Consider the following 70,725-nt stretch of genomic DNA (forward strand, 5'->3'; position numbering starts at 1 on the left):
CTGCTTGGGAAAGGAATCGATTCAGTGCGGCTAGACATCCGGTTAGCCTTTGCACGTCATGTATGGACTTCGGCATTGCCATGTTCTGAACGACTTGAACTTTTGAGGGGTTTGCCTTGAGTCCGTCCTTTGAAACCCAACAACCCAGAAACTTTCCCGAATCTACCAAAAAGGTACACTTTTGGGGATTAAGTTTGAGGTTGGCTTTCTTGAGCACGTTGAGAGTGGACTTAAGGTTGTGCTCGTACTCCGAAGTGCTTTTGCTTTTGACGACTATATCGTCAACATACACTTCGACCTCCTTTCCAATCAGGTGCCGAAAAAGCTTGTCTACCATCCTTTGATAAGTGGCTCCGGCATTCTTTAAACCGAATGGCATCTTTTTATAAGCGAAAATGCCGAAATCGGTAATGAAAGCTGTTTTCGGAGCGTCACTCTCATCCATCAACACTTGGTGATATCCTTTGTATAAATCAAGAAAACAGAAAATTTCGAAGCCGATCAAAGCTTCTACTTTTTTATCTATATTCGGAAGGGGATAGCAATCTTTGGGACAATGCTTATTTAGATCGGTGAAATCTATGCACATCCGCCATCCTCCTTCCTTTTTCTTGATCATGACAGGATTGGCCACCCACGAAGGATACTTCACTTCGAATAACACATCCGCCTTCAATAATTGACGGACTTCGTCATGGATGACTTGACTTCGTTCTGCCGCAAAGAGTCTTTGCTTCTGTTTTATCGGCCGGACCGAAGGATCAATATTTAACCGATGAGTGATTACCTCGGGGGGCACTCCGGTCATGTCCAACGGAGACCATGCAAAGACGTCTTTATACTCCTTGAGGAGCTGGATGGTTTTTTCCCGAAGTAGAGGCGTTCCCGCGAAGCCGATCTTAACCGTTCTGGATGGATCGTCTTCGTACAGCTGAACTGTCATCGAGTTCGGCTCCGGTATGACTTCGGTCATCGCCTCTGACTCCGGCTGCTGTGATTGCTATGCTTGATGGTGCCGATCTGACTGCTCGGCACTTCTAAGCGCAATTTGTAGACATTCCTTTGCTCTCTTTTGGTCACCTCGGATGACCGCTATCCCTCCTTTAGTAGGGATCTTGATGGTGAGGTGATAAGTAGAGCAAACGGCCCGAACTGTGTTGAGCCAGTCTCTCCCCAGGATGATGTTGTACGGGGACCGAGCTTTCACCACAAAGAACTCGATCATCGTATTGGAGCTTGTAGGCGCTTTTCCCACCGTGATCGGAAGGCTGATAATGCCTTCAGGGCGGGTGTCCTCCTGGGCGAAACTTTTCAGAGGAAGTGGAGCCGGACTAAGCCGAGCTGGATCCACTTCCATTTTATCGAAACATTCTTTAAAAAGAATGCTGACTGATGCTCCTGTATCCACAAATACTCTGTGGATCAGTTTGTTTGCCACTCCGGCTTGAATGACAATAGCGTCTTGGTGAGGAGAGATGGCTGGGACGGGATCGGCATCTGAAAATGTAATCACTTCGTCTTTCTTCAGCCTTTTATGTGTTGGCTCCTCTTGATTAGAACCTCTGCGTTCTGCTTTTAGGGACGACTTAGTCTTCCCGGCAGGGAGAGCATCAATAGTCTGGATTACTCCATCATATTGCGGCTCGTCGTCGTCTTCGGGATCCTCATGCCTTTTCGGATCCTGAGGATTGCAGTTCGCACCTCTCTGCCTTTTGTTCTTTTTCGGCTGCTTGCTTTGGTATTTTTTTAACGTTCCTGTTTTCACAAGAACATCAATACCTGCAGCCAAATCTCGGCACTCCTCGGTATTGTGTCCGTGGGCTTGATGGAAGGAGCAATATTGATCCTGAGGTCGCCGCACGGCTGATTTCGTCATCCGCTTTGGTCTTTCGAACATATCGGAATGTAGTTCGAAAATTTCCGCTCTTGACTTGTTCAGCGGTACGAACTGAGCAGGCGGCTTCTCGGGGTTGAGACGGGGTCCCAATCTGTCTCGCACCGGAGCCCTTTGAATTCTTTCAAATGGAGTCCGGCGAGGATGCCCCTGATCGCTATGATCGGGCTTCCTTCTGTCTCCTCGGGACGATGAGCTGTCTAACGACCGTTTGCGACGGTCTGCCTCATCGGCCCGGGAGTACTGGTCCACAATGTCCCACATTTCCTGAGCTGTCTGCGGACCGCACTCAACGAGCTTCCTGTAGAGAGCTCCAGGCAGGATTCCATTTTGGAATGCCGAGATGACAAGCAGATCGTTGAGATCGTCTACTTGCAGGCATTCCTTGTGGAATCTTGTCATAAAGTCGCTGATTTTTTCGTCGCGACCTTGACGAATAGAAAGCAGCTGAGCCGAAGTGATCCGGGCTTCCGCTTTCTGAAAGAACCTCCTGTGGAAAGCATCCATTAGATCTCGGTAGGATCTAATGCTGCCTTGAGGAAGGCTGTCGAACCACCTTCTGGCGTTCCCGATGAGCAGCTCGGGGAACAGCTTGCACATGTGGACCTCGTTGAGACCCTGGTTCGCCATGTTATATTGATAGCGTCCCAAGAAATCATGAGGATCCACGAGTCCGTCATAGGTTATCGACGGAGTTCGGTAGTTCCGCGGCAAAGGAGTTCGGGTGATATCGTCCGAGAACGGAGTCTTTAATGCTCCGTACATGGCGAACCCGACATCTCTTCGGTACGGAGGAGATGGAGTTCTCCTGTGGTTCCGGTACCGAGGAGGAACAGGAACATGTCGGGGTTGAGGATTCTTTCTCCTGGAAGACACGTCACTACTGCGGTAGTGACTTTCATGCCTAGATGAGGAGGGAGAATCCGTCGTTGTCTTCTCCGGCTGTTGGCTCTTCTGCAGGAAGGTTAAGAACTCCTCCTGCTTCTCGGCCAAGAACAGCTTGACAGCTTCATTTAAATCGGGCTGCTGGGAAGACTCGGTGCGATGACTCCTGGAGTGGCTTGTTCCTTCTTCGTGAGAACCGGAGGTAGATGTCTCCCGAGGCCGTTTTTCAGACCTGCGAGCTGGACTAGCTTCCTCACGGTTATCACGAACGGTATTATGGGTGTTATGTGATCTGGTATGCATTTTTTTGGGGTGGAAAAAGGGTCAAAAATTCGCTTTATCACAAATTTGGTTCTCTGTTTCCCACAGACGGCGCCAGTGATGATTCCGCGAAAATTTGATGTTAGTGAATACAGGAAAATACAGATCACGACACAGAGAATTTACGTGGTTCGATTTACTGAGGTAAATCTACATCCACGGGAAGAAAAGAAGGCAGAGTTGTATTGCTTGATCTGTTTTCTACAGCTTACAATACAGACTTGCTATTTTGTATTTTATCTCTAGAGATCGAGAGAATGTAACCCTATCTATCAGATCTAGGTTCTATTTATACAAAGGACCAAGATCGTGGCATGCAGCTATTTACTAGGTAGTGGATGTCGTGGAGATCGTGGCGATCTTGCATGGGTCCACTATCCTGCATGAGCTAATGACTGCTTGACACCACTAAATAGATCGTGGGTGTAGTGGAGGTGGAAATCCTGCATGAGTCCACTATCTCCTAGTTCGGTCAAATACTGAGACCGAACTGCTGAATTATGGCCGAGCAGCTTTTGCCGATCTGAGAGTAGAGCTTGATGCCGACCTGAGAGCAGAGTTTGATTGGTTGGCTTTTACCGAGCTGTAGGCTGGGGCCGAACTCTTTGGTTGTGCCGAACTGAACTCTGATACTCTTTAGTCATGCCGAACTGATACTCTTTCTTGGGCTTTAGGCTGATGGGCTTTACTGCTGTTGGGCTTGTTTAGTACCTTGTTTAGTACGTACTCCATCAATTGTGTGTATATGCTGTTTCAGAAATAGAAAGAGAAGAGGCTAAATATATGTATCTATATATTGAGAGAGAGAGATGATGAAGAGAGGGAATGATGGGGAGAAAATTATGGGGCCTATGTTTCCTAGGCTTCATGTAAATGATACTGAGAAGGGAGGGCCAAAAGCACCACCGAGGAATAAGATGGCCTTGTGATGCGAAGCTTATTTCCTATTCTTTACCCCGGATTTCATGTTAATTATAACTCACCAAGTCGTGCTTTGAGTGTAGTTTCGGGTGTTAGAAGCTGGAAGTTCGTCGGAAATGCATAGCTGAGATTCCAGAGAGTTCGCCCGGTCGGGCGTTTTGATGTTGCTAAACGCCCGATCGGGCGTTTCCATTTTGTGCATGCGGAGTCCAGAAAGTTCGCCCGGTCGGGCGTTCTGATTTCAACTAAACGCCCGGTCGGGCGTCTCCCGCGAAGCCATGCAGAAGCATATCGCCCGGTCGGGCGATTGGTCTTTCTAAGTTCGCCCGGTCGGGCGTTACGCATGAGGATTCCAGAAAGTTCGCCCGGTCGGGCGATTATTGACGACACAAAATGCCCGGTCGGGCGTTTCCCCACGATACCTCCAGAAGCCTTTCGCCCGGTCGGGCGATTATCCCTTCTAATTTCGCCCGGTCGGGCGTTTGGTGGTTCAACTGCATTTCAGCAGTTTTCTCGGCAGTTTTGCTGGGGGAAATAAAAATAGAAAGGAATTTACAGAGAAGGAGGGACAGAACGGAGAAGAAGGAAGAAGAGAAGAGAAGGAGGAAAATCTACCCGACACTCCGACGATCCGACTCCGCCATCCAATTCTACTCCGAAAGAGCATGCCTTCTACGGTTTTAATCATTGAATTTATCATGTATCAAGGCTAGGCTCATTTGTTGCTCCAAGTTGTGAATTAGACTCGTTAGAATGCTTCTACACTTTTGAACTCATGTTTGATATCATTGATTGTGTTTAATGCGTAATTCTATTACTTTAGAGGCATCTTTTGTGATAGATATCTAATCCTTGTTTATTGTCTCTTTAACATAGACATGGATGGATTAATCAATTGTTTGCTATCAAATTAGAACTGTTCAGGGGATAAATTGATAGTGGATTAGGTAAGTGATTATAGTAGACGACGTTCGTTCCCGCGCATCTGCAGGAATTAAATGTCGTTGAAAGTTGGTTCATGGAACAAGTGTTCAGCTGACTGTGAACTATACGTCGTAGACATGTTCAGTGCACGCGATTAGGTTGATAAGTTAATCCCAAATTTGTGTGTGATAAATGTGTAGAATGATTCGAGTCTAAGGAGCAACTTGGAGTGACCTGTTTTTCTCGTGTTTAAAATCCTTGCGTAGTTAGTTTGTTAACTTAGTGTCATTAATCATCAAAACCAAAAATCGAACCTTTTTATGCTTTGTTTAGCGTTGAGTTTTAATAATCATTCCCTTCCCTGTGGATCGACACCTAAAATACTACACACGAAGCTGTATTCTTGCAGTTAGTGATAATATTTGGGTAATTAAATTGAACTTGCGTGCGAAATTGATTTGTTTTACAAACCAGTATTATCCACATCAAGTTTTGGCGCCGTTGCCGGGGAAGGCAATCGATTATTTAGCTTATAGTTTTTGTTTGTTTTTATTTTGTTTGATTTTACTTTTTGAGTTTTATAGGTACATTGTTCGTGTTCTACGGTGTGATAGCCATCTACCACGTCCGGACTTGAAGACGAAGGAGTGTATTATTTTAGGTAATATTTAGCTAACTCTTAGTTTAGTTTTAGGTAGTTTTGTTCGCACTCTAGCACACACTTTTTATAGTACTTACCCCGAAGTTGTCGAGAGGTCTCGCTTTCGGTAATAGGAATTATATTGTGCTTGTGCTTGGTGTATTTTCTGTTGTGTAGGTAAAAATAAAAAAAATAAAAATAAAAAAAGTGAATGCACACGCGATCACAGGGTACACCACCGTTTGGGTTGCTCTGTTATCAAAGAAGAAGAGTTAGAGGATCGCCTACTGAAATCTTCCCGGACTATCCGAGTCCAATCAGAGGCAACTTGTTCAGCGAGCCGAGTACAGAAAGAGATTCAGAATCAGAAAGTGAGATGGCAGATAACAATGAGATACCACCACCTGTTGTGAGGTTTGGCGATACACTGAGATCGGGAATTGAGTACCCCGGAGAGTTTGCTTATGCGAACAACAACATCAACATTCCACCTCACTATATTAGTTTGGTGAATGGGGGGAATCTTTTCCATGGACGGGATGATGAGGACCCGGTGAGCCACCTCAATGCCTTCTACGAGTTGACGAACTCTCACAGACCCCCGAATGTGGAACACAATCTAATCAAGAGGGTCTTATTCCCATTCTCTCTGAGGGAGAAAGCAAGAGCTTGGTATGACTCTATCCCGGGCTACAACATAGCAACGTTCCAAGAGTTGAAGACGTTGTTCCTCTTGGAATACAATTCTCCTATGAAGATTGAGAAGTTGAGAGAGGAGATCACCTCTTTCCGACAAAAGTATGACGAGTCCTTCGCGGAAGCATGGAAGAGATTCACGGAATTGATAAGGAAATGCCCAAGTCACGGACTAGCTCCGGGGCATGACCTTTTGAAATTCTACAAGGGACTCAACAGTGAAGGCACGGGATTGGTGACTGCAGGTTCGAATGGGAACCTAGATGATCTAACTCACGATGAGGTGAGGGCTTTGTTTCAAAGGCTGGCCAACAATCAACGGAATTGGCACAATCCAAGGCGAGGGGCTGATAGAGCGGGAGATACATTTGGTGCTACCAAGGATGCGGAAAGAGTGACCGCAATTGAGGCTCAACTGGCGGACATTAGCACTCAAATGTCGTCGATGACAAAGGCAGTTAAATCTCTTCAACTGACTCCTCAACCCCAAGCTGTGACGGTGATGAGATGTGGGTTGTGCCAAGGCGGGCATCATACTGATCAGTGCCCAAGTCTTCAAGGACCACCTGTGGAAGATGTGAACTATATTGGCAACAATCGCCAAGGGTTCAATCAAGGCAACCAATTCAACAATCAGCAAAATTGGAGACCTCAACAAACGGGATGGAATCAGGCTGGTCCTAGCAACAACTCGGGAAATCAATGGAGGAACAACACTCAACCGCCGGGTTATGAGAAGAAGCCAACCGTCGAGGATCAGTTGGGGCAGATTCTCTCTTTCATGACTAAGAGTCAAAAGGAGAACGAAATTTTCAAGGAAAGGACGGTGGAAAAGTTTGGGCAGATGGATGCGACAATGAGGAATCTTGAGACGCAGATAGGGCAGCTTGCCACGGCATCACACACGAGGATTCCTAACACCATCCCGAGCAATACCGTACCTAATCCGAGAGGCAATGAACAGTGTAAGGCAGTGGTCTTGAGAAGTGGTCGTGAGTTGGATTCGACACCATCAATGGACGGCCAAGGTACTTCCGGCATCTCACACGCAGGGGCGGATGAGATGTTAGGCTTGCATTCCTCGCACGCAGGGGCGGACGAGGCATGTAAGGGAAGTCCCGCGTTGGTGCAGGGTGCCCAACATGGTCAAGAACAGGCTGCATCCGGCAGCAAGGAAAATGGTGTAGAAGCCGAGTTAAGTGAGAAGTTTTTGGCAGAAAAGAAGGGAAAGCAGAAAGTAGAGATGGGATCAAATGGACAGCTGATGACAAGTCCGGCATTAGACCCGAAAAGCAAGTTCAACTTCCCTGATCACATTCCTCCTCCACCATATCCACCGAAGAGGAAGAAGAGAGCTCCAAAGGAGAAAAGCTTCGAGTGGATGATGAACGTGATTCGAAAAGTGAATGTGGATGTATCGTTGGTGGACCTCTTCACTAATTTCCCCAAGTTCTCCAAGTTCTTTAAGGACATGATGGCAAACAAGGAGAAACTTCAAGACGAGGGAATAGTGGCATTGAGCATGAATTGCTCACAATTGATTTCGGGAATGATGCCCATGAAGAAGAGGGATCCGGGAAGTTGTGTGATTCCTTGTGAGATAGGCAACACAATTTTCACCAAATGTCTATTGGATCAAGGATCGGGGATCTCACTGATGGCATTGAAAACAGCACGTGCCATTGGACTGGAGAACAGAATGGAGCCCATCGACATTGCCCTACAACTGGCTGATCATTCCATTGTGAAGCCCACTGGAATAGTAGAGGATGTCTTGGTCAAGGTAGACAAGTTCGTCATCCCCGTTGATTTCATAGTATTGGATATGCCCGAGGACAAAGAGGTGCCAATTCTGTTTGGCAGACCGTTTCTTGCCACAGGGGACGTGTTGCTAGGAGCAAAGGACAACTCGGTCACGTTTAGAATTAATGGTGAGCAAGTGACCATTAATGTGGAGAAAGCGATGAAGCATCCTAGTGATGCAAAAGCGTGCTTTAGAGTTGATGTCCTCGACAAGTGTATCTTTGACAAGATGCGTTGCTCGGCAAGTATAGAAGGAAGCGTTTATGATAAGGGGAGCTTGGAAAGAGACTTTGGTTCGATAATTAAAGTTGATTTTGATTTTGATGAAAGTGAGGATGCTCAAATTGATCAACCAAGTCTAGAGAATGAATGTGTGGTGGATACTTTCGTGGCGGATGTGCAGCCCTCAATTGAAGTACCACCAAAGCTAGAATTGAAGCCACTCCCGACAAATCTGAAATACGCATTCCTTGGTGAGGATGAATCTTTACCGGTTGTGATATCGGCGATGTTGAATGATGAAGAGGAGTTGAAGTTGATAGAGCTACTGAAGTCACACAAGAAAGCTCTAGGTTGGTCCATTGCCGACATCAAAGGAATTAGCCCCGCAATATGCATGCATAAAATCTTGATGGAAGATGGAGCTAAGCCGGTAAGAGAGAGACAAAGGAGGTTGAACCCACTTATGCAGGAAGTGGTTGAAAAAGAAGTGAAGAAATTGCTGAAATATGGGATGATCTATCCCATTTCCGATAGTGAGTGGGTTAGCCCGGTACAATGTGTACCAAAGAAAGGGGGAATAACCGTGACCGTCAATGAGAAGAATGAGGTTTTGGCAACTCGATTGGTGAACTCATGGAGAGTTTGCATGGATTATAGAAAGTTGAATACGGCGACGAGAAAAGATCACTTCCCGTTGCCATTTCTGGATCAGTTGCTCGATAGGATTGCGGGTTATTCCCATTATTGCTTTCTAGATGGATATTCGGGGTACAATCAGATTGCAATTGCCCCGGAAGATCAAGAAAAGACGACATTCACATGTCCTATTGGAACTTATGCCTTCCGTCGGATGCCTTTTGGTTTGTGTAATGCACCGGCTACATTCCAACGTTGCATGATGGCAATTTTTTCTGATATGAATGAAGACATCATGGAGATCTTCATGGATGATTTCTCCGTCTTTGGATCCTCATTTGACTTTTGCTTAGAAAACTTGAGACGGGTCCTACAAAGATGTGAAGAATCAAATCTCGTGCTCAATTGGGAAAAGTGTCAGTTCATGGTCAAGGAAGGCATAGTGTTGGGACACAAGGTGTCAGAGTTGGGGTTGGAGATGGATAAGGCGAAGATTGATGTGATCTCAAAGTTACCTCCCCCAACGAATGTGAAGGGCATCCGTAGTTTCCTTGGACATGCGGGATTCTACCGACGTTTTATAAAGGATTTTTCAAAGATTGCAAAGCCACTTTGCAACTTGCTTGAAAAGGATGCCAAGTTCGTCTTTGATGGGAAATGCCTTGAGGCATTTGAATTGCTGAAGAAAAAGCTAGTCGAAGCTCCTATTATTATCACACCCGACTGGTCAAAGCCGTTTGAGCTGATGTGTGATGCTTCGGACTATGCTGTGGGGGCCGTTCTAGGCCAAAGGAGAGACAAGGTTCTACACGCTGTCTACTATGCTAGCAAAGTACTCAACGAAGCTCAACTGAATTACACCACGACAGAGAAGGAAATGCTAGCAGTAGTGTATGCTTTTGAGAAGTTTCGTGCTTACTTACTTGGCACGAAGGTGGTAGTGTTTACGGATCATTCGGCTATCAAGTACTTGATGAACAAGAAAGATGCAAAGCCTCGGTTGGTGAGGTGGATCCTTTTACTACAAGAGTTTGATGTGGAAATCAAAGACAAAAAGGGGACCGAGAATTTGGTAGCCGATCATCTGTCTAGATTAGAGGGATTGGAAGAGACGGAAGATGAAAGAAAGAAAAGGATAAATGAGAAATTTCCCGACGAGCAAGTGTTGCAAGTGGAGGCTCGGGAAACATATGTGCCGTGGTTTGCCAATTTGGCAAACTACCTTGTCACGGGCATTATACCAGAAGGGTTGTCATCTAACCAAAAGAAGAAGTTTTTGAGTGACACTCGCACATATGTTTGGGAAGATCCGTTTCTCTTCCGGATTTGTAGTGATGGAGTGATTCGAAGGTGCGTTGGAGAGCATGAGCACCTTCAGATTTTGTCTGCATGCCATGATTCGTTGTATGGCGGCCACTTTGGAGCACGACGAACTGCTTTTAAAGTGCTTCAGTCCGGATTCTTTTGGCCATCGATCTTCAAGGATGCAAAAGCCTATGTAGAACGATGTGACAGTTGCCAAAGAGCCGGCAATATCTCGTGGAGAAATGAAATGCCGATGAATAATATTCACGAGGTAGAACTTTTCGATGTTTGGGGAATAGACTTCATGGGACCGTTTCCCAAGTCTAATGGGCAGCAATACATTCTCGTTGCTGTCGACTACGTATCTAAGTGGGTAGAGGCAGTGGCCTCGGCAACCAATGATGCCAAAGTGGTGTTGAAATTTATCAAGAATCACATCTTTAACCGCTTTGGGACACCACGAGCCATTATCAGTGATGGAGGAACTCATTTTTGCAACAAATTGTTTGAAAACCTCCTAGGAAAGTATGGTGTCCAACACAAGGTTGCTACCCCTTATCATCCCCAAACAAGTGGTCAAGTTGAAGTCTCCAATCGTGAGATAAAGCGGGTGCTTGAGAAAGTTGTAAGGCCGTCTCGGAAGGATTGGGCTCAAAAGCTAGATGATGCTCTGTGGGCCTATCGAACGGCGTATAAGACCCCGATTGGAACTTCACCATACAAATTGGTATTTGGGAAGGCTTGCCATTTGCCGGTAGAGCTTGAGCATAAAGCTTTTTGGGCTTTGCAAAAGCTTAATTTGGATTATGATGCTGCAGCCGAGAAGAGGATGTGCGATATGAATGAGATGGATGAGTTTAGGCTTCATGCATATGAGAGCGTTGATCTCTACAAAGAGCGTGCTAAGAGGGTACATGATGCAGCCATTAAGCCTCGTCAATTCCATGAGGGACAACTGGTCCTTTTGTACAACTCTCGGCTTAGACTGTTTCCGGGCAAGCTCAAGTCAAGATGGTGGGGTCCCTATGTGGTGCACAAGGTATACCCCTATGGTGCTGTGGATGTTCGGGATCAGAAGAATGGTAGCATTTGGAAGGTGAATGGCCAACGCTTGAAGGCCTATGTTGGAGTTGAAAGTGGCACGGAGACAGAAGAGGTGGTCACACTAGAGAATCCGAAAGTGTAGACCAAAGATGAAGAAGGTCGAGCCAACGACTATAAACAAAGGCGCTGATTGGGAGGCAACCCAAGTTTTTATCTTTCTTTTATCTTTTGGTTTCATATGTTGGAGGTTTTGTTTGCTCAATTCTTTCCTCCAACATTTATTTTGAATTGAGTGTTCTTTTTGTAGTTTTTGTTTTTTTTGTAGGAGCAATTGGGAGTTAGGATTGGAGCTTAGGAGGAAGCACACCTGCAAAGGATTTTTACACCCACCCTCCCACCCGAATGCACTATGGACGTCATGCCAAGTTTGGGGGAGTTTCCTTTCCCTTTACTTTATTTGTCTTCTTTGCATGCATTGAGGACAATGATGCATTCAAGTTTGGGGGGGTTATGATTGATTTGTGATGTATGTTTTTTGGGTGTTTTGCGTGATAAAGATGTTTTGAATCTATGTAGTTGACGGGTGCATGCTTTATCTTCGGCTTTCTGGTTAGGAAATCTTACTTGATTTTACTTCATCTTTGAAGCTTAGGATGAATGGAATGGGTGCATGAATCTATTTGAAAAAGCATGTTGTGATTACATCCGATTTCTTAAGTTGAGGAGAGTATGAAAATCGCATGACTTGTGGAAATTATTTTGGATTGATTTGTTTTATCGAGTGAAGTGCTTGCGTTCGTTTGTGTTAACGATATGGGAGGACAAGGCACTAGGATGAACTCCATGGCCAAATGATCACATGCCTAGTCCTACACATGATCCCCTAGAAGCCACTTTGAGCTTAATTTCCTATTATTTGTGTAAACACTTAGCCAAACACTTAGCCACTGAAATAAGCCTAATTTTAGCCTCATCGAAAGACCTTGCTACTGTTTGGGTGCTAAATACTAGTTTGAGCTTGGTGGTTGAATGTTGAGTGTTGGGTGGTGTATTGCAAAAGTGTAGACATTTCTAGACTTGATAGAAGGTGAAAAGAATGAAGTTCTAAGAGAAAAAAAAAAAAAACAAGAAAAAGAAAAAGACGACCTCCAAATTCACAAAAGTCGAGGTCTTTACAAAAAAAAAAAAAAAAAAAAAAAAAAAAAAAAATAAGTTGATGAAATAAAGATAGAGCTTCTATGTTTGTTTGTGTAATCTCGTCTGGAATAGATCTCAAGTTTGGGGGAGTGTGGGTTTGGTTGTAATTTTGTGTTGTTCGATCTTTGGAAGGATGTTGTAGGAGGGAAGATTTTGGCACTCAAATGTGTAGCCTTTGAGCTCACTATCCATACTTATCCTACCTCGTCCCTAGCCCCATTACAACCTTGAAATAAGACCTTGGACCTTATCGTTGATGCTTGTGGATGTTGTGTAAAGAACTTGGTAGAGTTAAAGAGGTTCGATTTGAAATCTGTGAGTCTATGTGGTTAGTATTGCTTAATGAGTCAATGATGATGGTTTGAGTTGTTTGATCGCATGCTTGGACTTATTTTGAAGTGCACCTTAACTTGACGTTCTAGGGGGATGAGTGATTGTTCTTGAGAGTGGGAAATCTCGATTGGAAATGTTGGGGGTTTAGATTTTGTCACTCACGTCCCTACATGATTCTTTGTGATGAAAATTTCTCTGCGGGGTAGACTTGCGTTGAGTTTTTGTGCTAAAAAATGTACCTTGCTCGGGGCGAGCAAGAGCTTAAGTTTGGGGGTATTTGATGCGAAGCTTATTTCCTATTCTTTACCCCGGATTTCATGTTAATTATAACTCACCAAGTCGTGCTTTGAGTGTAGTTTCGGGTGTTAGAAGCTGGAAGTTCGTCGGAAATGCATAGCTGAGATTCCAGAGAGTTCGCCCGGTCGGGCGTTTTGATGTTGCTAAACGCCCGATCGGGCGTTTCCATTTTGTGCATGCGGAGTCCAGAAAGTTCGCCCGGTCGGGCGTTCTGATTTCAACTAAACGCCCGGTCGGGCGTCTCCCGCGAAGCCATGCAGAAGCATATCGCCCGGTCGGGCGATTGGTCTTTCTAAGTTCGCCCGGTCGGGCGTTACGCATGAGGATTCCAGAAAGTTCGCCCGGTCGGGCGATTATTGACGACACAAAATGCCCGGTCGGGCGTTTCCCCACGATACCTCCAGAAGCCTTTCGCCCGGTCGGGCGATTATCCCTTCTAATTTCGCCCGGTCGGGCGTTTGGTGGTTCAACTGCATTTCAGCAGTTTTCTCGGCAGTTTTGCTGGGGGAAATAAAAATAGAAAGGAATTTACAGAGAAGGAGGGACAGAACGGAGAAGAAGGAAGAAGAGAAGAGAAGGAGGAAAATCTACCCGACACTCCGACGATCCGACTCCGCCATCCAATTCTACTCCGAAAGAGCATGCCTTCTACGGTTTTAATCATTGAATTTATCATGTATCAAGGCTAGGCTCATTTGTTGCTCCAAGTTGTGAATTAGACTCGTTAGAATGCTTCTACACTTTTGAACTCATGTTTGATATCATTGATTGTGTTTAATGCGTAATTCTATTACTTTAGAGGCATCTTTTGTGATAGATATCTAATCCTTGTTTATTGTCTCTTTAACATAGACATGGATGGATTAATCAATTGTTTGCTATCAAATTAGAACTGTTCAGGGGATAAATTGATAGTGGATTAGGTAAGTGATTATAGTAGACGACGTTCGTTCCCGCGCATCTGCAGGAATTAAATGTCGTTGAAAGTTGGTTCATGGAACAAGTGTTCAGCTGACTGTGAACTATACGTCGTAGACATGTTCAGTGCACGCGATTAGGTTGATAAGTTAATCCCAAATTTGTGTGTGATAAATGTGTAGAATGATTCGAGTCTAAGGAGCAACTTGGAGTGACCTGTTTTTCTCGTGTTTAAAATCCTTGCGTAGTTAGTTTGTTAACTTAGTGTCATTAATCATCAAAACCAAAAATCGAACCTTTTTATGCTTTGTTTAGCGTTGAGTTTTAATAATCATTCCCTTCCCTGTGGATCGACACCTAAAATACTACACACGAAGCTGTATTCTTGCAGTTAGTGATAATATTTGGGTAATTAAATTGAACTTGCGTGCGAAATTGATTTGTTTTACAAACCAGTATTATCCACATCACCTTGTATGAGCAGCTTAGCATCCCTTCACAGAGGTTCAGCCATTCCATGCTGTCGCATAATCCGAGTAATAACGCTGCCGGTTTGGTATCTCCATCGAGCCAGGTAATCTTTGAGAACCTTATGTTTTTGGTAACAAGCTCCATTTTTTGAATTCGTTTCACCTGATAAGATCTATTATCAAGAGATGTTGTACTTCAGTAACAAGTCCTTCAAGTTCAGGTTATGGTTAAAAGTTTGTGAATGTTGATGTTAGTTGATCCATCTTAGATCTATATATTGTTAACCACTGTGGTTTAAATGTGTGCTAGTTCATTAGCGTAGTCTATTCTGCTTAAACGGGTAGGGGCGAGGGTAAGCTGTATGAAGCACACACCCGTGTGCTGGTAACTTTGGAAAAGGTATATGTAGCTATTGAAGGGTTTTCAGATGTAATCGGACCAACTATTGATGTTTGTCCCCTTGGAGGGTGTCTATGATTTGCTAGTTTCGTTGTTGATAGTTTTTACTCTGATTGCTTCGATCACTTTTACAAGCAGGGTGATGGGAACGACAGGGGTATGTTTTTTGCTCGTCAACTACATCCTATGCACCCATCTGACATGCAATACAGCCAGTATTCCGAATTAAGCACTCCACTGGCACAAGTTGAGCAACGAAAGAAAGTGGATGAAGATGACTATATGGTTCCTGTTTTCATCCAGCCTGTACCTGCAAAAATCGATAGATATAGCAACCGAATACGCCAGCAGAAGTTTTCACCCTCCGATCCTCCTCATCCTTCGTCGAAGTTCCAAAATGCCAAAGGAACAGGCATGTTTGAGCACAGTGGAAGCAAGAAGGGAGAAAATTCAAATGAGTCTATGGCTTGCCAGAAGCAAACCGTTTTGTCTGTTAGTCATGATCCAGAAACTAGATTAAGGACTGATGATAGTGGACAGCAAGAGCTCTTTGCTGATTCACGACTTTACAGTGATGGTCAGAATAGTGCTGCTATGGGGGATAACATGGCAGCTGCAGCGAAAATAAATTCATCTGATTCAGAGGAAGCTTCACTATTGGGAGAGGAGAATATCATCCATGATCTTAGTGATGACATGGGATTTCATGGAGATGAGTCTAGTAGGCCTCCGCAAAAAGGGGGCTTGGAGAGGGGCGACAGTGTTTCTGAATCATCCATTTTGAATACTGAATCTGCGCTGGATATAACACCAGACGATATTGTAGGTATATTAGGCCAGAAACATTTCTGGAAAGCAAGAAGAGCTATCATGAAGTAAGTTACCGTGCTCTATGCTGTATATGCAATGTTTAAGAGATATTCCATAATTTTGTCATGATGATATGTTGGTGTCCAGTGCATGCTAGATATTTGGAGCACTGTCTAGTTATGAAGTTTCTGGTATATCTGGTCATTTTATTTCATTTCTGCTTCAACTAATGGCTTCAGAGAAGAATGGTAAGTACTAAAATGTTGGATATTTTAAGAGCATTCTTTTAGATTTGCTGCATCAATATACAAATTCTGAAAGGTTACTTAACGTCAATGGAGAATTTTACAACGTGGGACCCCCTCTTGGTCAAAAGTTTCCTGATTTTATTAATGTTGCTTTACGTTTTATTAATAGTTAGAGTCATGTGTAGCATCGAGGATTTTTTTCCTTCAATTTTAGTAGTTTCGCATGGTTAAACGGTGGGTGGCTTTGGTGCAGAATATTAATACCTCATAATGAGGAAAGTTAATTCTTCAGCCACCTTTGATGTATTCAGAGAGCGCATGACATTTTTTATAGCATGGTGAGTTCATATGAGATTATATCATTTGGTTTGAGTGAGTCCATCAGCCATGGTCCATTCCTTCTTGTCGGTTCTGGTTCGCTTTTTTGTCTTTTGGGATATTTTTGTCATTATAATATTGCTGGAGGAGCTTAGATGACTAACTGCAGATGCATTGCTGGTTTTGACATCAAGACGGAAACACGCTGTATTAATCTTGGCCTATCATCAGAAGAACAAGTGTTCGAAATTTTTTCTATTAAACGAGTAACTTGAAAAATTGATAGTCTTCTTCTCTCAGTTCCTTCGAGAAATTCTGGGCCATGGCTTTATGACATTCACTTACTGAATATTAGAGTATCTCATGCATATGATAGTAGCTATACACATAAGGTATGATCATGTCATTATCACCATGTATAGTTTTCGCATCTCAATTGGCTCTATATTTATTTTCATTGGAAATCATCACCCTCCCAAATCATCCTGGTGCTACTTTGTTGTTTTTTGTCGTGCCTGTTCGATTTTCACAATTTTAAGAGGTGAGCCATGCTGGGACTTGAATGATCTTAGTGTTAAGCAATGTGATAATGACTGCTACTTTCGCTAAGCTGCGTTACTTCATTATCTTTTCGCTGCATTTTTCTGACTAATCTCTATCCTGTTTTCAGTCAGCAAAGAGTTTTTGCAGTTCAATTATTTGAGTTGCATAGATTGATAAAGGTAAAGACCATCTCTTTGTTTGGTCAAGTGGTTTGTGATGAATGTTATCTCATTCTACGAATGCTTGTTTGTTTAAAAATGTCTAAATCAGGTTCAGAAAATGATTGCTTCATGGCCAAATCTTTTGGTCGAGGACTCGGGGTTTGTCAACAAGCCTACAACACCAATACTCGGGAAGAAACAGCCTCTGGATTGGAATGAAAAAGGCAACTCAGATAATCCACGTCACAAGAAAGAACGCTCTGCTGAAAACAGTCTTGAGAAAGTGCCCTTTTCTGCAGCTCAAAACGAGGTTACACCTTCAAGCTTCAGGCCGTCTGCAGACAGTGCTCGATCACCGCCTGCCATCACAAGGAACGACCCTAACAATGCCCGAACCACTCTTGTCAATCATGCAGAAGGGCACCAGTGGTTGATTCCTGTGATGTCTCCTTCAGAAGCACTGGTGTACAAGCCGTATCCAGCACCCGGATTTCCTGGCCAAGGTTGTGCCTCGGGGCCAAATCCAGTGCCAGGTGGCTTCCTGCCTCCGGCATTTGGACTCCCTACTGCAATGCCCCAATATCCTTTTCCTTCGTTGCATCCGTACTTCCCTTATGGCAAGCCGATGATGAGTCCCCACTCCGTCGCTGCCATGCCTACTGAGAATAACGGGAATGGGCTGGACCGGCATCCATCTGAGGAGATCGAAGAAGTGCAATGGAGCAGTTCTAGCAGCCCAAGTGAGAGACAGCCTAGTAGCAGTGTGGAGGGAGCAAACATTCTCCCAGTCCCCCCTACGCAGTCTTGTCCTTGGGTTCGCACCCCTCGGGTGATCAAGGTTGTGCCGCGCAATGGTGTATCGGCGTCTGAATCTGCTGCAAGAATTTTCCGGTCCATTCAAGAAGAAAGAATGCAGCATGATTCAGCGCAACTCTTTTTCCTTTAATAAGATCAAACTTATTCTTTACTAATAATATTTTTATTACTTTTTCTTTCTATCTTTTTTGTAATTATTAAAATTTATATCCACCTAAGACCGTATACTCTTAATGGGGACAGAGGGATTACTTTACAAATTTTGCAGCACTAAAACTTTATCGTCGACAAAATTAGTTTTGTAAAAGCATGTACTAGTAAATACTAGTACTCGCTCCGTCTCTAAAAAAAATAGAAAAAATAGTAGCATAGTGGAAGTAGTTGAGCGCCCTTCATTTTGGATAAGATTTGAATACGTGGAATAAAATTAGACGTTAAGCATAATTCGAACCCAAAATAGGGTGGGGGAGAGAGAGAGGATAGTCAAATTCACGAGCAAAGACAAACTCAATCCATATCCCAAAACAAACTCCACGTATTCACTCTTTGCTTTCAACGGCCAACCCACCAACCGACACGTGCTCCTCACGCAGTGGCGGTGATACGCCTCACGTGACTCGCATGTGCCCTTTATTCCTACCCTACAGATTTTCTCTCCGATTCGGGGACATGATTATCATTTGGATAAACCCAGATATTTTGCCTGCTGGAGATTGCGCCCACATGCGTAGTCCACATTTACTTGCCACGTCGGATGCTTCCGTGTCAACCTTCATTTTATGTAGTTTACTAATAATACTTGAAAATAATCTTGACATAATTCCGAAAATGATCAAATTCGTGCCACAAAATATAGTTTTAGTCTTATTTAAACAAACTAAGACAATTATTATTATTATTATTATTATTATTATTATTATTATTATTATTATTATTATTATTATTATTATTATTATTATTACTACATTTGAGTGCAATATACCGTCGGAAGTAGGAATGGGGAGGTATAATTTTGTACACATAACTGCACTAGAAATCAATAAATAAGTAGGGTATGGATCATTAAATTTTATTGTGCTTGGTAGTTGGGGTGACAAAAGCCTCTATTTAAAGCATCAATTAATCACCCTTTATTGCATTTTCAATTGCCTTTGGATGTTTGTAGATGAAAATGTCCTTGTAATACCTAACGTGACGGTGCCGCTGATGTGCAGTAAAACTATAATTGATATGTAGATATACTCGTAAATATTAACTGAATTAAATCGAATCTCTATAGTCTACAAATTTAATACTTTATCGATTTAAAGCCTCGATTTTTTAAATCCTACTATTTTAAAATATTATTGAACTTTTACGAAATGAGACTTGGCTTGTTTGATTAATCTCCAAAATAAGCTTTATTGATATCCGTAGGATTGAGCTTGAAGTAGTTGCAATTCGGAAGTCGCAACAAAATTAATTCCACGTGGCAGCGCAAGGTGACACCTGCGTGTGATGAGATTCCCCAATTTTCCTCTAAAGCACACCATCCAGAATGCCGCCCAGCCGACCGCTCAGCCGAGCACCGGCGCTGGGCGGTCTATTGCAGTCGCCCAGGGGGCGAATGGAGAGAGAAACCAGGCAGCGCTGGGCGGTCGCGTGGCGCTGGTCGGTGCGCTGGGCGGTCCGCTCGGCGCTATTGCAGCGCCCGGATCGCCCAGCGCACCGCCTAGCGCGAAATTTAAATATTTTTTCACGAAACACTATATATACGCGCTTTGCTCGTCATTTTGATTCGCACCACTTGTTTTAACGAGTACTCTCTATATCTTATTATTGTATTTTTTATTATTGTATTTTTTTAAAATTAATGTATTTTTTTAAATTATTGTACTTTTTCAAATTTTAATAGTATTATTAAATTTTTCCCGTATATGTCTGGTAAATTAAATTTCGTATATTGTGTGATTGTTAATTATTTCATTTTGTATATATTTGTTAATAGTGATGTGGATATTATGTGGCTAGGCTATGGTTGGGCTATTGCTGGGCTATTTGCTTGTTTTGATGATGTGGCAGGAGGATTTTTAGTGCTGATGATGTGGCAGTGGCTAGGCTATGGCTGGGCTATTGCTGGGCTATTCCTATTGTGGATGGCCTAAGAAAACGCAATATAAGGCCATCCACAATAGGAATAGCCCAGCAATAGCTCAGCCATAGCCTAGCCACTGCCACATCATCAGCACTAAAAATCCTCCTGCCACATCATCAAAACAAGCAAATAGCCCAGCAATAGCCCAGCCACATAATATCCACATCACTATTAACAAATATATACAAAATGAAATAATTAACAATCACACAATATACGAAATTTAATTTACGAGACATATACGGGAAACATTAATAATACTATTAAAATTTTAAAAAGTACAATAATTAAAAAAAATTACAATAATTTTTAAAAAAGTACAATAATTCACTCCTCGTCGCCGTCGTCGTCTCCTCCGTCGCTGTCGCCACCATCGCCTCCGCTTCCGTTGCCGCCGCCTCTACTCCCGGCGGCTTCCCTCCGTGCCGCCTCCAAATCCTCCTGCATGCTCAGGAGCAATGTTTGAAGCAAACTCTTCTCCATGGGGTCCACCGCCGCCCGCCATTCGGCCATCGTCTTGACCATCTGAGCGCGCGTTTGTTGACGCGCGAAGAATTTGAGATCCGCTGTGGATTGGCCAAGGGGGGATGCCGACTGGACCTCCTGTGAACCCCCGGAGACCCCCCTCGCCTCCCGTTGAGCCCGCCTGTGCCCAACCGAGCGAGTACGGTGAGCAAACGAACGAGGGGTTGGGACCTCCTGGGCCGTCTCAGAGTGGTCGTGGAACCACCGCTACTGCCGCTGAAATCACCGGAATAGTTCAACCGTTGCTTCTTCGGCCAGCCAGAGTCGACACCTACTCGGAACTTTTCGGAGTCGTTCAGCACAAGATAACAGTTCCAGTAGGTGAATTCTTTGTACACCCTCTTCAGGGGGAAGGCTTTCTCCGCTATCCTCCTGCAGTCGTCCTCCGTTTGCCCACTGCTCATCATGCGGAGGGCGTTGGTGTACAAGCCCGAAAATCGGGAGACCGCAACCCTGATTCGGTCCCACCCCTTCCGGAAATCCTCCCCATTGCGTGGCCTCCCCTCCGGGCAAAACCTCTGGTAGGCTGCTGCTATCTAGCCCCACAAGTTGACGATCCTCTGGTTGTTCGAAACCTCTGACTCCATCCACCTCCCACGGGGATCGGGGGAGTTTGAGATCCGCTACTCCCTGAAGTAGGCTCGTTGTTGAGATCCATTTACCGTTATTGATCTTGTACAAAAATTTAGATATAGAGAGTACTCGTTAATACAAGTGGTGCAAATGAAAATGACAGGCAAGTCGCGTATATATAGTGTTTCGGAAAAAAAAATAAAAATTCGCGCTAGGCGGTGCGCTAGGCGATGCGGACGCTGCAATAGCGCCTAGCGGATCACCTAGAGAACCGCCTAGCGCCGCGGAACCGCCGAGCGCTAGGCGGTTTTTTTCGCGAAATCCGCTAGGCGGCTTCAATAGATCGCCTAGCGCACCACCGCCTAGAGCCGGCGCTCGGCTAGGCGGTGCGCTAGGCGCTATTGTGGATGCTCTAAGAGCATCCACAATGGGACGGATATTTCGGTAGACATCCCTACGGACTTCCTAAAAACATCTTCTGTCATGTTATAAGGACATCCCACTACACAATGGCGGACATCCCCAAGGACATCCACAAAAAATAATAAAAAATCGGGACGTCCGTTGTGTCAATGCAATGACGGACGTCCCGGAAAGCCTCGGAACTCCGGTGTCCGTAGCGGACGTCCGTATCCATATGCATGCTGGCTGATAGCGAACGTCTGGCACGCCGATCCGACCGCCGGGACATCTGCCATTGTGGATGCTAAGGGCATCCACTACGCGGCGCGCCACCGTCCCGCGTTCCGTCGCGGAGGGACGGAACGCTCGCGCGACACGTTGCATCCCGTGCCAGTCCCGATCCCGTCCCGCGACCCGTGCTGCGAGACACGGGACGGGCTGTCACGCCACGCGCCGTGGCGACGTGGCGCGCCCCTGCACTATGCGTGACGCCCACTCGCGGGCCGGTGAGTGGGCGTCGTCACGCTTAACCAATAAATTAATTTTTTTTATAAATCGAATTTAAAAAAATACTTTTTATTTATAAAAATTATTTTTATATTTAAAAACAATTTTTACAAATAAATAAATACAAGAAATTCGTAATAGCCCACATATATTTGATGTGCTTGTGAATTTTTGAAACTCATTCTTGGTTGCTTCTCTTTTGTAGAGACAACCTTGAATGTTTTATGTTCCACTTTCAATGTGGGACAAAGTCATTCATGGTTGCTTCTCTTTTATAGAGACAACCTTGAATGTTTTATGTTCCACTTTCGATGTGGGACAATGTCATTCTTGGTTGCTTCTCTTTTATAGAGACAACCTTGAATGTTTTATTTTCCACTTTCGATGTGGGACAATGTCATTCTTGGTTGCTTCTCTTTTATATAGGCAACCTTGAATGTTTTATGTTTCACTTTCGATGTGGGACAAAATCATTTTTGGTTGTTTCTCTTTTATAGAGACATCCAAGAATGATTTTGTCCCACATCGAAAGTGAAATATAAAATATTCAAGGATGTCCATATTAAATTGTATTTTAAATTATGTCATTTTTATTTTTTAAGATTTTAATTATTTTTTTTTTAATTTTAAGTTGTATTTTTATTTTATGCTGTAATGTTATTTTAATTTTAATGAAGTGTGTTTGTTTTAATTGAATTGTGTTGGAAAAAAAATAAAACATAAAATTGAATGAATAGTAATTTAAGGGACGGAATAAGAGACGGTTAAAGGATGAAGCATCGCAGGTTCCGTTCCTTAGTTAAGGGATGGAGGAATAAAGTACAGTGGGGCCCTCAAATAGTAGTTTAAGGGACGGTGGGGGGACAGCGTAGTGGATGCTCTAAGTCTTCCGCGATAAAAATGCTAATGTCACGGACCGTGAGGACTATACAAGTCAAAGTTCAATCTCATTGGTCTCCATTCAACTAACGAGCTTCCAGTGGGTCCCTTCGGTAACTTGTGGAAAAACGTTGAAGGGTAGATTCGTGATTTCACCTGTAAAATATTTTGTTTTGTTTTATTTAATTTTATATGATATCGTTATTTTTATGAAATACCAACACAGCCAATTGTTTTTAATTGCACTACCTCTTAATTTTCTTCGATAAACTCATTAAAATATAACTTTACTAAGGCCATCTGCAATGGGGCGGACAATGGCACGCCCGATGGCGCGTATCGTCCGCGCCCGCCATCATCCACCCCATTGCGGGTGCGTGACATAGGCCGCGGACGATCGTCGCGCCCTATACTAAGGGCGCGGAGTATAGCGCGGACGTGCACATCGTCCGCCCCATTGTGGCCTACGCGGACGATGGCCGCGGACGATAGGCCATCGTCCGCGCCATAGTCCGGTCCAATGTGGGCTACGCGGACGATCGACGCGGACGATGGTACGCGGTTTCGTTTTTTTATAAATAGAGTTCATTTGTAATTTCATTTCACGATTTCACTTTCGAAACTTATTACATTTACATAATTACTACGAAATTGATTCAAATCCCAATAGTCCTATGTTTAGCGGAGAGGCGCGTTGGCCGGGTACAGAACCCGGCGAATATCGTTCGTTCGACGCCGACACCCAGTACGATCCCGATTTCAGTACGGAATCGTACGGGTTGTCTGACATGGAGCCGTCTCCAAACCGACCAAGCGCTCCCTCCCGCCGTGACGCCGCAGCGGCCGATCCCGAACTCGCCGCGACCGCTTCCGCCCCAGCCAAAAAGAAGTGGAACCGGCAGCGGGCGCAGAAGTTGCTGCCGCCTCCCGGAAATTGCGATGAGTACGCCCCCGGCCGTACGAACTACACCGACGACGAAACCCTTATTTTGGCCCGGTGTTGGGTAGATATATCGGAAGACCCAATTTTCTCGAACAACCAGAGGCAGGGCGCGTACTGGGAGCGCATCGCTGGCCTCTACAATGAGGCCAAGTCGCCGACCGCGTACAAGCGCAAACGTGAGCAACTCCGCAAGCACTGGGATCAAGTGAAGAAGCAAGTGAAATTGTACGCGGCGGAGTTCGAGAAGTTCACGCGGGCACAAGTGAGCAAACTTTTTTTTATTAATGCGTCGCCATTTATTATTTAGACGTTTTTATTTACTCGTTACTTGTTATTTGAAAACATTTAAATTAATTAAACAAAACAATAAAATGATGATGTGACGCGCAATAAGGCGCGCCTTAGGGCGCCCCACTACAAGAGGGGAGATAGGAGGATAAAACTGATGACGTGGCGCGCCTTAGGGCGCCCCACTGCTGATGCCCTAAGTTACTTTCGTGTTGTAATATAGGCAAAATTAAGTCCTAGTACACTGATTATAATACAAAGTTCATCTCAATAATATTTTAGTTGAGTCTTTTTGAAATGAACTAAAACAATATAAAAATAAATTCCATACAAAATTAAGATTTGCTTGATTTATTTTATCCACTAGATCTTAAAAATAAATGACTGAAATTTGATCCCTAATTCAGTTCTAAAAATTTGTTCAATATTGATCACAACCCATTTACCTACTCTTATTCATAATATTGTATTTCATAAAACTCCTATTAATTTCAGTAAAATAAGTTTATTCGCATTCTCTTATTTTATTCTACTTTACTCTCTATATTTTATACATTATTTTTTCTCTTATTTTGATACTACAATTTAAACTAATACACACCATTATCTATATTTACGTGTTTGAATAGAAATATCTCACTTAGGCTAGTACATAGAGAGTATAAATAAATGAAATTTCAAAAATAGTGAAATTTAAGCCTATTTTAATATATTATTTTTATAATTAAATATAAATAAAGATAGTTGGTTAAATACTAATACATCTTATTATAATTAAAAATATAATAAAAATAAAACAAGACATATAATGACAAAAAAAAAAGAATGATAAATGCCAATGCCATATGAACCAACATTCATCTATTAAATCAACTTAAATGAAATCTAGGATTCTAGGTTACTCTAGTCTAGTCCAGCCCGACTTATGCAATTAGGTAAAGATTGACATTAACAATGATATAGAAGCAAAAATAAAATAAAATAAAATCATAGGAGAACAGATTCTCAAATATAAAAAGATAGCAAAGACATTTTTTGTATTCATATGTATTAAGATGAACAATCAATGTCATAGTATGAAAACTAATAGGAGTAATTAAATTATTAATAGCGGTATTAAGGATTAAGCCGGTCCTACTAGCTAGTACACATAAACGGACCCATAGATATCCAAAACCCCCAGTAAAAAACAAGCATCCGATATTCTTCGGATTTGAAGTAATTTACAAGCTTACGTTATTTCCCATTTTATTTTTCCTCCTTTTCCTCTCAAAAAAAGAGATCCACTTGGTTGTCTATTGTGGAACAGACCGCCACCAAACTAGTCAAATTTACAAAAATATCCCAACCTCAACCGCAGTTAACCCTAACTTAACCACGGTTCACATGCAGTATATAATAGACCTTGGCATGCATTTCCATGGCGATCATGACAGCGCCACTTCACAGACTGAGCTACACTATTCCTCAAAACTCAGCGAAATGATGATGATGATGATTCCGCGCTCAAATCCGACCGTTCAGATCCCTAGCTGGGATCCCTATCTCGACGATCCCAATCCGACGCCTCACATTCACTCTCCACCCATCCACGGCGATGTTACTCAATACGACGTCGCCCTAGCTGCGCTGCAGCGCTACCTCCCTTCGAATAAGGAGGATCGCTCCGCCGCGGCGGACGACGACGAGGATTTCGATTTTCCGGTGGACGCCTACTCGTGCGACGAGTTCCGGATGTTCGATTTCAAGGTGAAGCGGTGCGCGCGCGCGCGGTCGCACGACTGGACGGAGTGCCCGTTCGCTCACCCCGGGGAGAAGGCGCGGCGCCGGGATCCGCGGCGGCACCACTACTCCGGCACCGCGTGCCCTGACTTCCGCAGGGGCGCGTGCCGGAAGGGGGACGCGTGCGAGCACGCGCACGGCGTGTTCGAGTGCTGGCTCCACCCCGCGCGCTACCGGACGCAGCCGTGCAAGGACGGCACGCACTGCCGCCGCCGCGTCTGCTTCTTCGCCCACACGCCTGAGCAGCTGCGGATCCTTCCGTACAACACCGCCTCCGGCGACGAATCGGCGGCGAACGGAGTCTCTCCTAGGTCGCCGTCGCAGTACTCACCGCCGTCGTCTCCTATAGCTGCATCGCCGCCGGCGTCTCCGTTGAGCCAACTCGCGGAATCGATGCGAGGTATGCAGATAAATAAGATGAAATTAGGGCCTGGAATGGGAATGGGGGTGAATTTGGGGATGGGATTGAGCATGAGCCCGCCGTCTTGGGGGGGCGGGTACGGGTCGCCGTGCAGCCCGGTGAAGATCCGACACGGATTCAGGAGTCTTCCCGCGACTCCGGCACGGGCCGTAGCCCGCTCCGGGGTCAACGCGTTTGATCTGTGGGAGAGTTTGTGTGAGGAGGAGCCGGCGATGGAGCGGGTCGAGTCGGGTCAGGCGCTCCGTGAGAGGATCTATTCGAAGCTCGGGAAAGAGAACTCGTTGGATCGGGTCGGGCAGGGCGAGTCCACGGGTTCTGTGCCAGATCTCGGTTGGGTTTCGGAGCTTGTTAAGTGAATATCTTCGGGTCGGGTCGGGTCGGGTCGGGTCGGGTCGGGTGGGGTGATGATGGATAGGGCAGCCTGTGCGTTTGCTTCAGTTTTCTGATTGTAAATATTCTTTTTCATTTTCTGACTCATTGAATATGCTCCGCTTTGTAGATATGGGTTTTAGGCCGGGTCGGGTAATTAGGTTACGGGTTGATTATGATATGTTTATTTTGTGGTTAATTTGGATTGATTTGGGTTTTTATGGGGCCGAAAAGATATTATATGGGAAAATGCATTTGCAGATTTTGTAATTCTGTGTGTTCAAATTTGAGGCTAAATCTTCTTTTAACTTGTTTATTTAGTTTTATCTTTTTATTCTTGTTATTAGTTATTCTCCAATCATATCTCATTAGTCATTACAGACTTTAAATTTTCTTAGTTAAATATGTATGGGATTGATGTTTTAGATTGCTTCTTAATACTAGTATGTCAACTTGATTTAATTTGTTGCTTAAATAATTCCGAAGTCTTAGATAAAATATCGTTTACCTTATTATTGTAGATAAATGAGGCTACGTTTTAGAGAATATAGAACTAGAAAAAAGTGAACCGCAAAATGACAAAAGTGTTCTCTTAAATTATTAATCATTAAAAAGAATGATTATACAATCAAATAATGTTAAACAACTTTTTACATTGTTGCAACTTGCAATGCAAATCTAAGATAAATATATTAATTATCTAAGTTGTGCTTTTAGCAATGGCGTGAAATTTCCGACGAAATTCTCAAAAACACCTCCTGCCACGTCATACGGACTTCCCACTGCATTGTCATGTCATACAGATTTCCCACTGCATAGTGGCGGAATTCTCACATTAAAAAATATTCACAAATTCACATATTAAACAATTTCCGAAATTAAACAATTTAAGGAAATAAAATTTCGACACAAATAGGGAAAAAATTCCATTAAAAAAAGAAAAGTACATTTCACCAAATTAAAAAAAATACATTCAACGACGACCCATCCGCTGCCATACTTCTTCAATAATATCGTTCTAGAGTCGAACATGTGCTTGTTTTTGGCGCATGTCGGCAAATGAACGGACTCGATCGACTTCGTCATGGGGTATCCCCATGCGTACATTGCTGGTGGCCACGCTGTGGCTTGGACCTGCAGCATCAGCATCATCATTGGCCCAATCAGTCAGTGTTGTACCTTCATCTTCGATAATCATGTTGTGCATGATAATACATCCGCACGTGATGTCGGCGATGTTGTCAACGTACTACAGCCGTGTAGGACCCTTCACTGCCGCCCATCGAGCCTCGAGCACACCAAATGCCCGCTCCACATCCTTGCGCGCTGCCTCCTGACGTTGCGCAAAGTATATCTTCTTTTCATCTGCTGGGCACCTAATCGTCTTCACAAAGACGGGCCACATCGGGTATATCCCATCCGCCAAATAATAGTCCATGTTGTGCTGGTTGCCGTTGCCGACGAAGTTGACGGCCGGACCGACGCCCATGCACTGGTCGTTGAAAAGGGGCGACGACTGGAGGACGTTGATGTCGTTGTTCGACCCGTCTACTCCAAAATATGCATGCCAAATCCACAAACGGTAGTCAGCTACCGCCTCAAGGATCATCGTGGGATTCTTGGCCTTGAAACCAGTAGTGTACATCCCTTTCCAGGCAGTGGGGCAGTTCTTCCACTCCAGTGCATACAATTTATGCTACCTAACATCCCCAGGAACCCGTGCATATTCAATAGAGCCTGACAATCTTCGGGGGTAGGCTTCCGAAGATACCTATCCCCGAATATCTCCCTAACGCCCTGACAAAAATACTTCAGGCACTCTCAGGCAGTCGTCTCACCGATGTAGAGGTACTCGTCGAACATGTCGGTCGCGCCTCCGTATGCCAGCTGCCTGATTGCGGCAGTGCACTTCTGAATCGGCGTGTGGCCGGGTTTACTAGCCGCATCCTCCCGCACCCTGAAATACTCGTATCGATGCTCCAAAGCTCCCACGATACGCAGAAAGAGCGGACGATGCTTCCTAAACCGTCGCCGGAATAGGTTCACCCCAAACCGTGGCTCCGACGCAAAGTAATCCGCGTACAACCTACGGTGGGCAGCGAGGTGGTCTCGGGATACTATAGTGCGGCGGTGGATGGATCGAGGCACCGCTGGCGCCGAGGCCGCTTGTTCCTCCCTCTCCGCGGCATCCCGCACACGTGCGTGAATCAGCCGCATCATGTGTTCATAATGCCCATCACCACCACTACCACTACCACTACCACTACCGGCCATTACGGATATATAAAAGAAATTTAGAGAGAGAAAAACTTGTTAATACAAGTGGTGCAAATGAAGTGAAGTTCAACGGGATGTATTTATAGGAACCGAAAAAAACATTTAATGCAATAAACCGGAATTCCGCGCGGACGTCCGTGGGAGTCAACGCAATGGTGGACGTCCGCACGGAATTCTCTGCGGAATTCCGCGGAAAGCCGCGGAATTCCGCGGAGACCTCGCGGGAATTCCGTATCCGTGCATGATACGCACAATGACGGACGTCCGCCACAGAATTCCCGTATGCCGGTGGGAATTCCGCAGTGACGTTCGCCACTGCTGATGCTCTAAGTAAGATACTTTATTTAATCTTATTATTATACTACGAAAAACTTATCTAAGTTGGACTTAGTGGAGTAAGATACTTTATTTAGTCTTATAGAAGAACTTATCGACGGTTAAACAACGACGTGGACTTGAACCAATAAATACTTTGGAAACGTGAATCTTGATCGTTGGAAACTCTTGCCAACGAGCACGGTTGTGGGTCCGGCCCCACTTTTTCTGCCTCCTCTTAGGCAAGAGCACAACACCCAAAGCCGTGCTCTTTCGCAAGGACGAGCACATGGGTCCCACCATTCCATTATTCAATTTAAATAAAAATATTTCCACAAAATTAAAATACATTACACATACCCGGAATAATATTACAAAATACATTAAAAATTAAAAATTACATAATTAAAATCCTAAAAAATAAAAATTACATAATTAAAATCCTAAAAATTAAAATTTTCATAATTAAACTCCTAAAAATTAAAAATTACATAATTAAATTCATAAAATTAAAAAACCCACTACTCGTGGCCGAATTTTGCCCACATGTGTTTGATTAGGTCTTCTTGTAGCTCAACGTGAGTTCGGGTATCGCGCATTATGTGCCTTGTTTCGATCCTCTCACCCATCGTCGTATGCACACCTCGGCGTGGGGGAGACCTTGCGCTTGAGCTTCCGGCTTCATTATCGTCGTAGAAGCTAGCCGTCCTCGGTCCTTCGTCGGCTATAATCATGTTGTGTAAGATAATATACGTGTACATGATGTCGGCGATATTTTTCACGTACCACAGCCGAGCGGTGCCTTCACAATGTTGAATCGGGCTTGAAGGACCCCAAATGCTCTTTCGACGTCTTTCCGCGCGGACTCTTGACGCTGCGCGAAAAGAACTCGTCTCGGGTCTTGCGGGTTGCTGAGCGTCTTCACGAAAGTCGACCACCTTGGGTAGATACCATCGGCGAGATAGTAACTCGTGTGGTATACATTTCCATTGATGGTGAAGCCGATCTCCGGTGCTACACCATTCAACACATCATTGAAGAGGGGTGAAGAATAGAGCACGTTCAAGTCGTTGTTGGATCCGGCAACACCGAAATATGCATGTCAAATCCATAGGCGGTAGTCGGCGACCGCTTCAAGGATAAGTGTTGGGCCGCCGCCTTTGTGGTCGCTTAAGTGTTGCCCCCTCCAAGCTTTCGGGCAATTTTTTCACCTCCAACGCATGCAGTCAATGCTGCCAAGCATTCCGGGAAAGCCATGGACTGATTCGTGAAGATGAAGCAACCGTTGGCAATCATCGGTGGTGGGTGCCTGAAGGAATTCATCACCGAAAGTTGTACGAACGCCCTCGCAAAAATTTTTAAGACAAAGGATTCCAGTGGACTCACCGACATGCAAATACTCGTCGAAGAGGTCGGCCGTTTTCCCAGTAGCGAGTTGTCGGATGGCACACGTACACTTATGCAACGCCGAGAGACTTTGCAGACCGGCTGCATCTGGACCTGTTTGGAAGAATTCAACACGGGCGGACAATGTGCTGACAATACGCATAAACAAGCACTTTGACATGCGAAAACGACGCCTAAAGTAATCTTCCAGAAACCGCGGCGGGTCGGCAAAATAGTCGGCAACGAGCCTTTCGTGGGCTCCCTCCCGGTCACGATGGATGTAGCGGCGAGTTGATCTAGTTGGTTGAGGAGGAGGGGCGGGGGTATTCACTGCGACATATGCTTCATAAGCGGTACGATGTTGTTCGTAGTATTCTTGTTCTTCGCGCTTCGCTTCCGCAATGAGATGGGTGAAATCCATTTGAGATTTTGAGTGAGAGATGAATGTGTAGATAAGTTGTATGAAAAATATGAATGAGAGATGATTTGATGTGAAAGATGGATGATAAATGTGTGTATTTATAGATGATTTTGGGGGAAAAAATAAAAAATAAATCAAAAAAAATACAGAAAAACGGGCAAAAAAGGGCCATTTTTTTTGGATTGGGATTTTTTTTGGTATAATTTTTTATTTTTTAAAAAAATTAAAAAAATGATTTACCAACGGATATGTCGTTGGCCAATCACACGCTGTCACGTCGCTTGCTCGCTGGCACGGACGTGCTCGATGCATCGAGCAGCTCCGTGCCAGCGGCAAGAGCGCAGCGGCGGACAGCGGTGCCGCGCCGCCGGCACGGACGGACGAACGAGCGCCTGCTCTCCGTTATGCATGCTCTTACTAGTAATTAAGTATGTCACATTTTCACACCTAGCATGAGTTTATGGGAGTATAACGGATTCACTTATATAAATGACATTTCCACGTCTAGCATATACTCTCTCTTCCTCTCCTTCTGTCCTACAATAAGAGTCATGTTTTAACATTTCAGTCCATTCTAAAATAAGAGTTCTATTTCACTTAGGCTCACATTCCACCAACTTATTTCACTCACATTTTATTATAAAACTAATATATATATATATATATATATATATATATATATATATATATATATATATATATATAGGGTAGTGATCAAGATATAACTATTTTTAAGGGTATAACTAGAGAACAAATCTCAGCCACACATCTTAATGGAACAAATATTATTAATTTTAATAAAATAAAATATGCTGAGGGTATTTTTGGAAATTACTTTCTGAATTAAAACATGCGATCAAATTACGCGAAATCTTCCAAATCTGCGATCCTTTCTTCTTCCAAATCGTAATTCTGAGCTGGGGGTGGCGCCGGAGAGGATACTGGCGGCGGTGGGGGAGCTGGCAAAGGCGATCGGGGCGGAGGGGCTGTTGGCGGATTCAATCGTCGCGCCAATGCTGAAAAAACCCCAAATCAAAACCTACCTCTACGTCGGACTCACCGGAATCAGCGTCGGAGGGTAAGGAGACGCAACGATGAGCTGCCGTAGAAGAGAAGCGGAGTTTCGGAACAAGAGCGGGGCGCGGTGGCTGTAGGCTCTAAGATTCGTCTTCGATATAGTTAGTTTCCGTCTACGTTTAATGTTACTGATGTATCTTGTGATTTTACTTCACTCTTGTTTACAAAACATCACTCTTGTTCTGATTTTACTTCACTCTTGTTCACAAAACACATCACTCTTGTTCTGATTTCACTTCACTCTTGTTCACAAAACACATCACTCTTGTTCTGATTTCACTTCACTCTTGTTCTGATTTTACTTCACTCTTGTTCACAAAACACATCACTCTTGTTCTGATTTCACTTCACTCTTGTTCACAAAATACATCACTTTTGTTCTGATTTCACTTCACTCTTGTTCACAAAACACATCACTCTTGTTCTGATTTCACTTCACTTTTGTTCTGATTTCACTTCACTCTTGTTCACAAAACACATCACTTTTGTTCTGATTTCACTTCACTCTTGTTCTGATTTTACTTCACTCTTGTTCACAAAACACATCACTCTTGTTCTGATTTTACTTCACTCTTGTTTACAAAACATCACTCTTGTTCTGATTTTACTTCACTCTTGTTCACAAAACACATCACTCTTGTTCTGATTTTACTTCACTCTTGTTCACAAAACACATCACTCTTATTATAATTTTACTTCACTCTTGTTCACAAAACGCATCACTCTTATTGTGATTTTACTTCACTCTTGTTTACAAAACATCACTCTTGTTCTGATTTTACTTCACTCTTGTTTACAAACCACATCACTATTGTTCTGATTTCACTTCACTCTTGTTCATAAAACACATCACTCTTGTTCTGATTTCACTTCACTCTTGTTCACAAAACACATCACTCTTGTTCTGATTTTACTTCACTCTTGTTTACAAAACACATCACTCTTAGCATGATTTTACTTCACTCTTCACTTTTAGCATGATTATTTTTGGGACAATTCAACATTGATATTATAATTAGATCAGAGCAAGAAGAAACAGAAAGGGGCTACATCTGAAATGCATAGCTAAAATCTCACAAAATTCAAATACTACACTACATCCCATCATAAAAATTGCAACGATAGCTTATCACCTAATGTTAATTCCCTAATTAAAGGAAATCAAAACTAAGAAAAACAGAAGATAAATTGGGAAATGCAGGCTAAATTATATCATAGATCTGTGTGTTCCCGCTCGGGGTCAGATGCCACGATCATGTGCGACAAGATGTCGTAGAGCGGCCCGCCCTTGGCCATCGCCTCCTTCTTCTCCTTGATCACCGCGATGAGCTCCTTCCGGAGCGCCGCCGCCGCCTTGTTGACGGTGGCGGTGTTGTTGGCCGCTGGAAGAGTGATGATTGGAGACACCGATGCAGATTCCTTCGTCGGGGAAAGAGAGTCACTTGAATCGCGAAAATATTGATAATTTCCAATCGAATTCCTCTTCAATCGGACGAATCGGCGGTAGGAGAGCTGAGAACTATTTTGCAGAAGAAGGAAGAGGAGGAGAAGAGAAGAATGCGGTTTCTTTTTCAAATGCCAATGATGTAATCTAATTTTGGATGTGCAATGACCATTATACCCCCGCCTTATTATTGTGGAGTAAATTTGTGATTGAGGGAACTAATATCTCATTAAATTCAAAAATTAATACTAGCCCTTGATTTTTTTGATCTTGTGGCTATTATTTGTTCTCTAGTTATATGGTTAAGAGGTGTTTGCCATAGATCATGACCCTATATATATATATATATATATATATATATATATATATAACTTATATTCCACCAACATATTTAACTTACTTTTCTTTACACTTTCTAAAACTCATATCATAACCAAATAGGACTCCTATTGCGGGACGGAAGAAGTATGAGTTTATGGTATAACCGATTCACATTATTTATTTATTTAAAAATATAAATCAGCGAATCCAGTGGCTATTTCCCATATTAATTTACAGACACTTAAAAGGATGGGACGATTGGCCCGATCTAAAGATGCTCTATACCCAAAAGTGAAATTGATTCCCAACTATTTGGTTAAGGATGAATAAGTCCTATACCACTCGATCACATCTTTTGGATTTCGTTTTTCAATTTTCTTTCTCAGACGATAATTTTATCGTATGCGCGACGCCAGTAATCACTATACTATGAAGTTCGAAAATATCAAAGATTAAAAACCTTAATTAAAAATTATTGAATACTTTTACAGATTTGAGTTGGTTGTATTTAGTGTATAAATTACTCCGTATTAATTTAATTTATGTAATTTGCATGTTTTACACATAAACATAAATTTACACATTAAATAAATATCAACGGCAGATTTTTGTATATTTAAAAAAATTTAGATGATTTTGATTTGAAGCAGAGAATATCGTAGACATTATTTTTTACTAGTATATTAAGGAGATGTTCGGTTTGCACTTTGCAAAGTAAATCTCATTTTAAATGGAATGTGTATTTTGTTTGTTTAATAGATCGAACCTCACAATTTAATCTTAGATGGATAATCATGTGATAATTAGTCATAGCCACCCTCTCCAATTAAATAATTTCATCTTAATTCTAGATAGATTATCATATGATAATTAGTCATGACAATTGAATGACACCTATGGCCATCCATAATTTATGATGTGGACGAGGGGCTGGACTGCACCTGGGTCCGCCCCGAGGCTCGCGGCATTAGAGGTCGCGTGAGCGGGGGTTGGGCCGCGATTGGGAACGTTGGAGGGGGTTGGGGACGCACCTGTTTGCGGCCTGTTCCGACGTTGTGGGCGCATGGGCCGGACCCCAAGTCCCTTTTTTTTATATAAAATTTGATTTTTTTTCAATAAATATCATATCATTCCTAAACATTTTGATTTCTATTCTACATTATTCCTATCCCTGTTAATTCCTCAGGTATGAATGGTTAAACTACGGCCAAAGAGAGATGAAGACTGAGGTGCCGAAGAGAAATAAAGTTCTGCCACCAGAAACTACTCTACGAGCGATGGATGTCCTACAATCGACCTCAACATGCCCGACGAGGACCCCAACTTGTCATCCCCCACCCCCAAAAAGGAAAATAAAGGGGAATGCCACTACGAGTCAGTGTAGTACGTCGGCGCCACCACCCAACCCTTCGCTACATGGTCAATGAATGTTTCATTGCAGTTAGGCCATCTGAAGGACTTGGTGGAGAAGGATACGTCGGCACTGTCGAAGTTCGAACTCGAGTTGCACAATGAGATGATCTCGCTCAAGTATGAGGAAGAACAAATAGTTTTTTTCATTTTTTAAATTTTTTAGGAATTGTAGTTTTTGAATTTTTAGTACTTTGTAAATTTTAATTTCTATTGTTTGTAATTTTTAATTTTCGAATTAATATTGAATATTCTGTGTTATAATTATTCAACGTTTCACTTTTACGATTAAAATTTAGGGATGTCAATCGGGTTGGCCCAGCAGGTTTCGGGCCAACCCTACTCAGGTTGTGGGTCACTCGAGTGCGAGCTAATCGGATTGTTTTTTTGGGGGCTATAGAACTTCAACCCTAACCCTAAAAGCTTGGATTTTCGGGCTAGCCCAACACATTAATTGGGTTGCTACTGATAAAATAACGTGTTATCAATCCAATAAATAATAATGCAAATTTGAGATAAATGCTTAAACTAAAAGCTAAAAGTAAAATTAATGGAACATAGGGAGTACTATTGAAGATAGCTGAAATCATCACCTATTATTTGGAAAATAATGTTTTAATAACTTAGTTGCCCATTATTTAACATCATGCATTGTTTGGTAGTACTGTTTTATTATCTAGGAGGCCGTGGGTTAGGCCCACTATCACTAACATTGGGCCCACATCAGTCATCTTCACGCTGGTCCTCTCTATCTTGGTTTTATCTCTCCAATATTGACATTTTTTATTGCTTCAATAACGACAAGAAAATTGGTACACATAAACCTTCATACCAATAGGCGAATAAATTGTAGAAATCGATATTAAATTTGATGTTATCATGTTACGAATATTGTTGACTTTAATAAAATGTGACTGAAATACAATATAATACTAGTAGTATTTAATACATTTTCGTCAGTAGCATAATAATATTAACCAAAGGATATTAAACAATAAAGTAAATTAAATAATAAATAAAAAGAAGAGATTAGCAGGAGTTTCGAATATGTAGACACGTAATAAATGCATACTTGCATATATTAGGGAGAAAAATTCAGTGAAAATGACGGTGAGAAATAACCATCATCTTCTTACTGGATGAATAAAGTATATATCTTCTTATCAAATGAATATAATGCTTGTATTCGAATCCAATTATTAAAATATTATACTTATTCGTCCATTTCTTATTCCTGGATTTTGTGTGCTTCTGTCAAATGTGTATACACGTGATTTCGTAAGCAATTTTGATTGATAATTGTATTAAATTTGTGCATGCTGAACTCATATGTAAGTTTTTGATTGAATATGAGAGTTTTGCTCACTTTTGAATAAATGAGGATGAAATATAGTTTTAAAATTTTGGATAATCCTGCATAATAATGTAATAAAACTTTCAGTGTTCATAGACTACAGTAGATTATTTTCAGGGTCTATAACCAATTTAATGCTAAAAATTCATAAAGCCAAAAATCAAAACTAACACAGGATTTAAAAATTAAGGATCATGTTACTTCCCAGACAGAATTCTAACACCCAAACATGACCTATATTCTATATAGTCGTACTCGTATACTTTATAGCACCGTTAAAATTGTTCTATTTCATACACGTAACGCATGATAATCAAGCTAAAGCATTTGTTTCTTTTCAATCAATAGTCTATGCAGCTACAATATTGAAAATGATTCATATTCGATCCCCATAAAAATAAAATAAAACTATACATGTGACATAAAATGACAATTCAATGTGAATGAAAATGATCAAGAGATTAGGTAGAAAATAGGGCATTCCAATACAGAAGCCAATGCTATAAGTTTAGGAGTAGTATAATGAAAGCTAGCAGCAGCACACTTAATCCCTTCCAATTGAAGAAGAACAATTTTTCTTGATATAATAATCTATACAAGTTTCTTTCCAAACAAAGAAACGCAAATCGAAATTTGATCTAAAAATATGGACACAGCAGCTCAAGCTACGGCTCTCCATTGTACATAAAGAATTTTACAGTCCCTTTGGACTTGGGAGTTTTAAATCTGCAAACCACAGCCATTATAAAAAACAGTGGTCAACAAAATGATATTTAGCAGAAATCAAGCAGAAAAATGAAATTTTACAATACGATATTGTCAATAGGATCGACAGGCAGCAGCAATCGTGGAAGGAGCTTAGCAGATTGTTACTTACCTAGATGGCTAGAAAGTTGTCTACTAAGGTAGCATCTATATATAGAGATTGAGATTGATGAGCATATTTATTCTCAGTTGATAGAATCGACCGTGTTAAGAATAGGTAAGAAAATTACCTCCTTAAAGGGCCATCTCTCTCTGCAATTCAGCCAACTCATCGTCATCGTCTTCAACCTTCTTCGCTGGTTGCCTTCCTGCAGGCACTCGAACAGGAGCTGCAGGAGCTGTTGTTGCAGGTTGCAAGAGCTGTTCCTCCAGCTCAGCTCCTTCAAGTTCTTCGAGCTCTGCCTCCAATTCATCCTAGTGGAAGGAAAATGGTTAAGAACTGCTAACATGGAAGGAGGAAACAAGACAAACTGAGTTGTCAGAGACTACTGCATACTTCATCAAAATCAGCTGCTGCACCAATAGGCGTGCATAAAGCTTCTTGAATTTGTTTCATGTTTTCTGTCTGCTCATTGATTTCATCCATTGTCTTGTCCACATCATCGATATTGCTACACCAGCAAATTCAGTAGAAAATATGAGAAAACATAATACAGTTCTCACCTGATCGAGGTGTTGTATTTTGATATAACATTGGCATCAAGGTGAAATGATATACAAACCACTTTTTCTCCTCATTCAAACATGAATGTACACAGAAATATAATGCGTTTCCAATGATACGAACCCCACATCGGTTCCACATGAAAGTGTGGAATGGCATATAAGATGGAGACAACCCCTTACCTGGTTTCGGGTGAAGTTAGGGCTCCCAAACTTATATGGGATTTTTATCACATGTCAATTAAAAAGTTTAGTTCTTCCTATAAAAAACCGATGCTAAATCATTATTGAGAAGGATGATGAATATATATGATGTGAAGCAATTACTCAGCACAAAGTCAATGTTTCATCTCCAGTCAAAAACTATAATATCTTTTCTTTTCTTCTTGGTGATTCTCGCTTATAATTCAATGTTTGTAAAGGCTTTAATCAGAGTTGAATGAGGTAATCGAATCTGTTAATAGCTAAAAACTCTACAGTTTCCTGTTCATCTAGTTAACATATACTCCTTAGCAATCAAAATAAGTGATATGCATCAACATAACTTACGTTGCCTTCTGCATAGCCTTCATTGCAGCTGCTCCTGTTCTCAAAGCATCTACAGTTTCTGTGGTAGCTTTTGCTCCTTCTAGAATTATCATCTGGAAATAAAAACAGGCACAATTTAAAATAGGCTGCATCAGATAGAATCATTGACAGGTGAGCAGTATATTTAAAACATAATGATCACCTGATCATGAATTCGCAACTGGAAATTTCCAAGCTGTTCAATTTGTTGTTCATAAAGCCTTTTTCTCTTCAAACATTGTATTGCAGCTATGAACATGTTTGAGGAACTTTATTAATAAGGTATCACTTCAGTTTGACGAATTCAGTTAACAAGGTTACAAGCACCAATCCCAACAAACCACACCATGTTGTTGGACAATAAATATCTGAAGGGAACTTGCTTTTTTAAGGAAAAGAAAACAAATCATACGGAGTATCTCTCTATGAGACCATAACCTAAATATATGTTTCAACATTTTTGCTCAGAGATTTATGATGAGCAAGAAGATAAAATAAAAGGTACTCCAAATTTTCTACTGAAGCTCCAACCTACAATTAAAAACTTAAGCTCAAAAAGTTAGGTCAAAAGATGCATTTTCTACGTTATGTTAGGATGCAATCATGCAAATTGAATCACATGCAGTTAAAATAAAAGGACATAATCTTAACTCCAACACGCTAAAGTATGAAAACGCAAATCCTTCCCATAAGTTACCATCACTAAACCATACCCCTTTTATTTTTAGCTCGGGTGAACTCTTTGGCTCTTTCAACTTCAGTCGCAGCCTTCTTCAAGAGAACTTTCTCTTTTTTCTCGAGCATTTCAAGAGTCTGCACATAATACAGCATTCAACATTATATACAAAATTGAATGCACAAATATACTAGTCATGGAAAAATACTTACTTGAATATATACTGATAAATACACAACAAAAAAATAAAAATACAAAATAAGAAACATAAGCATTAGATAGGTCTCCTAATTAGTCATCACTAATCAACATCATCTAAACCACAAGTTGTGACTAAAAAATCAGCTCCCAGAGCTTCTTAAGTAAGATTTGTGAAACACAAAATAATGCAGTCTTGATCACCAAAAGACACAAAAAAGTAATAAGAATACGAAATAAGAAACATAAGCATTAGATGGGACTCCTAATTAGTCATCACTTATCAACATCATCTAAACCACAGCGAATGAAAAAGGAAATGAGTCGTGAACTAAAAATCAGCTCCAAGAGATTCATAATTAAGATTTGTGAAACACGCAATGCAGTCTTGATCACCAAAAGACACAGCAAAATAATAAGAATACATACTAAGAAACATAAGCATTGGACAAGCCTCCTAATTAGTCATCACTTATCACCATCATCTACACCAAAGCAAATGAACCAAGAAATGAGTTGAAACTAAAAAACAGCTCCAAGAGCTTCATAATTAAGATTTTCGAAAACGCAATAATTCTTGATCACCAAAAGACACACCAAAATAATGAGAATACAAAATAAGACACATTAACATTAGACATTCTCCTACTTAGTCATCACTTGTCAACATCAACTAAACCACACCAAGGAATCAATAAATGAGTCGTAAAACAAAAATAGCTCCAAGAGCTTCATAATTAAGATTTGCGAAACACACAATAATGCCGTCTTGATCACCAAATGACACAACAAATGAACAAGAATACACATAAACATTAGACTTGTCTCCTAATTAGTCATCACTTATCAACATCAACTAAACCACAGCAAAGGAACCAAGAAATGAGTCGCAACAAAATTGCTCCAACAGCTTCATGGTTAAGATTTGTGAACACACACAATAAATAATACACTCTTGATCACCAGAAGATACATATACCGATGCACGAAATATAGCATTTTGTGATATTCTGTGTATATGTCAGTCTAAAATAAACCAGGCTACTACAAGAATCGATATTCGAATTCAATTTACCGATCGCCAAATAACATCAAAACTGAAAATGAACGAAATAAGCACTTAATATAATCACACGATTCACACTCATACAAATGCCAAAGCAGCAATAATCTAAATTTTTGCTGACACCATAAAATTAGGGTGGAAAGGAAAGAAGAAACTCGCATACAACCTATACATATCAGATCATAGTTTCTACAATAACATTAAATTGAGAAATAAATCAAATCGCGAACCGTACCTCGTTTAACTTATCTAACGTTGCCAGAGCATTCGTCTCTTGCTTTGGCTTTCCAAAAATTCTTGTAAACATCGTGGATGATTTCTTACCAGCTGGAGAAATATGAATCAGGATTGAATCTTTATATCCTGCAACAAAATCAAATAATCCATCAATTTGATCAACGATTGGCAATCACCTGGATTGCTTCAAAATCCAACAAATTAACCTGTAAAATATCTTCAATTACAACATCACTGACCTGCAAATTCAGCCGATGGAGAAATCAACCAGGTTTGCTTATTGAATAATTAAAGGATTAAACTCTTATAAAAATTTAAATATATGGACAAGGCAAGACCCTTTCGTATTTTACTACTTAGTATTAACACTCGTGCTATGCACCGGACATAAATATTTCAAATTATAAATACAAAATAAATGAATATATAAAATCATAAACCATGTATGATTATATCTTTCACCCAACTATTACATTAGTACGCACAAAAATAAAATGCATATACAAAATGCACAAATACATACAAAGTGACAAATGACAAAAAATACTACACAAACATCTAAATTTAATAGACGTTTTGTTTTATGAGAGAGATATAATAAAGACTCATTCAATAAAAACACGTGTAAGATGGAGAGAATCCTCTGCTGTGTTATACTATAACATAGCGGGGGTTGCTATGGTTAAACGTAACCACTATCATATGAAAAGCAGTAGGATGGTAGAATTTTAAACACGCAGTACTCTAATTCTATTTCTCTCATTATTTTTTCCCTATTTCTTTCCTTAATTAAATATCCGGTGGGCCAATGCAACTTTTTTACATGAAATAGCCTTACTACCAATAAACTTGTAGAGCTTAATAGAAAAAAAAATGAAAACAAATTAGAGAAGGTATTGCTTCTTATTGAATGGTTGTAGAGTTTGATCTACATAGTAATTATTTATAATAGATAAAATAAAATCAACTCAATTCGAATTATGTATACTAAATTTAACTGTAGATATATTTCCATAAATATTAAAAATAAATAATAAATTTTACTATTTTATATTGCATACGATAGTTTTAATATACTAAAGGGTTATAAAAAATATGTAATAAATTAATGTTAAGTTTATTTATTTCATTACAAAGAATTTAATTTTTAAAATACATACTCCGTAGTAAACATAATCCAAAAAACAAAAGTCAAAATTAGAACCTACTAATTTAAGACATAATCGAGCAAAACACCCAAATTGAAACTTTTAAATATTAAATATATATTTAAATCTCAATATAATACCAAAGTAGTACATTAATACCCAAAATAAAGCCCAAAAATTATGGAATACATAAATTAATAAACCCGCATCCTAAAAGTGGCGTCCCTAAAAGCCTACTAAATTGATTACATAGTTTTATAAGAAGTACTAAAAGCCTACTAAATATTAAACAAAAATTTCAAACAATATACAATAAATTAATAATATTCTAAAACCCTAATGCAACATGCGACGCCTCCATCTCTCTCAAGTTTCTCTCTCCCTCCCTCCCTCCTTCCTCCTCCTCCTCCTTAACCGGCGACGGAATCATCTCCCCGGCCAGAGCACCGCTTCTTCTTCCTCGCCGGCTCTCCTTCCACACAGCCTGTCGCGTCGCCTTACCCGCCGCGCCGCCGCGCATTCCTCCCTCGTGGCGCTGCTGCCTTACTTGCCATGGTCACCGCCTTTCTCTCCTTCTCGCGGTTCCACCTCTTGGCCACCGGCTTGTGGACTCCTCCACGCCACCCAATCGCCTTCGCCGGTCACCAACCCCTCTCTCTCGTAACTCTCAGGTATCGGGCTTGCCGGCGTGCGAGTCCAGCCGCCACCGCCGTCGACTCTCCTTCTCTTTATTCCGCTTCCGCCGCCGTCGACCCTCCTGCACCACCGCCGCCGCAGTAACCCATCCAGCACAGCAGCAACGTCGTCGCTTCCCTTCATCTCCGGCATCTCTCTCGTCGCCTCACCCTCCGGCTGTCGCCGGATTCCAAGTAGAACCAAACCTGCTATACTACAATCACAAAATTAGTCCACAAAATGCAGATTCTAGTCCATCTATTTAAAAGTGTTTCAAATATTTTTCAAGAAGTTTGCATTTGGTTGGACTATTTGAGAAGCCACTATTGCTCCATAGGAGCTGCCTTTTTTCTATCCAATGGTTGTCATTTCGCAAAATGACCAAAATGGCAAACAAAATAGCTTCACAATTTTCCGCCAAAAAGAGCAAATAAGTCTTTTCATTAAACTGACACTTTAGATTATGATAGATTTATTGAGGTCGGAGACTAATATGAATGGCTGTGATTTAACAATGTGACAGACCAATTGAATATGGAGAAAGTAGGTATATTAGTAAAATTAAAATGTAAAGAAAGAGAAAATCAAGTACCATCAAAATTACAATAAAATTTCTTTACCAAAAAAAAACAATAAAATACGGGATACTTATATAACTTATTATTACTATTATTTGATACAGAGGAAAATAACTCAATTTACTGGGATAACATAGAAAAAAATGAGGTATCTATTTCCATGTCAATTTCAATATCACTACAAAAATGTAGAGTAACATTTTGTATGAAAAATTACTACTAATATTTACACCTCGAGAACAAAATCACCAATAGCAGAGATTACTCCTTATGACATTGGCATTTCCGGTTGAAGCCTCTATTTAATTTTGTTTTAGATGTAATTCTTATATCATAAAAAATATTTGAAGAGAATTACATCTCAAGACATAAAAACTTAATGTCCAAATATTTGCATTGACTTTATATTGACACCGTTCATAGTATTTCTGTCCTGATTAGTCGGGTTTCAGGTTTGGATACTCATAGAGTCATAGTCATAGGATTACATGTACATGAAAGAAAAATAAGTTGGATATTAATGAAGTGTTATATATTCCTCTTTACCATAATAAGAGTCACATTTTACCACAATAAGAGTCACAATTCTCGTTTACCATAAATGGTAGACATGTCTCATATTTTCCTAACTCACTTCATTCATACATTATTATAAAATTAACCTAAAAAAGTAGGCTCGATATTTTATTAACTTTTTCAATTCACTATTTTTTATATTTCTTAAAACACCTGTCCACTTTAGAGGTGACTCCTATTGTGTGGGGCACACGGAGTAATTAATCAAAATTGCTAGCATATATTTTATGCAAATGCTAAAATTGGTTTTTGTAATTGTATGTTGAAAATGAAAACTATACTCGAAAAACATATAAATTCACACCTCAATCCCCTAAATCACATATTATCACTACATTTTACTTAGTATATGCTGTCGCTTCATCGATTCGCATTAGTTCAATCGATCCGTTCAATCCGCAGATCTTATCCAGTTAAAGAATTCGATCAGTGTATCTCGTATTCCAGCAGATCCAGCCATGGATTTCATGAAGGTGTTTGATCAAACTGTCCGTGAAATGTATGTGGTTTATTTATCGATTCTAAGATTCAAGTATTTAGTAATCTCGCACTGTATAAGGATGCCTCATTCATTTTTTTTTCGCGTTTAAATGCAGAAAGAGGGAGGTGAATCTGAAGGTGTTGAAGGTTCCAGAGATAGAACAAAAGGTAACACTAATTTGTTCAAGTGATTTCGTCGTTTCCTGAGCTAAATTTCGTTGGTTAATTGTGTTTTGGGATGTATCGGCAACGGATCAATTAATTAAATTGGAAAATTCAGCTTAGGTAGTAGATTGTTACTGTTATCGGTATCGTGGGACTTGAAACATTGGATATCTAAACTAGTTAATTCTTCAGATATATTGAGGTTCTTCTGATGATAATTTAAGCAGGACATTGTTGGTGTTAGCAGTTGACTTCCTTGTATTTATGTTGTTTTCTTATCAAATCAAAGTAGTACTAGTAGTTTTTTAATGTTTGGTAAATGTGGCCAAAAGCTGATGGTGAGAAAACAAGGATCCTTGATCATCTGGCACTATATAATGTAACCTAACACTAGATTTTTGGACCACGTGTAATTCTAAGGGGCCTCAATGTATTGAGTACTTAGTCTAGCTCATATGTTTAGATTTTATGAGTTTCTTCTCATGAAATATCACCATTCACCATTGTAATTTGAACTTTAGAAAAGTAGTTTAGACCTGTAGTGATGAGTTAATACCATATTCAATTGGATTTCTATCAAACATGCATCTTTTGCTGCCAATTACTATTGATTTCCAAAAATCAGCATCTATAAGATCGTTTTTTTACTTGTTCTTTTTATTTTAGGTTTTGGATGCTACAGATGATGAACCTTGGGGTCCTCATGGCACGGTGTTGGCAGAAATAGCACAAGCCACAAAGAAATTGTACTTCCTATTCTTTTCACTTACAAAATTATCAGAAGTTGGCTATTTTCTCGTATGCTTAAAGCCTTAAACTTCCTCGTCTGTTTTCTTTGTTTTCTCTCATCTGTTGGCATATTGTGCAGCACTGAATGCCAGATGGTCATGAATGTCCTCTGGACAAGACTGACTGAGACTGGCAAGAATTGGCGTTTTGTCTACAAGGTACCAACATCAAATTTTGTTCAGGGCAAAATGAACAAAACGTTTTATCATTGTTCTTTACTTTTAGTTTCTTCTCTGAACTTTTTGTTTCCGAATTATTGCCTTTGAGATCTTTGAAGACTAACTTCTTAATTTTTCCAATGCTAGTCATTGACCGTTATAGAGTATCTGGTGGGACATGGCTCAGAACGTGCAGTTGATGACATAATAGAACATACTTTTAAGATATCTGTAAGTGTCTTCAGTCCTGACCAACTATTACTAATGCACTTGCTAACATACGAAATGATCTAGAAGGCTATTGGCTGATAGAGGTTTTAAGTTTTATGTTTCCAGTCTCTGGCAAGTTTTGAGTATGTGGAACCAAGTGGAAAGGATGTTGGGATCAATGTGAGAAAAAAAGCAGAAACTATAGTGGCTCTTCTGAATAATAAAGAAAAAATGCAGGAAGTCAGGAATAAAGCTGCTGCAAATCGTGATAAGTAAGTTTATGTGTGAGGTCTAATTTCTCATTTATTACTTATTATTTTTCTGTCTGTTTGTTTTGGGGGTGCATGAACTTTGTCATTGCTTGCTAGGTATGTTGGACTTTCTTCATCTGGTATAACTTTCAAATCCGGTACAGCATCGTTCAGCTCTAGCTCTGCTAATAGTGGGCGATATGGAGGTTTCAGTAGCACAAAAGATAAAGAATCATTTAATGTTGGTTATAAGGAGGATGAATTTGGTGAAGATAAATATGGAACGATCACTAATTCAAAAAAAAAGTCATCTCTTAATGGCAGGTTTGTGTTGTTTCATATATTGCTGTGCAATTTAGCGTTTTAGCTCACACTTCTCCATCATTTTCTGTAAGAATTGCAACATCTAAATAATATCACAGCTTTTCTTGTTTTTTGAGTGACCTACAAATTCAGACATCATTTTATCATCACTGGTGCTTGATTTGGAGGAGGACACCAATTTCTTCATATATGCTTTATTCTTCATGACTTGATCCATGTGAAATGTTGCATTTGTGTTATTAAATGGATTTTAGCTGATTGAAATGATGACGAAATTCTAACTCACAGAAACTTTCCCTTTTTATTTTGTGGATACGCCTTTTCCCCCATGTGCACATTTTAGCCAATTTATCACTGCCAAAATATTTTTCATTATTTTCTTCCCAGGGAGTGCAGGGCTTTTCAGTAACCGTTTCCCTCTTGATTTAAAGGATCTTCATTTGATATACTACTATATAATGGGATTATATTTTGCACAAACTCCTTGGACATTGAGTTCTGCACCCTGGGTTTCATTTAGTTTAAAATTTAGTCATTGCTCATTTTGCTTGATAGGGCTCTTGCTTTCTTTTCTCTGAATTCCATGATTATTGCAGCACAGCTGAAGACTCTCAGGCCTCTAGTGCATCAAAAACCAGCAAGCCAGATGAATATGTTTCAGTTTCTTCACAAAATACATCTTCAAACACATATGATGAAGATTTTGATGATTTTGATCCTCGAGGGACGTCAGGTGCCAGTAAGTATCAGTGCTTTAAGCTCATCTCTTCCTAGATGCATTGCCTAGACTTCTTTCTATTTTTGTGGGAATGACACTTCTCCTCCACGTTCACGGTTTCACTTGAACATGGAAGTATGGAACTAAAGAATGGACTTATATGTGTGCTCACTCGCTAACCTCCACACTTCTGATATTGAACTTAGTCACCTTGGATATATTCGCTGAATTATATCACTATGATACTAAGCTAACTAGTCAGGCCGGTTCGTATCACTATTTTGGTGGGCTAATTCATCCCACATCTTAGGTCAGAAGAAATAATTGAATCGCTAACTATAAATATTTGATGAATTTTGGTCATTTGATTTAAACTTCTTATCTAAATTATAAAACATATAATTTCAAAAGTTACCTCTAATTTTTAATTTAGTATATGAGGTAGACCGTAGACATGAAATTATTTGCATGACATCAATCAAAGAAATAGCTCTTAATGTAATTTGGTAAGGTGCGGTGGCATAATAAGCACATGAAAAGACTAGATATGTATTTCTATGATTCTATTGACACTGGCACTCGTACTTCTCAGTGCTACTGATGTATAAACCTCTGATGGCTTCCTCTCTCACTGCTTAGTTTCTCTAATATGAGGTTCTGAATGGTTATTTTGATTAGAATTTGTGCATGAGTTTGTTCGCCTGCCTTGAGAAAGTTATGCTGTTCTAGTACAGGTATTAGTGTTGTTGGGTTTTACACACACAAGGCTTTCACACACTCAAGAAGATCACACACACACTCACTGTTGTATGAGATCACACAATGCAGAAACACACACACTCACACTTTGAGTATTGAAGATGATAATCTTGGAGAGAAACTGGAAAACTCTTTATTGATAAAACTACTAACTACATACACGGTTTATGAGCTATTTAAAGCTCTACAATCAAGTAGCAACTGCTACTAACTAACTACAACAAGAATCAAGAAAACAAGAAGAATAACCGCTACATCTCAGCTAACTAACTGCTGCTCCAACGGCTAGTTTCTCTAGGTTGCTTCTTCCTTCTCGGCTCAAGACCGAACTCCCTTCTCGGCTCAAGACCGAACTCCCTTCTCGGCTCAAAACCGAACTCCCTTCTCGGCTCAAAACCGAACTCCCTTCTCGGCTCAAAACCGAACTCCCTTCTCGGCTAGTTTCAGCTCAAAGCCGAGCTTCCTTCTTCTGCCTTCTTCTTCCAACTGAAATGAGCACTCCATTATTACAATTCTCCACCTGAGGGCTCATCTCAGTTCTTGCACAAACATTGATCAACTTCTTGCAATGATCAAACTTGTCTCTACCTAGAGACTTTGTTAGCATGTCAGCCGGATTGTGCAAGGTGTTAATCTTAATCACCTTCACTCTCCCCTTCTCAATCTCATCTCTAATGAAATGCAACTTTATGTCTATGTGCTTGCTCCTTTCATGAAAACCCGGATGTTTAGCCAAGCACATAGCTGAGCTGCTGTCACAATGAATCACCATTGTCTTTTGGTCAAAACCAAAGTCAGAAATCACTCCCTGAATCCAAAAGCTCTCCTGTACAGCTGCAGTGAGAGCTATATACTCTGATTCTGTTGTTGAGAGAGCAACAACACTTTGCAAACCTGATTTCCAGCTGATTACAGTTCCAAACATGGTGAAAAGATAACCTGTTTGGGACTTTCTGTTGTCCAGGTTTGCAGCATAGTCTGCATCACAATAGCCCTGCACAACCTCCTCAGATTCACCTTCCCAGCCATTGAAGACAATTCCCCAGCCACTGGTTGACTTCATGTACCTCAATATCCACTTAAGAGCATTCCAATGCTCCTTCCCCGGGTCAGCCATGTATCTGCTAGTCACTGAGATAGCATGTGCCAGATCTGGTCTGGTACAGATCATAGTATACATAACACTTCCAACCACACTAGCATAAGGAATAGACTCCATCTCCTCAGCCTCTTGCTTAGATTTAGGGGCCTGCTCCTTTGAAAGCTTAAAACTCTGGGACAGAGGAGTTGATGCAGCTTTTGCATTTTCCATTTTGAATCTCTGCAAAACTTTCTCAATATAGTCAGTTTGAAGCATCCACAGCTTCTTGCAGCCTCTGTCTCTCTGAATGTGTATGCCTAGGATCTTCCTTGACTCTCCTAGATCCTTCATTTCAAAGCTAGACTTCAAATCCTCCTTGACTTGCTGAATTTCTGTCATAGAAGGTCCTGCAAGTAGCATATCATCCACATAGAGCAATAGATAGGCAATAGGTGTTTTGCCCTTCCTCTTGATGTAGATGCAATCATCAAACTCTGATCTAATGAAGCCAATCTTCTTCATTTGTGCATCAAACTTCTTGTTCCACTGTCTAGGACTTTGCTTAAGACCATAAAGACTCTTTTGTAGCAAGCACACCTTGCTTTCTTCACCACTCTTCACATAGCCCTCTGGCTGATCCATGAAGATAGTCTCCTCTAGGTCTCCATTTAGGAAGGCAGTCTTCACATCAAGCTGCTGCAATTCCCAATCTAGCTGATTCACCACAGCCAACAAAATCCTAATAGAAGTGTGCTTAACAACCGGAGCAAACACCTCATTGAAGTCAACTCCTTCTTGCTGTGTAAATCCCCTTGCCACCAGCCTTGCTTTGAACCTGATTCTGTCTTTATCAGTGGTCTCTACCTTCTTTTTAAACAACCACTTGCAACTGATCAGCTTCCTCTCCTTTCCATCTGTATTCAGCTTGGATTTGTCCACCAAAATCCAGGTTTTGTTCTTGAGTAAAGACTCTATTTCTTCATTCATGGCCTCTATCCATCTCTCTCTGTCTTTGCTTCTCATGGCCTCTTTATAGGTGAGAGGATCAACAATATCAATACTCTCAGCAGCACACAGTGCATAATAGACCATATCTGCAAATTTCTCAGGAGGCTTTGCATTTCTCCTTCCCCTATCTCTTGCAATCTGGTACTCTCTGGTAGGATCTGCTGTGGGCTCATCATTTCTTCTACCTTGAGCTGGAGCACCATCACCCTCTGGATCAGGTTCATTTTCTGAGTCAGTGACTCCACCTGCTCCTAGGCCAACTCCCATAGGCTCCACCTTGAAGAAATCACTCTCAACTTCACTGGAGTCACTGGAGTCCAGCTTATCTTTCAAGTAGGGCATCTGATCCTCCAAGAACACCACATCCCTACTCACCACCACCTTCTGCCTACCAGGCTCAATACACCAGAGCCTATACCCCTTAACACCCCTCTGATATCCCAGCAAGATACATTTCAGAGCCCTAGCTTCAAGCTTACTTTGCCTAGCATGAGCATAGGCTGCACACCCAAACACCTTGTATTTTGAGTAGTCACTATGAGCTCCATACCACATGTAATCAGGAGTTTCAGATTTCAGGGCAGTAGATGGGCATTTATTGATGAGATAGGCTGCTGTATACACCGCCTCTCCCCAGAACCTGCTGCTCAAACCAGAACCAAGAAGCAGGCACCTCACCCTCTCTAGGATAGTCCTATTCATCCTCTCCACAACACCATTTTGCTGGGGATTACCAGGAACAGTACGGTGCCTCTTCATACCCTTCTCTTTGCAAAATATATCAAATTCAGCAGACAAGAATTCCAAGCCATTGTCAGTTCTTAAACATTTAACACTCCTTCCTTTCTCTAGCTCCACCTCCTTACACCATATCTTGAACTTAGTGAGTGTTTCAGATTTTTTCCTTAAGAATATATACCCACAACTTCCTTGTATAGTCATCAATGATAGCTAGATAATACTTTCCTCCACCCATTGAACACACCGGTGAAGGCCCCCAAAGATCACTATGTATGTAGTCTAAAGGGGCTGTAGAAGAGTGAATACCTGTAGGATAGGGTGCCTTCTTTGCTTTTCCAAGTATACACTGCTCACAGGGGTCCATCTTGTTGAAATCTCCAGAGATCAGGCCCTTCTTGATGAGTTCTTTCAAGCTTCCTTCTGCTGGATGGCCCAGCCTCTTGTGCCATAGCATTAGGGAATCATCTGACACAGCATTGCTTTCTCCATCAACAGCCTTAGCCTTCAAATAATAGAGAATATGCTCTCTGTCAGCCTCCATCATCACTGCATCTCCAGATTTCACAAACAATTTTCCTTGACTCATTAATATAGTGAACCCCCTCTGCTCCAGCATTCCCAATGAGATGAGGTTCCTCTTCACTTCTGGAATATACCTCACCCCAGTCAGGATCTTCACAGAGCCATCTTGTAGGCTTAGCTTCACCTTTCCTATCCCTTTTATCTGACAAGTATGATTATTTCCAAGAACAACCGTACCCGATGCTTCTTGAAGATCATGAAACCAGCTTCTATTGGGGCACATATGGAAGCTGCACCCCGAGTCCATTATCCACCTGTGACTGACCCCACTGTCACTAATATTCATAAGTTGAGCCGGGGGATCAGCACTCTCCACACAATCAGATTGGTTGTGTCCCTCAGAGGCCATCTTTCTCTTCCATGCATGACAATCTTTCTTCAAATGTCCAGGTTTCTTGCACCAATAGTAAGCTCTGGTTTCCTTCTGAGCATCAGAACTTGAGGGTTTAGGGCCCTCAAACTTCTTCTTGAAGTTCTGCTTCTTGAACTTCTTCACATTCAAGGCCTCTGCAGCTTGAACATTGGAGCTTGCAGAGCCTCTGTTGGCTGTCTTCTGGAGTTCTTTGGCCATCAAGGCTGAATAGACTTCTGCATAGGTGATAGGTTTATCTCTTCCATAGATAATTGCATCACTTAACTGGTCATACGAGCTAGGCAAGGCATTCAATGTGAGAATGGCCTTATCCTCATCTGAAATCTTGACATCAACAGATCCCAGGTCATCAATGATCTTGTTGAACTCCTCTAGCTGCTCAATGATGGACCTATCTCCAGAAAAACTATAGGCATACAGCCTCTTCTTGAGATACAGCCGGTTAGCCAAGGATTTGGCCAAGTAAACTTCATCCAACTTGTCCCAGATCTCCACCGCAGTCTTGGCTTCTTGAACATCCCTCAAGACCTTATCTCCAAGGCACAGAATCACTGCAGAATGTGCCTTGAGCTGCATCTCCTCCATCTTTGCCTGAGCTTTATCATCAAGCACTGGAGCCTTTCCTTTCTCCTCTGGTTTTGCAAGAACTGCGGCCAAGCCTTGTTGAATCAAAACCGCCTTCATCTTCATCTTCCACAGGCTATAATCATTCTTGCCTGTGAACTTTTCTGCATCAAGCCTTGCTGCCATCTCTGAAACCGTTTGATCCTCTGCAAATCAGCTTCAATATCCCTTCCCACAGACGGCGCCACTTGTTGGGTTTTACACACACAAGGCTTTCACACACTCAAGAAGATCACACACACACACTCACTGTTGTATGAGATCACACAATGCAGAAACACACACACTCACACTTTGAGTATTGAAGATGATAATCTTGGAGAGAAACTGAAAAACTCTTTATTGATAAAACTACTAACTACATACACGGTTTATGAGCTATTTAAAGCTCTACAATCAAGTAGCAACTGCTACTAACTAACTACAACAAGAATCAAGAAAACAAGAAGAATAACCGCTACATCTCAGCTAACTAACTGCTGCTCCAACGGCTAGTTTCTCTAGGTTGCTTCTTCCTTCTCGGCTCAAGACCGAACTCCCTTCTCGGCTCAAAACCGAACTCCCTTCTCGGCTCAAAACCGAACTCCCTTCTCGGCTCAAAACCGAACTCCTTCTCGCTAACCGACCCTTCTCGGCTAGTTTCAGCTCAAAGCCGAGCTTCCTTCTTCTGCCTTCTTCTTCCAACTGAAATGAGCACTCCATTATTACAAGTGTATTATCTTTAAATGTATTTCCTGTTTAACAGAACAGTCTTCGGGAAGCCAACAAGTCGATCTTTTTGGACAAGATCTTTTGGGTGACTTCTTGGATGTCCCTGTATCTGTTCCAACAGATAAGTCTACTTCCTTGGACAATGATCCATCGGAGGTTGATTTATTTGCTGATGCTGCTTTTGTATCAGCCACTCCTCAACCAGCTGCAGAGGAAAATCCAGAGACACAGGTAAAGCTATCATTTTATTTCAGCAAAGGGCAAGGCACCTAGTTTATCAGTTTCATCTCTATTTTACAGGATTAGACTATTTATTGCATTGTTTTAGTCTTGAAAATGCATAGACCCCCCCCCCCCCCCACCCAATCCAGCTGATTAACCTTGTTCTGGTTCTGGGCCTTTCTGCAGTTTGATGTCGACGTATTTGCCTCTCAGCCAGCCCCTACTCCTGCTGTTTCTGCACCAATGGATTTTTTTGCTGCTCCTGATCCAGTTGGCAGCAGAGCTTCAAAATCTGATGGAACAAGCAGCATTTCCGATCCATTCGCTAATGTTCCAATGAACAATTTTGATGGCTCTGACCCATTCGGTGTCTTCACTTCTCATACAGATCCTTCATCAGTGGTATCTAACCAGAGTTCTTCTAATCAAGGAAGCAATGGAAACATGAAGGGATCTTCTCCTGAAACCTCTGCTCCCCCACCCAAGAAAGAATTTCAAGTCAAATCTGGAATATGGTCTGATTCTCTTAGCCGTGGATTAATTGACCTAAATATAACTGCACGTAAGTACATTGCATCAAACTCCAACTAACACTCTTGATCTTTGTTTATCGCTATATATATCCAACATTTTGTTGTTGTACTTGACCCATGCTTGAAAATTTTAGAATGTTGAAATCCATGTGATTAGTTATTGATGGTGATGTTTGTATTGTAGCTAAAAAGGTTAACCTAGCAGGTGTGGGCATTGTTGGTGGGTTGAGTGATCCATCAGAAGACAAGGGAGCTTTGCCTCCGTTTTACATGGGCGGACCTATGGGCAGTGGGCCTATGCTCGGTAAATCGGGGGTCACATTGACATCGACAAATGACAACTTCTTCTCAAACCTAAGCAGCAGCCAACACAACCAATTTGGAAGTTTCCAAAAATGAGTTATTTTTCCTCAAAACTGCCTAATATTTGTTTGCTACATTTTTCGCTGTCAGGGAAATTGATCAACGATTGGGCTTTTGGCGCACGTGAAGCTTCATGGAATGCTAGCCGACGTAGTGCACTGATTGCCCATATTGTTATTGTGTGTTGCTATTACTGAAATTTGAAAAATATACATGTTATATTTAGCAGATATTTCTACTGCGAAGTACTATATGCCATTTAATTGGTGCTTGTTATACAAATCAGTGACATTTTTTGTTGTGTCGTTTGGTCCTCTCTCCCTCTCAAAATCCTAAAGACACTCAACATTTTCTGAATTAGTCCAGGCAATTTCACTATAAAGCATGCATATATTAGTGAATATTTATATGACTTGAAGGATTAATGCAGAAGATTAATATGCAGATGAGTTTAAGAAGTTGAAACGGCAGGGAGGTCCCAGATTCATGTTTGGTCTAGCATCAGTACAGCCGGACGACTACAAATCATAGTAGATGCAACTAGATTTGCTTTCGCCCATATTTTTCACAAGCACACGTTCCTTACATTGATTACACCGAGCTCTAGTGATAGTAGACATGTAGCATTTTACCCCTTAGCATTGCTTCTGCCTTTTTCACCTGCTTAACCGAGCCAATTATGAAGGCCTGCACCAAAGCCACACGAATTAGCTAACATAAAAGGTTATGCAATTATAGAAAAAACGAGCACCCTGATACATCACAACATAAAAGATCTCCTAGGGAACTTTGATAAAGTTTTGTTTCACAGTTGATATAGTTCTAAAGAAAAAGAAGAATGCATGGAAACAATAGTGGGGGGTTGTATTTTGTTTCCTCAAATGCAACTGGTGTGGCCTATCTGGTTAGCATCTGTACCATTATTCATTAAAGGCCATAACAATTTTTATTTCATTTAAATCTTGAATAAGTTTACTACAACAGAATTTCCAACTGAACATGAAAAGATGTAAGAATTTACAAGATGGCATTTACAGTCACAGTAAGTGAAATACCAACCTTGTCTGGAGGACCTTTATCACCTCCAAAGAAGATTTCAGCGCTGCAAAGACACATCACAAGGAAGGATGAAATCGAACCCAAGTTTCACCCGAACAAGAGAGATAAGCATTTACAGAAACAGGAGTGACTAGTTTCTTTATTTCACAGCTAAGTTAATTGACATCTGAAGGTGCTAATACCATAAGCATGCCTAGATTACTGTGGGTTTAATTTCACAAATTTCTTCGGTACAAATTTTAATTAACTGTAAGTGCATAGACCGCCTATGTTGTAAATAACTGGACCCACCATAAGAATTCGATGTTGAATACAGGACGTAGGCAGGATGAGAATTCGATGCCATCACGGATGAAACAAAAAGTGAGATTATAACTTGTCCAAAATTATATACCTGCAACATTCCTTTATTTCCAGTATGTTAGCTCCTCGTTTTCCTATTATGCATCCCATCTTTCCTGGTGGAACATCAAGAACAGATAGGATTTCTTCTTCTGAAGCTTGTTTATCAGCAATCAGAGTTTCTGCAGTATTGAAAAGCATGTATAAGATAACATACAAGTGTCTCCCAAATATACATATAGTATTAAAAATGCTGATAGTACCAAAGGTGAATTTTATAATTTTACCAGATCATCCATCAAAAACAAAAATTGCAATTCCCCCAAAAAACCTATAATCAATCACTTCAGCAATTTTGACCTAAAGTTACAAGCCATGCAACTCTAACTCATGTCTCAACTTAGTATGACATTTCAAAACCTGACAATATTAATTAGCCACAAGACTGGTATATGACATTAGTAAGTTGGGTAAAGCAATACAGCAATTGCACTGCAAAATTAAACATCCAACAAAGTATTAAGTCTGTGACACAGCTTTATGAAATACAACCATATCTACTTATAATCAACACAATCACGTCGCACGCCCATCATATGTATTCTGAATGATACATGGCCAGTACTGAGCCCACCTAGCCTTATTCATATTGGATAATAGTAAATACTAGGATCTGTCATTTACTTTCTGGTATTATGAAGCTCAATTACCAGAGCTATTAAAACGTACATTTGAGGAACCTTAGCGAATTTTCAATTTTTTATACGCTAACATTTCTACCTATTATTAATCCAAATTCATACATTTCATAACAATGAGCCTTAGTAAATCACAACAATGCTGATGAGTAATTATCAATGTTATCAAATGGCGGATATGGCGGCGCCATGGCGCTATGGCATGGCGTTCAGTGGTGGAAACGCCATAGCACCATGTCGTTGCCATAGCACCGCCATATCCGACATTTGACAACATTGCATGTGTACTGTATTTAGGAATGGGGCATTATGCAAGAAACATGGAGGTTAGAGTTGTATTTTATACTTTATTAATTGTTTAAAGTGTTTTAAATGTTATATTTTAATTATTTTCTAATTTCTGAATTATATATAAATATATAAGTATTATTTTATTTATTTAATTATTGACCGCCATATCCGCCATACTAATACGCCATATCCCTGTGGCGGTTTTTAGGCGAACCGCCATAAGCCGCCATACGAGATTGATAACATTGGTAATTATATATTCTGTGGCAATTCATGGTGTTATAATTATAGTATGCAGTTCATGTCTACATGCTTATCCACCCATCTATTAACTGCTTAAGAGATAAAGAAAACACAAAGCTTCCAAGATATCATTAATAAAAACCTGGAACAGGAGGCAGTGCTGGCCAATCTGCAAAATTATTATCATTAATGCAGAAACAGCGGCAGTAAAGTGCACCACGAACTGCAAGATACCACAAGGATCTCTCATTTAACCTCTCCACCATCTTATGGTAGATTAACAGAAGAAAGCGAACATCATCTGCAGCTGCTCGGACCATTAATTCAGACAATGGTCGATATGTCCAGAAGTTGGGATCCTGGGAACAAAACAACTTATTAAGACTCTAGCAAGCACAACAAACAGTTTATCATTTAACTATTGCAGAGGGGGGCTTTTTTTCCAAATAAGAGACTTTTTTTCCAAATATCTAAGTGTAAAACCAGCAGAAATTGGTGAATTATTTCAAATTTAGCTAGAATCTCATCCTGATCTGCACATTTGGAAGGGCTTAACGTCTTGCAGAATGACATGGCCAATGCAAATACTAGATGGAAGAAGTTATAAGTTATAGTTCTGAATATTTTAAAGTTATGCAATGAAGTGCAAAGTTCGGCAGTATTGTTGTCATTCTGCATGATTGCATCCAACCCAAAATAAAAATAAAAATAAAAATAAAGCATTCAAAGGAGCTCAACATTTACTTCCAACAACCTAAGTGTGATGTCAGCAGAAGTGAACATTCTGAAATTCTACTTGAAATGGCATCAATGTATCTAACAGAAGTAATTGCAAAGAGGTAAAGTAGCTTAATAGTTTACTGCAAAGATTCTGCGATACACATAATATGAAACACATTTAGCCAATTAAATAATAATGCACACCCATCAATGACTGATGAAGAGAAGAACATATTTTAGTTCCATATTAAGTTAATCAACTAGATCAAGAAAAAACGAACCTGCCTCAAGAGAATGCGAACTTCTTCCTTCTCATCATATGATATTCCTGTGTCAAATTACTCTTCAATTAACATACTCACAAGGTACGTGAAACGAAAAATATATGAGGTGACACTCAGTAAAAGGTCCAAAACCGTGAAAATAGCAAGCTAAAAACAGCTCAAATAAAGCATAAAGAAATATATAAAGGCATGCAGGATGAGTTTTAAAAAAACTAGATCAGGCTTATACAGTTATGCAACAGATAAAGCTTCACAAGATCAGCTCTTTCACACTTTTTAGTCAGTTTTGATACACATGAATCAACGTTCATACAATAACATTTGCTATTAAATGGCTACCATAGTTAATAAATTGAATAGAAAGAAATTGGATTTGGCCCAACTAGTATGAACAAAAATTGGAAAGAGGGTAATCTACTCAGGTTCCATCCTAATATCAATCGATCTAACCTTTTCAAATGTATTCTTAGAAGATATACACATAACTTATCCATTCACCTCATTTATATGGAGTATAAAGTTTCCTAAAAATGACTGCATAACAGGATTAGTCTACAGCTTGACTGCTCGAGGCATCAGACCCTCACTCTTATAGCCTTTCATCCGCATCAACATATATTTACAGAATAAATACCGACTAAATTTTGCAACAAGTAATCCACCCTCACAATGTTACAGTTCAGAAAGTGTAATAAGGGTAACAGTGCAGAACAAATCAATTACCCCCAAACTGTGGGTCTGCAAGCAGGCCAACAAATGATATGTAGTCATCTGGCACTTTTTTCTGCCCTTCTTGCTCCTTGATCAAAGAATATGCAATCTGATTGTGAAAAAAAGGGATAAGAATCGGATTGTCATTAAAATCTAGCAATTGAATTATGATAATGTGACACTGCTTTGCAACTCAATTCGCCTGCTAGAAGAAAGCTGCCCATGCAAGCATGCATACAAACATACATCACCAAACTTTTAAGTAGATATTGAGTCCAAGAAGCCCGGAAGTAATGAAGCTAATATATCTAATTAAAACTTGACAGCCCATCAATCACTAAAAACGATTTAAGTGAAAAGGGAAACAGATGTTGATGGCACAAAATGAGACCAAAACTCTTCAAATAAATGAATTAACACGTCAAGTTAAGAGGATTAAGAGGACTATTTGTAGATAAAAAAAATGAACTACATTATCTACATAACAATAAGTTTTTGTATTTTCTGACGATTGATTAAGGAGAGTTAGTAGTAATTGTTTCCTTTTCCCAGCTGAGAGTTCATGTGCCTTACCTGCTAATACAATATAACCATACAGAATATAGATTGAGGTTGATGATAGCCATTACTCACATTATATCAATTAGTTTTTTGACATCAAAAAACAAAGGGAAGTACAAACCTGGGTGTCCACGACATTATGCAACTTAATGCCAAACTGAAAGTATAATGCCTGCAACAAACAAAAGGACATATGAAAAACATTATATAAAAAATTTTGCGGTGCATGAAAGTGGAAGGGAGGAGCAACAAATGCAATCACCAAGAGACCTCACTATCCCGTTTGCAGTCGTGGATTACTTTAGTGATGTAGCTAGACTCAAGTGCAGGCTTACAAGCTTTCACAAGTGCCTCTCCACCCTCAATGGCATCAACTAGGTATATTGCATTTGGAAAAGCGAGCTGCATAGTAAAATGCTATTAGTGAGAATTACATAAGCCTCACTTGTGAGCTTCAGCAGCAAAAGAGCACAATGAATAAAGTTTCTCTCTAACAACAGCATTTCTTTAGATGAACAACTGGTCAGCATTATTAATCATATAGGAAACTAGCTCAGAAAATGAAGCCCTTTGTTTGGTTTAGAAGGCAGAGCAAAGATCCAAACAGTCACACTGTAATAATCTAAATCTAGTGAGAAAGTTTCAGTGATTTCAGCTATAATGCTAAACTTTTCCAGGTAACCAGGAATACAAGCATGAAGCAACAACATGGTACAACCACTTAGTCGGAGTTTTTGTTTTTCTTTTAAATTATTACAGCTAGTTAACATAAAAAAATGAGAAGAAAATCAACGTGTGTCATTAACGTAGTTCTATGACTAGACCATATGCATTAACTTGACAAAAGTCGGGATGAGGATATTATGAAATGTCAATCACGCACATAAATTTACAACTCAGTTGGTCAAAGTAATATTATGGAAATATATATTAGAAATCTGTTCTTGTTTTCTTTTCAAATACAAACACATCATTTTAATTCGAACTAAAGCAAGAACCTGCATGATACAAAGCGTCCCCTGCCGGCAAAGATCAGCCCCCTCACAGTCGAAGCCTATGACCATTTGTTTCTCAGTTGAAGGGTGCAGGAATTCTTCCGGAAGTTGAGTTGAATGGGTGACAACATGGATAGGAACTGAAGGGCCACATGTTTCACTGTTTAAGGATTTGTCACCTACAAGTAGAAAAGTCACTTTTGAAAAGGAAATCAGGTGATTTAGGAAGTTTTTGCTGGAACGGCTTGCCCATAGCAGCATGTCATGCATTTACATAAAACAAGGCACTATCTCGTCAAACTTTAGCCTCCTACTATTTCAAACTCAAATATCACTTCCCTATACCACTATCGCAATGCATTTGAAAAAAGATGCTATAGCGATTATCGGGATCGAACACAAATAGAAAGAACACACAAAATACAACCAAGCTTCTCCTCTTCACCAGCAACATCATTATTTACTAGATCAGAGGACCAGCAACTTTCACTTTCAAAAAATGAGCAACCCGCACTATATTACTAAACAATTTTTTCAATAATTTCAACTCCTACTGACAGCAACACAACATTTATGCTTCTATTAACGTTTAGTCCAAATTTCCACAAAAACATCGCCCCGCCAACAACAATCCATGGCGATTACAAGAAGCAAAATCTCAAATGATCCAAACGAGCCGCAACCGCAAAATCAATCCGCCTATAGCATCACTTCTCCCGATCAAATAAAACGCCTAAATTTTGAAATACACAAATCTAATAATACAACGAGCCGCACTTCGCGATTAGCTCCAGAATTCAGCTGATTAATCAGATTAGAGTACCGGTTTCATTCAAGCGATAAACAACCAGTGAAATCAATGCAAATGCATATAAAAATTAGCTACGAGCATCAAATCAAATTAAACACAAAATATTTTAAAATTTTGGAAAGGGAAATTTACCTGGATCCGGAGGCAGAGGAATGTGGGTCTTGGGAGGGGACGCCATGTCAGAATTTTGGAAATTACATCTGGATTCAGCGTCAATTTTAACACACAAACTTCTTATCACCTCCGGCTCGTTTGCGTCCGGTTCTGTACAGTTCCATTATGAAATAACCATCTTCGAGCGATTTCGAGTTGATGTGTTTATTTCCAATTTTCTTGTAGCACACCTACACATGACCTTTAAAAGAAAATTATAGCTACACGTGTTTTTTGTGCTTTTTTAATTGTATGCCGTATTTAATGTTAAAAATCAATGAATATGAGTAGGCATGCTTATTTGGTTGAGTCGACTTCTAAGAGCATCTCCAATGGGTTAGGACGTCAAATAGCCCTCAAATAGCCTTCACACTGCCACATCATCAGCACTACAATTCTCCTGCCACATCAGCTTGCCACATCAACTGGACATCAAATAGCCCTCACATAGCCTTCACACTACCTATCCACATCACTAATAACAATTATATAATTTAATTTACACTCGTATCAACATATGAAATTTAATTTACGAGACAAATACGGAAAATTCGAATAATAATATTAAAATTTAAAAAGTACATTAATTTTTTTAAAAAAAGTACAATTAATTTGCATAAAAACTAACGCCTTGCAATCCTCCGCGCCCACAACTCTTCAACTAAGTCCTTTTGCAGTCGAATATGAGCCTCCGTCTGACGCATGTCGGCATGTGCTTGGAGGAGGGCTTCTTCATCGTGCGGTACCCCACCTCGTACGTTGGCGGTGGTGACGCCGTGGCTTGGACCTGCTTCATTATCGTCGGTGGCCCAATCAGTCAGTTGTACACCTTCATCTTCGACGATCATGTTGTGCATGATAATACAGGCGTACATTATATCAGCAATGCAGTCGACATGCCACAAACGCGTTGGTCCCTTAACTGAAGCGGAAATACAGATATCGCTGCTCCAATGCGTTAACAATACGCATAAATAAGTCCCGCCTCATCCTAAAACGACGCCTGAAATGGTTGGCGTCAAAACGCGGCTCCTCTGCGAAGTAATCTGTGAACAGGCGCTGATGTGCAGCTTCATGATCACGATGCACCACTTGTCGACGGTGGACAACTGGTCGTGGGCGAGGTGCCGCCGGCTGCATATAACTCTGCATCCATCGATCAACCTCACAGCTCGTATAGGCATCTAGCTCTTCGTTCATCATACGCTCGTACTCATCCGCATCCCCACCACTACCACCGGCATTACTCATTTCTTAAATTGATCTTGAACAAAAAGTAAGGTAGAGAGAATACTCGTTAAAACAAGTGGTGCGAATGAAAATGAGGTTCAACGCGCGTATATATAGTGTTTTCGAAAAACAAAAAAAAAAAAAAATTAAATCCGACGCCGGTTTGGCGCCGATCCGGGACGCACAATGGCGCCCGTGAGGATCGGCGTCGGAACCGGCGTCAGCGCGGGAATCGGCATGGCGACGCCGATTTCGCCGACGCCGATTCCAATGGTTCGACGTCAAACCGGCGTCGGCAAAAAATCGCGGTGGTGACGCCGGTTATTGGAGATGCTCTAACCGATTGACATGTTAACCGAAATTGGAGTCATGCCGACATTGGAATCAGAATCAGAATCAGAATCGGAATCGGAATATTTTCTGTTAGTATAAACCAATCGATTCCTGATTATGCTCAGTTAATCGATTTATTTAGGGGCTTAAGTGCTTAACACTTTGGAGAGTAAACCTTGAAATTAATATAGTTGAATTAACTTGCTGGAAAAAATAAACAATTACTAAAAAAATATACTAAGGGTCTATTCTATATACTGAATTAGAATTAAATAGGAATTGTAATTCTACATAATTGAATTAGAAGGAACTGAATGATGTAATCGATATAAAATTAAATTTAAAATTTGAAAAAATTATATAATGTGTATGTATGTTAGTGTGTGTGCTAGTGTGTGAGTGAAGCTGTCCGATTTTATAACTAGTTGAAATTCTAATTTCGATTTTTGACATGATATTAAAATTGTAGAATTAAGAGGAATTGAAATTGTAATTCAATTCAAACTTCAAATATTTTGCGGTACCAAACACTAGTTTTTGAATTAAAGGTTCCAATTTCAATTTCACAAGCCTAATTCTATGATACTGAACGGGGGCTAATAATTTTTAGATTATTTTACATAGACAACTTACTCTACTAGGAACCTACTGATTTTATATTGTTGTATTTATGGTTTGGTAGCTTCAACTGTAGAAATGATAATCAACATTATTTCCTCTAGTAGGGCTAGCATCATGGTAAATTTCAGTGTTTACTGATTTAAAGATAAATGTCACTAGTAATGATGCATCACCTCCAACTGTTTAGAGCATCTCCAGTGGCGGCTAGCCGATTCCCGGCACTAGCCGGTTCGCTCGCCGAACCATTGGAGTCGGCTAGCGCCTAATCGGCGAAAAAATCGGCAAGCGGACGCCGATTCTCGGGCCCTGGCCGATCGGCTGGCCGTCATTGTAGACGGGCGATCGGCGAGCGATCGGGCAGCACTTTTTTTTAATTTTCGAAACACTATATATACGCGATTTGCACTTCATTTTCATTCGCACCGCTTGTTTTAACGAGTTTTCTCTCTCACTTAATTTCTGTACAAGAGCAATAAAGCAAAATGGAGAACAACAACGAGGGGTTTCCAGTGACGAGCGGGTCTCAAACTCCCACGGTACCCGTGGGAGGTGGATGTGGTCCAATGGCCGGGTACTACAACATGTACCCTTGGCAGCAGATGATGCCCGGGATGGCAGCCGGGGGTAGTATGCCGGGATGGCAGGGGATGCAGGGCGGGCAGGGGGTACCGGGGATGCAACCTAGGATGCAGATGATGCCGGGGTGGGCAGCCGGGATGCAGATGATGCCGGGGTGGCAGCCGGGGATGCAGGGGACGCCGGGAGGGGGGACAATGTCTATCGCCCCAGTTTTGATTTTTTTACTGCTTCTTCGTACACATCGACCCCATCGGAGACGCAGTTCACTGGGTGTGAGATTTCTCCTTAGAGGAGTTAGGGATAGATCTCGAGGATGCGGACACTCCCGTTCAAACGGGGGGAGTAGGGCGGGGTCGGGGCGCACCAAAGGAGAAGAAGGGCAAGGGGAAGGGCAAAAGGGTGGTCGGCGAGTCGTCGCAGCCGGCTGATGACGACAGCCCGGCACGGAGGAAGTGGACGGATGCGGAGAACGTCGCGCTATCCAAGGCTTGGGTGAGTGTTTGCGATGACCCCCTCCATTCTAACAATCAGAGGATCGTCAACTTGTGGGCTAAAATATCAGCAGCCTACAAGGCATTTTGCCCGGAGGGGAGGCCACACAGCGGGGAGGAGTGCCAAACTGACGAGGACAGCAGGAGGATAGCGGAGAAAGCCTTCCCTGTGCCCGGGCTTTATAAGGAGTTCACCTACTGGAACTGCTATGAGGTCCTGATGGACTCCGAGAAGTTTCGGGCAGGTGTCGATGCTGGCTGGCCGAAGAAGCAGCGACTGAACTATGTCGGTGATTACAGCTGCAGCAGCGGCGGTTCCCACGACCTCCCCAAGGATGTTCAGGAGTTCCCGTCCCCTCCATCGTTTACTCGCCGCACTCGCCCAGTTGGGCAAAGGCGGGCGCAACGGGTAGCGAGGGGGGTCGCCCAGGGGTCCCAGGAGGTCCAGTCGGCATCCCCCCTATTGGCTCGTCGCCAACCGAGCTCGCCTTCTTCGCGCGTCAACAAACGCTGGCTCAGATGCACAAGATCTTAGCTGAATGGAGGGTGGCAACTGACCCGTGGAGAAGAGGTTTCTTCACTCAATGCTCGAGAGTATGCGGGTCGATTTGGATGCTGCCGCGGCACGGTTGGGGGGCTCAGACGCGGGCTCAAATGCCGCAGAGGTGGGGGTCCCGGATAGCGGCGACGATGGCGACGACGGCGAGGAGTGAGGCGGAGGAGGGGGCTCGTGTGTGGAAGAGAGTTTTTTTTTAAATTAATGTAATTTTTTTTATATTAATGTAATTTTTTTAAAATTAATGTACTTTTTTTTTAATTTTACTATTATTATTGAATTTTCCCGTATCTGTGTCGTAAATTTAATTCTGTATTTTTTGTGATTGTTAATTATTTATTTTTTATAATTTTGTTTATTGTGGCTAGCCTATTGCTTGTCCTGGTGATGTGGCAGGAGGAGTTTTTAGTGCTGATGATGTGGCGGGAGGAGTTGTGGCTAGCCTGTGGCTAACCTAAAATCATTGTGGATGCTCTATGGACTTAATGGCTAAAATATAAATATTTCACTAACTTTAGTTTTATACAAATCTACCTATTATAACGTTATTTTTTTTAAATTGCTAACTTATCAATGTATTTAAAATGTAAACATAATGTATTAAAATATCATCTTAAGTTTATGTTGATATTTTATTACCATCGTGTTGATATTTTTAATACATTACATGTAGCAACTTAAGAAAAGTTAGCAACGGATGAAAGCCCCCTATAATTGTATGCTAATCATAGATATTTCATATAGTTTTAATTTTTTTTTTGGAGAATTGAATCCTCATTCATCTATTCATCCTCTATAATTGTATGCTAATCATAGATATTTCATATAGTTAATTTTTTTTTTTGGAGAATTGAATCCTCATTCATTTACTATCAAATTGAGCCAAGTCTGTTAATTAGTTATTTGCTGCAACTGAGCTAACATCAGCTGAGGTAAAACCGTTTCTCTCTCCTCAAACCGCTGCCATTTTCTCTCTCTACGTGTATGGATAAACGCGCTTCTTCTCCCATCTTTCATGCATACACGAAGCAGTCCTTTTTCTCTATAGATAAACCGCTGCCGATTCCCGCGCTGACGCTGGTTCCGACGCCGATCCTCGCTTCTGTCATGCAACTGCTATTCGATCCGATTTTTTTTCCAGGTATCACTCCACACTGTCTCACACTTTGCATTTCAGGATTCTATCTCTTTGTTTATGAGACGACGCTGAAGGAAAAATAAATGAAATTGATTTTTTAGAGTGTTGTTTTCGTCTACATTGAAATTATTTTGGTGCAGCCGTGTCCGATCGAGATTTGTGATGGAGAGCACGATGAAGGATCTGAGCGGCGAATCAGTTCTCGATTTAATCGATAAATGTGGAATTGGTGGTGGTGTTCGAGATGTCTATGGTGAAGACAGAGCCACCGAGGATCAGCCAATCACGCCATGGGCGATTTCTGTTGCTAGGTGATTCTAGAAACTTCTAAATCTAAGTAATTACTTAGCGAGCGTTTTATTTTATTTTATGTTGGTCGTAGTTGTATGATGTTGTTCTGAATGACGGATGAGATTTAGGTCACTGGATTTAAGCAGGACTTTTGTGGAAATTGTGATATTGATTTCAAGCTGAGTGATCTAGAAACTTCTTCTAATTGAGATTTTGTTAAGCTAGGTGATGTAGATTGCAGCGTTTCTATCTTAAATCCTTTCAAACTCTCAATCTTTAATTTGAATGTTTATTTACGATCATTTGTGTGTTTTCAGTGGTTATGGATATAAACTTCATATTTCGAGCTAGAACAAACTTTGTGATTTTTAGGGGAAGATAGTTGGATGACGCTTTTCTAAACGATGGATAATTTTCCTGCCATAGGAGATTATGTGATCTCAAAATTTGTCAAACTCACTTTCTTGTGTAGGAAAAACGTGTGGTTTTTTTGAAAGGGCTAGGCCTTTGGCCTTCCATCTTAAGGTATCCTCCATTTACTTTATGAGGTGCCTTGATGGTGAGACTTTTCACTTAGTCTTTCCTCACCTATAAATAGATGGGATTTAGGAGAAGAGAACACACCAACAAAAAGCATTCTCTCTTCTCTCTAGCTCAAGCATTCTAGTTCGCGTCTTAGGAGCATTGTAGGAAAAACGTGTGGTTTTTTGAAAGGGCTAGGCCTTTGGCCTTTCATCTTAAGGTATCCTCCATTTACTTTATGAGGTGCCTTGATGGTGAGACTTTTCACTTGGTCTTTCCTCACCTATAAATAGATGGGATTTAGGAGAAGAGAACACACCAACAAAAAACATTCTCTCTTCTCTAGCTCAAGCATTCTAGTGTGCATCTTAGGAGCATTGCATTGCTCGGTTCTCGCCTCCAATTCAAGTTCGCCGGAGCCTACGAGTTTGAGGTGCTTCAACTCGATAGGAGGAAAGTCGTTTCATCTTTGGGGACATTACGCCAATCCGTGAGCACTAGCCGGGGCGTATTTCGTCTTGCGGAGAGAGGGTCACCTCGACTCGACTTGAAGAAGACTATAGTTTGTATCTTGTTCCTTTTATTGTATTTACTTTGTTTTACTTACCTTCCAGTTTTTGGTTCTTTTGTAATAGCAAGGGTTGCCCTTCTAAAAGGCTTCAATATTTCCAACAATCGCAAGACGAAATATTGTACTCTTGTTGAAATTATGTCGACCGAAGCTGGAGGAAACATGAAATTCAAAGCTGGAATAAAGCAACAAACGGTCGCAATGTCGATGCGCTATGGAGTGGTTAATTCCTTGAGATCTATTCTCTTGAGAATGATGTTTATCGTTTGTCATTTGACAAGCAAGACCAATTTAGACTTGGTAGTAGTAATTGGGATGCATGTGTTGTTGAATATACCAATGCACATATGGTTCAATATAATTGTGTACTTATTGGTGGAGACAATATTGTGCAAATTATTTGAACGTGTTGTTATAAACAACAAAGATCACGAGGTGGTCGCAATGGTCTCCGACGTGAACCATGGTAACAATCCAAATGAATGGTTTGTTGATACGGTGCCACATGTCATGTGTGCTCCGAGAGAAGCGTTTTTTCTACTTACAAATCTGTTGGGAGTAGAAAAGTACGCATGGGAAACCAAGCATCTTCTAAGGTGATTGGTGTGGGTAATGTGTTCATAAAATTAGGATCTGAAAAAATTCTTACCCTTAAAGATGTGCTGCATGTCCCAGACATCCGAAATAATTTGGTGTCAGGCTCACTTCTAGTAAATCATGGATTTTCACTAGAATTTGAGTGTGACAAGGTTATATTGACCAAGTATGGAAAGTTCATAGGTGAAGGTCACCTAGTGAATGGGCTTTTTGAACTGAATGTTACGGTCATTCACCGTGGAAAAGGATTAAGTAATAAGGAATATGACACATCCTCTTATTTGCTTGAGTGCTTTGATTTATGGTATAAAAGATTGGGACATGTAAATCTAATTGCTATAAAAAGATTAGTAAATCTTAATTTACTAAAAGTAGATAAGTTTAACTCACAAGAAAAATGTGAAGTCTGTGTTGAAGCAAAAATGACCAAGCTACCGTTTCGCTCGGTAGAACGAAGCACAAAACCTCTAGAGTTAATCCATACAGACGTATGTGATTTAAAATTTGTGCAAACTAGAGGTGGTAAAAAGTACTTCATCACATTTATAGATGATTGCACAAGGTATTGTTACCTTTACTTATTAAGAAGTAAAGATGAGGCAATTGAAGCGTTTAAAGACTTAAAAAATGAAGCCGAAAATCAACTTAATTGTCGAATTAAGTGTGTTCGAAGTGATAGAGGTGGTGAGTATGTTGCCCCGTTTACAGAATTATGTCATGCAAGTGGTATAATTCACCAAACAACGGCTCCATATTCTCCCCAGTCAAATGGAGTTGCTGAACGAAAAAATAGAACACTTAAAGAGATGATGAATGCTTTGTTGATTAATTCTGGTTTATCCCAGAACATGTGGGGGGAGGCTGTGTTAACAACGAATCATATCCTGAATAAAATTCCACTAAAAAATAGGGATGTGACTCCTTATGAGTTGTGGAAAGGGAAGAAACCTTCATATTCATACCTCAAAGTGTGGGGGTAGTGTTTAGCGAATGTAGGAGTGCCACCTCCGAAACAAGTTGCAATAGGCCCTAAAACAGTCGATTGCATCTTTATTGGCCATGCACTTAATAGTAGTGCCTATCGTTTCCTAGTCCATAGGTCAGCTGTGCCTGGCGTGGCTGAAGGAACAACGATTGAGTCAAGGAATGCTAAATTCTTTGAGAATGTTTACCCTTGCAAGAGGCAAGATGATCGTTCTAGTGAAAGAATGATGGATGAATCCACTAGTTCTAATCCTCCAAAAAGGACGAGGTCAAGTCCTGAGGATGTTGAACCAAGACGTGGTAAAAGAGTTAAAGTTGCTAAAACATTTGGTCCCGACTTCATAACTTTTATGTTGGATGACGAACCAAAGTCATTGGCGGAAGCTCTGTCTGGCCCAGACGCGGCGTGGTGGCAAGAAGCTATCAACAGTGAAATTGAATCCATCATGAGAAATAACACTTGGGTGTTAGTAGACTTGCCTGAAGGCTGTAAGCCTTTAGGGTGCAAGTGGATTCTGAAAAGGAAATATAAGTCCGATGGTACTATAGATAAGTACAAAGCTCGCCTAGTGGTCCAAGGCTTTAAGCAGAAGAAGGGTATGACTTTTTTGATACCTATTCACCTGTTACGAGAATCGCTTCCATTCGGGTGCTTCTAGCGATTGCTGCTTTGCACAGTCTTGAGATTCACCAAATGGATGTGAAAACTGCGTTTCTGAATGGTGATCTGGAAGAAGAAATATATATGGAACAACCCGAAGGGTTTGTTGTGCCTGGGCAAGAGCGTAAAGTATGCAAACTGGTAAAGTCATTATATGGGTTGAAGCAAGCACCATTACAATGGCATTTGAAATTTGACAACGTGATGTTGGCAAATGGATTCACTATCAATGAGTGTGATAAGTGTGTTTACATTAAGAACACAGATAACGGGTTTGTTATTGTGTGTCTATATGTTGATGATATGTTGATAATGGGCAGCGATAGTGCCATTATTAACGAGACAAAAAACATGTTGAAAAGAAATTTCGATATGAAAGATATGGGTCTAGCTGATGTGATTCTCGGAATCAAAATATTGAGGACTAATGAGGGAATTGCCTTAACGCAATCTCATTATGTTGAGAAAATGCTTAAGAAATTCAACTCGTTTAATTGTAAGTCAGCAAAGACTCCTTTGGAGCTCAATGTCCATCTGAGCAAGAATATGAGTTATTCTGTTGCTCAAGAAGAGTATGCAAAGGTCATAGGAAGTTTGATGTTTATCACAAACTGTACTCGACCTGATCTTGCTTGTCCTATAAACAAGTTGAGCCGATTTACGAGTAACCCGAGTAAGGAACATTGGAAAGCTCTGTGTAGAGTTTTGAGATACTTGAAGTATACTACTCCCTCCGTTCCATTGTAGTGGGGGCATTTCTTTTCGGCACGGAGATTAAGAAAGTAGAGAGATGAAGAGAGAATAAAGTAAGAGAGAGTAAAGTAAGTGAGAAGAAATGTGTTAACTTTTACTAAAAAGGGAAATGACTCCACTACTATGGAACGTACTAAAATGGCAAAATGACTCCACTACTATGGAACGGAGGGAGTATTAACTTTGGGTTGCATTACACAAGATACCCCCAAGTACTTGAAGGGTACTGTGATGCAAATTGGATCTCTGATTCAAAAGACTCATTTTCGACAAGTGGGTATGTGTTCACTGTGGGGGGTGGTGTTGTTTCGTGGAAATCAACGAAACAGACGTGTATTGCTCGTTCCACCATGGAATCTGAGTTTATCGCTTTGGATAAAGCAGGTGAAGAAGCCGAGTGGCTCAGAAATTTCCTAGAATGTATTCCATGTTGGAAGAAGCCAGTGCCCGCAGTATTGATACACTGTGATAGCAAAGCAGCTATAGGTAGAGCACAAAGTGGCTTTTATAATGGTAAGTCTCGACATATTCGTTGGCGACATAATACCGTAAGGCAGTTGATCACAAGTGGCATTATCTCAGTTGACTATGTAAAGTCAGTGGATAACTTAGCGGATCCGTTAATAAAAGGTTTAAACCGTGATCAAATGCATAAATTG

General features: G+C 41.0%; 6 protein-coding genes, 1 non-coding gene and 1 pseudogene across 9 annotated transcripts; 5 read left to right on the forward strand and 3 right to left on the reverse strand.

Annotated features, from left to right (window-relative positions):
- Positions 1–5,438: 5,438 nt before the first annotated feature.
- Positions 5,439–11,559, forward strand: LOC121782529. Its single transcript, XM_042180404.1, has one exon. It carries the CDS (start codon positions 5,797–5,799, stop codon positions 11,431–11,433), a length of 5,637 nt encoding a protein of 1,878 aa, XP_042036338.1. The 5' UTR covers positions 5,439–5,796; the 3' UTR covers positions 11,434–11,559.
- Positions 6,349–6,455, reverse strand: LOC121783122. The gene has a single exon (XR_006046537.1). It is a non-coding gene; the product is annotated as a small nucleolar RNA R71 (small nucleolar RNA).
- Positions 11,560–14,502: 2,943 nt separating the features above from the next.
- LOC121782530 (protein EARLY FLOWERING 3-like) lies at positions 14,503–18,062 on the forward strand. The gene is made up of 4 exons (XM_042180405.1): positions 14,503–14,610; positions 15,045–15,781; positions 16,953–17,004; positions 17,096–18,062. The coding sequence occupies exons 1-4, from the start codon at positions 14,554–14,556 to the stop codon at positions 17,930–17,932; spliced, it is 1,683 nt and encodes a 560-aa protein (XP_042036339.1). The 5' UTR covers positions 14,503–14,553; the 3' UTR covers positions 17,933–18,062.
- Positions 18,063–25,424: 7,362 nt separating this feature from the next.
- LOC121780558 (zinc finger CCCH domain-containing protein 20-like) lies at positions 25,425–26,647 on the forward strand. Its single transcript, XM_042178156.1, has one exon. The coding sequence runs from the start codon at positions 25,440–25,442 to the stop codon at positions 26,610–26,612; it is 1,173 nt and encodes a 390-aa protein (XP_042034090.1). The 5' UTR covers positions 25,425–25,439; the 3' UTR covers positions 26,613–26,647.
- Positions 26,648–37,070: 10,423 nt separating this feature from the next.
- On the reverse strand, positions 37,071–41,153 carry LOC121780683 (vacuolar protein sorting-associated protein 32 homolog 2-like). Its single transcript, XM_042178314.1, has 8 exons — positions 41,042–41,153; positions 40,801–40,928; positions 39,339–39,438; positions 38,789–38,874; positions 38,608–38,699; positions 37,892–38,006; positions 37,626–37,809; positions 37,071–37,356 (listed from the first exon to the last, which is right to left on the reverse strand). Exons 2-7 carry the CDS (start codon positions 40,870–40,872, stop codon positions 37,630–37,632), a joined length of 645 nt encoding a protein of 214 aa, XP_042034248.1. The 5' UTR covers positions 40,873–40,928; positions 41,042–41,153; the 3' UTR covers positions 37,071–37,356; positions 37,626–37,629.
- Positions 41,154–44,038: 2,885 nt separating this feature from the next.
- LOC121782240 (clathrin interactor EPSIN 1-like) lies at positions 44,039–54,172 on the forward strand. 2 transcript variants are annotated; one of them, XM_042179994.1, is made up of 11 exons: positions 44,039–44,278; positions 44,376–44,427; positions 45,091–45,170; positions 45,293–45,371; positions 45,519–45,602; positions 45,708–45,853; positions 45,950–46,156; positions 46,753–46,895; positions 52,788–52,984; positions 53,162–53,537; positions 53,693–54,172. In XM_042179994.1, the coding sequence occupies exons 1-11, from the start codon at positions 44,238–44,240 to the stop codon at positions 53,905–53,907; spliced, it is 1,620 nt and encodes a 539-aa protein (XP_042035928.1). In that variant the 5' UTR covers positions 44,039–44,237; the 3' UTR covers positions 53,908–54,172. The 2 variants fall into 2 exon arrangements, with proteins under 2 accessions (XP_042035928.1, XP_042035929.1); XM_042179995.1 differs by having other exon boundaries at positions 53,714–54,172.
- Positions 54,173–54,292: 120 nt separating this feature from the next.
- LOC121782243 (piRNA biogenesis protein EXD1-like) lies at positions 54,293–60,874 on the reverse strand. 2 transcript variants are annotated; one of them, XM_042179998.1, is made up of 10 exons: positions 60,719–60,874; positions 59,779–59,954; positions 59,051–59,182; positions 58,902–58,952; positions 58,232–58,328; positions 57,506–57,552; positions 56,647–56,863; positions 55,325–55,454; positions 54,931–54,973; positions 54,293–54,558 (listed from the first exon to the last, which is right to left on the reverse strand). In XM_042179998.1, exons 1-10 carry the CDS (start codon positions 60,762–60,764, stop codon positions 54,475–54,477), a joined length of 1,023 nt encoding a protein of 340 aa, XP_042035932.1. In that variant the 5' UTR covers positions 60,765–60,874; the 3' UTR covers positions 54,293–54,474. The 2 variants fall into 2 exon arrangements, with proteins under 2 accessions (XP_042035932.1, XP_042035931.1); XM_042179997.1 differs by having other exon boundaries at positions 59,779–59,972; positions 60,719–60,832.
- Positions 60,875–65,581: 4,707 nt separating this feature from the next.
- The window catches only part of LOC121782468, a 21,113-nt pseudogene continuing 15,969 nt past the window's right edge, over positions 65,582–70,725 (forward strand).

Source organism: Salvia splendens, chromosome 20, assembly GCF_004379255.2.
Source record: "Salvia splendens isolate huo1 chromosome 20, SspV2, whole genome shotgun sequence".
Taxonomy (NCBI): domain Eukaryota; kingdom Viridiplantae; phylum Streptophyta; class Magnoliopsida; order Lamiales; family Lamiaceae; genus Salvia; species Salvia splendens.

What these genes read in the sequence shown, in the direction of transcription:
- LOC121782529 (XM_042180404.1), top strand. Translation starts at nt 5,797, where the DNA reads ATGCACACGCGATCACAGGGTACACCACCGTTTGGGTTGCTCTGTTAT.
- LOC121782530 (XM_042180405.1), top strand. Translation starts at nt 14,554, where the DNA reads ATGCTGTCGCATAATCCGAGTAATAACGCTGCCGGTTTGGTATCTCCA. An exon ending in GCAAGAAGAGCTATCATGAA is followed by an intron (nt 15,782 to 16,952) that starts GTAAGTTACCGT and finishes TCCTGTTTTCAG; the next exon opens with TCAGCAAAGAGTTTTTGCAG. An exon ending in AGTTGCATAGATTGATAAAG is followed by an intron (nt 17,005 to 17,095) that starts GTAAAGACCATC and finishes TGTCTAAATCAG; the next exon opens with GTTCAGAAAATGATTGCTTC.
- LOC121780558 (XM_042178156.1), top strand. Translation starts at nt 25,440, where the DNA reads ATGCAGTATATAATAGACCTTGGCATGCATTTCCATGGCGATCATGAC.
- LOC121780683 (XM_042178314.1), bottom strand. Translation starts at nt 40,872, where the DNA reads ATGTTTACAAGAATTTTTGGAAAGCCAAAGCAAGAGACGAATGCTCTG. An exon ending in AGTTGCGAATTCATGATCAG is followed by an intron (nt 38,700 to 38,788) that starts GTGATCATTATG and finishes TTTTATTTCCAG; the next exon opens with ATGATAATTCTAGAAGGAGC. An exon ending in AAGGCTATGCAGAAGGCAAC is followed by an intron (nt 38,007 to 38,607) that starts GTAAGTTATGTT and finishes TTGCTGGTGTAG; the next exon opens with CAATATCGATGATGTGGACA.
- LOC121782240 (XM_042179994.1), top strand. Translation starts at nt 44,238, where the DNA reads ATGGATTTCATGAAGGTGTTTGATCAAACTGTCCGTGAAAT. An exon ending in GATCAAACTGTCCGTGAAAT is followed by an intron (nt 44,279 to 44,375) that starts GTATGTGGTTTA and finishes GTTTAAATGCAG; the next exon opens with AAAGAGGGAGGTGAATCTGA. An exon ending in TGACCTAAATATAACTGCAC is followed by an intron (nt 53,538 to 53,692) that starts GTAAGTACATTG and finishes TTTGTATTGTAG; the next exon opens with CTAAAAAGGTTAACCTAGCA.
- LOC121782243 (XM_042179997.1), bottom strand. Translation starts at nt 60,764, where the DNA reads ATGGCGTCCCCTCCCAAGACCCACATTCCTCTGCCTCCGGATCCAG. An exon ending in ATAATGTCGTGGACACCCAG is followed by an intron (nt 58,329 to 58,901) that starts GTTTGTACTTCC and finishes TTTCACAATCAG; the next exon opens with ATTGCATATTCTTTGATCAA. An exon ending in AGCACTGCCTCCTGTTCCAG is followed by an intron (nt 55,455 to 56,646) that starts GTTTTTATTAAT and finishes TCAATACTGCAG; the next exon opens with AAACTCTGATTGCTGATAAA.